The sequence below is a fragment of the Toxotes jaculatrix genome, chromosome 19, assembly GCF_017976425.1.
Source record: "Toxotes jaculatrix isolate fToxJac2 chromosome 19, fToxJac2.pri, whole genome shotgun sequence".
Lineage (NCBI taxonomy): Eukaryota > Metazoa > Chordata > Actinopteri > Toxotidae > Toxotes > Toxotes jaculatrix.
Window position 1 is genome coordinate 158295 of NC_054412.1, and position 68392 is coordinate 226686.

The 68392-nt window shown below is 46.4% G+C and overlaps 6 protein-coding genes and 1 long non-coding RNA gene across 13 annotated transcripts in view; 4 read left to right on the plus strand and 3 right to left on the minus strand.

Annotated features, from left to right (window-relative positions):
• Positions 1-15623: 15623 nt before the first annotated feature.
• On the minus strand, positions 15624-20245 carry LOC121199885 (activator of 90 kDa heat shock protein ATPase homolog 1-like). The gene is made up of 9 exons (XM_041064868.1): positions 20018-20245; positions 17706-17896; positions 17445-17527; positions 17210-17327; positions 17032-17123; positions 16796-16933; positions 16420-16521; positions 16282-16333; positions 15624-16167 (listed from the first exon to the last, which is right to left on the minus strand). The coding sequence occupies exons 1-9, from the start codon at positions 20095-20097 to the stop codon at positions 16010-16012; spliced, it is 1014 nt and encodes a 337-aa protein (XP_040920802.1). The 5' UTR covers positions 20098-20245; the 3' UTR covers positions 15624-16009.
• A 1570-nt stretch (positions 20246-21815) lies between these two features.
• Positions 21816-25810, minus strand: LOC121199886. Its single transcript, XR_005896475.1, has 3 exons — positions 25677-25810; positions 22655-22755; positions 21816-21956 (listed from the first exon to the last, which is right to left on the minus strand). It is a non-coding gene; the product is annotated as an uncharacterized LOC121199886 (long non-coding RNA).
• Positions 21936-26483, plus strand: vipas39 (VPS33B interacting protein, apical-basolateral polarity regulator, spe-39 homolog). Of its 2 annotated transcripts, XM_041064867.1 has the most exons (19): positions 21937-22006; positions 22447-22539; positions 23196-23301; positions 23381-23518; positions 23602-23640; positions 23720-23784; positions 23928-23984; positions 24099-24191; positions 24302-24335; positions 24441-24543; positions 24633-24660; positions 24755-24828; positions 24941-25016; positions 25148-25282; positions 25584-25625; positions 25710-25886; positions 25987-26076; positions 26254-26358; positions 26433-26483. In XM_041064867.1, exons 2-19 carry the CDS (start codon positions 22447-22449, stop codon positions 26451-26453), a joined length of 1476 nt encoding a protein of 491 aa, XP_040920801.1. In that variant the 5' UTR covers positions 21937-22006; the 3' UTR covers positions 26454-26483. The 2 variants fall into 2 exon arrangements, with proteins under 2 accessions (XP_040920800.1, XP_040920801.1); XM_041064866.1 differs by lacking the exon at positions 24633-24660 and having other exon boundaries at positions 21936-22006; positions 24441-24583.
• A 440-nt stretch (positions 26484-26923) lies between these two features.
• On the plus strand, positions 26924-29774 carry gpr132b (G protein-coupled receptor 132b). 3 transcript variants are annotated; one of them, XM_041064573.1, is made up of 2 exons: positions 26924-26986; positions 28091-29774. In XM_041064573.1, exon 2 carries the CDS (start codon positions 28122-28124, stop codon positions 29169-29171), a length of 1050 nt encoding a protein of 349 aa, XP_040920507.1. In that variant the 5' UTR covers positions 26924-26986; positions 28091-28121; the 3' UTR covers positions 29172-29774. The 3 variants fall into 3 exon arrangements, with proteins under 3 accessions (XP_040920507.1, XP_040920508.1, XP_040920510.1); XM_041064574.1 differs by having other exon boundaries at positions 26950-26986; positions 28117-29774; XM_041064576.1 differs by lacking the exon at positions 26924-26986 and adding an exon at positions 27288-27345.
• Positions 29775-31246: 1472 nt separating this feature from the next.
• On the minus strand, positions 31247-54929 carry cdc42bpb (CDC42 binding protein kinase beta (DMPK-like)). Of its 4 annotated transcripts, XM_041064189.1 has the most exons (38): positions 54214-54929; positions 51864-51955; positions 49895-49978; positions 49719-49814; positions 49475-49623; positions 48339-48432; positions 47869-48069; positions 47102-47350; positions 46600-46843; positions 46382-46489; positions 45651-45784; positions 45236-45478; positions 43550-43660; positions 42629-42873; positions 42419-42524; positions 42206-42330; positions 42015-42120; positions 41479-41541; positions 40325-40473; positions 40126-40223; positions 39505-39584; positions 38517-38591; positions 38356-38427; positions 38118-38223; positions 37749-37885; positions 37110-37249; positions 36469-36550; positions 36167-36383; positions 35978-36040; positions 35368-35609; positions 34903-35257; positions 34610-34792; positions 34358-34475; positions 34095-34212; positions 33684-33917; positions 32683-32791; positions 32354-32415; positions 31247-32030 (listed from the first exon to the last, which is right to left on the minus strand). In XM_041064189.1, exons 1-38 carry the CDS (start codon positions 54380-54382, stop codon positions 31908-31910), a joined length of 5382 nt encoding a protein of 1793 aa, XP_040920123.1. In that variant the 5' UTR covers positions 54383-54929; the 3' UTR covers positions 31247-31907. The 4 variants fall into 4 exon arrangements, with proteins under 4 accessions (XP_040920123.1, XP_040920124.1, XP_040920125.1 ...); XM_041064190.1 differs by lacking the exon at positions 41479-41541; XM_041064191.1 differs by lacking the exon at positions 33684-33917.
• Positions 54930-58829: 3900 nt separating this feature from the next.
• On the plus strand, positions 58830-61199 carry LOC121199740 (photoreceptor outer segment membrane glycoprotein 2-like). Its single transcript, XM_041064656.1, has 3 exons — positions 58830-59410; positions 60432-60678; positions 60945-61199. Exons 1-3 carry the CDS (start codon positions 58830-58832, stop codon positions 61197-61199), a joined length of 1083 nt encoding a protein of 360 aa, XP_040920590.1.
• Positions 61200-67253: 6054 nt separating this feature from the next.
• Positions 67254-68392, plus strand: part of ckbb (creatine kinase, brain b) — a 5507-nt gene continuing 4368 nt past the window's right edge. Inside the window, exon 1 of the mRNA XM_041063941.1 lies at positions 67254-67296. The gene's annotated coding sequence lies outside the window, so the exon portion shown is untranslated. The remainder of the gene's footprint in view (positions 67297-68392) is intronic.

Here is a 68392-nt window from a genome sequence, read left to right on the forward strand (position 1 = left end):
CGACCTCCAAAAGTCATAAAAAACGTCATAGTATAGTATGCCGTTTTTTTCGACCTCCAAAAGTCAAAATTTTTTTCGACCTCCAAAAGTCATAAAAAACGTCATAGTATAGTATGCCGTTTTTTTCGGCCAAAAAAAGTCAAAAATTTTTTCGACCTCCAAAAGTCATAAAAAACGTCATAGTATAGTATGCCGTTTTTTTCGGCCAAAAAAAGTCAAAATTTTTTTCGACCTCCAAAAGTCATAAAAAACGTCATAGTATAGTAAGGCGTCAAAATCGGACAAAAAAAGTCAAAAATTTTTTCGGCCTCCAAAAGTCATAAAAAACGTCATAGTATAGTATGCCGTTTTTTTCGGCCAAAAAAAGTCAAAATCTTTTTTCGGCCTCCAAAAGTCATAAAAAACGTCATAGTATAGTAAGGCGTTTTTTTCGGCCAAAAAAAGTCAAAAATTTTTTCGACCACCAAAAGTCATAAAAAACGTCATAGTATAGTAAGGCGTTTTTTTCGGGCAAATAAAGTCAAAATTTTTTTCGACCTCCAAAAGTCATAAAAAACGTCATAGTATAGTATGCCGTTTTTTTCGGCCAAAAAAAGTCAAAATTTTTTTCGCCCTCCAAAAGTCATAAAAAACGCCATAGTATAGTAAGGCGTCAAAATCGGACAAAAAAAGTCAGAAACTTTTTCGACCTCCAAAAGTCATAAAAAACGTCATAGTATAGTAAGGCGTCAAAATCGGACAAAAAAAGTCAAAATTTTTTTCGACCTCCAAAAGTCATAAAAAACGTCATAGTATATTAAGGCGTCAAAATCGGACAAAAAAAGTCAAAATTTTTTTCGACCTCCAAAAGTCATAAAAAACGTCATAGTATAGTATGGCGTTTTTTTCGGCCAAAAAAAAGTCAAAATTTTTTTCGACCTCCAAAAGTCATAAAAAACGTCATAGTATAGTAAGGTGTCAAAATCGGACAAAAAAAGTCAAAATTTTTTTCGACCTCCAAAAGTCATAAAAAACGTCATAGTATAGTAAGGCGTCAAAATCGGACAAAAAAAGTCAAAATTTTTTTCGACCTCCAAACGTCATAAAAAACGTCATAGTATAGTATGCCGTTTTTTTCGGCCAAAAAAAGTCAAAATTTTTTTCGACCTCCAAAAGTCATAAAAAACGTCATAGTATAGTATGCCGTTTTTTTCGACCTCCAAAAGTCAAAATTTTTTTCGACCTCCAAAAGTCATAAAAAACGTCATAGTATAGTATGCCGTTTTTTTCGGCCAAAAAAAGTCAAAATTTTTTTCGACCTCCAAAAGTCATAAAAAACGTCATAGTATAGTATGCCGTTTTTTTCGACCTCCAAAAGTCAAAATTTTTTTCGACCTCCAAAAGTCATAAAAAACGTCATAGTATAGTAAGGCGTCAAAATCGGACAAAAAAAGTCAAAATTTTTTTCGACCTCCAAACGTCATAAAAAACGTCATAGTATAGTATGCCGTTTTTTTCGGCCAAAAAAAGTCAAAATTTTTTTCGACCTCCAAAAGTCATAAAAAACGTCATAGTATAGTATGCCGTTTTTTTCGACCTCCAAAAGTCAAAATTTTTTTCGACCTCCAAAAGTCATAAAAAACGTCATAGTATAGTAAGGCGTCAAAATCGGACAAAAAAAGTCAAAATTTTTTTCGACCTCCAAAAGTCATAAAAAACGTCATAGTATAGTATGCCGTTTTTTTCGGCCAAAAAAAGTCAAAATTTTTTTCGACCTCCAAAAGTCATAAAAAACGTCATAGTATAGTATGCCGTTTTTTTCGACCTCCAAAAGTCAAAATTTTTTTCGACCTCCAAAAGTCATAAAAAACGTCATAGTATAGTATGCCGTTTTTTTCGGCCAAAAAAAGTCAAAATTTTTTTCGACCTCCAAAAGTCATAAAAAACGTCATAGTATAGTATGCCGTTTTTTTCGACCTCCAAAAGTCAAAATTTTTTTCGACCTCCAAAAGTCATAAAAAACGTCATAGTATAGTAAGGCGTCAAAATCGGACAAAAAAAGTCAAAATTTTTTTCGACCTCCAAACGTCATAAAAAACGTCATAGTATAGTATGCCGTTTTTTTCGGCCAAAAAAAGTCAAAATTTTTTTCGACCTCCAAAAGTCATAAAAAACGTCATAGTATAGTATGCCGTTTTTTTCGACCTCCAAAAGTCAAAATTTTTTTCGACCTCCAAAAGTCATAAAAAACGTCATAGTATAGTAAGGCGTCAAAATCGGACAAAAAAAGTCAAAATTTTTTTCGACCTCCAAAAGTCATAAAAAACGTCATAGTATAGTATGCCGTTTTTTTCGGCCAAAAAAAGTCAAAATTTTTTTCGACCTCCAAAAGTCATAAAAAACGTCATAGTATAGTATGCCGTTTTTTTCGACCTCCAAAAGTCAAAATTTTTTTCGACCTCCAAAAGTCATAAAAAACGTCATAGTATAGTATGCCGTTTTTTTCGGCCAAAAAAAGTCAAAATTTTTTTCGACCTCCAAAAGTCATAAAAAACGTCATAGTATAGTATGCCGTTTTTTTCGACCTCCAAAAGTCAAAATTTTTTTCGACCTCCAAAAGTCATAAAAAACGTCATAGTATAGTAAGGCGTCAAAATCGGACAAAAAAAGTCAAAATTTTTTTCGACCTCCAAAAGTCATAAAAAACGTCATAGTATAGTATGCCGTTTTTTTCGGCCAAAAAAAGTCAAAATTTTTTTCGACCTCCAAAAGTCATAAAAAACGTCATAGTATAGTATGCCGTTTTTTTCGACCTCCAAAAGTCAAAATTTTTTTCGACCTCCAAAAGTCATAAAAAACGTCATAGTATAGTATGCCGTTTTTTTCGGCCAAAAAAAGTCCAAATTTTTTTCGACCTCCAAAAGTCATAAAAAACGTCATAGTATAGTATGCCGTTTTTTTCGACCTCCAAAAGTCAAAATTTTTTTACACCTCCAAAAGTCATAAAAAACGTCATAGTATAGTATGCCGTTTTTTTCGGCCAAAAAAAGTCAAAAATTTTTTCGACCTCCAAAAGTCATAAAAAACGTCATAGTATAGTATGCCGTTTTTTTCGGCCAAAAAAAGTCAAAATTTTTTTCGACCTCCAAAAGTCATAAAAAACGTCATAGTATAGTAAGGCGTCAAAATCGGACAAAAAAAGTCAAAAATTTTTTCGGCCTCCAAAAGTCATAAAAAACGTCATAGTATAGTATGCCGTTTTTTTTCGGCCAAAAAAAGTCAAAATCTTTTTTCGGCCTCCAAAAGTCATAAAAAACGTCATAGTATAGTAAGGCGTTTTTTTCGGCCAAAAAAAGTCAAAAATTTTTTCGACCACCAAAAGTCATAAAAAACGTCATAGTATAGTAAGGCGTTTTTTTCGGGCAAATAAAGTCAAAATTTTTTTCGACCTCCAAAAGTCATAAAAAACGTCATAGTATAGTATGCCGTTTTTTTCTGGCAAAAAAAGTCAAAATTTTTTTCGCCCTCCAAAAGTCATAAAAAACGCCATAGTATAGTAAGGCGTCAAAATCGGACAAAAAAAGTCAGAAACTTTTTCGACCTCCAAAAGTCATAAAAAACGTCATAGTATAGTAAGGCGTCAAAATCGGACAAAAAAAGTCAAAATTTTTTTCGACCTCCAAAAGTCATAAAAAACGTCATAGTATATTAAGGCGTCAAAATCGGACAAAAAAAGTCAAAATTTTTTTCGACCTCCAAAAGTCATAAAAAACGTCATAGTATAGTATGCCGTTTTTTTCGACCTCCAAAAGTCAAAATTTTTTTCGACCTCCAAAAGTCATAAAAAACGTCATAGTATAGTAAGGCGTCAAAATCGGACAAAAAAAGTCAAAATTTTTTTCGACCTCCAAACGTCATAAAAAACGTCATAGTATAGTATGCCGTTTTTTTCGGCCAAAAAAAGTCAAAATTTTTTTCGACCTCCAAAAGTCATAAAAAACGTCATAGTATAGTATGCCGTTTTTTTCGACCTCCAAAAGTCAAAATTTTTTTCGACCTCCAAAAGTCATAAAAAACGTCATAGTATAGTAAGGCGTCAAAATCGGACAAAAAAAGTCAAAATTTTTTTCGACCTCCAAAAGTCATAAAAAACGTCATAGTATAGTATGCCGTTTTTTTCGGCCAAAAAAAGTCAAAATTTTTTTCGACCTCCAAAAGTCATAAAAAACGTCATAGTATAGTATGCCGTTTTTTTCGACCTCCAAAAGTCAAAATTTTTTTCGACCTCCAAAAGTCATAAAAAACGTCATAGTATAGTAAGGCGTCAAAATCGGACAAAAAAAGTCAAAAATTTTTTCGACCTCCAAAAGTCATAAAAAACGTCATAGTATAGTATGCCGTTTTTTTCGGCCAAAAAAAGTCAAAATTTTTTTCGACCTCCAAAAGTCATAAAAAACGTCATAGTATAGTAAGGCGTCAAAATCGGACAAAAAAAGTCAAAAATTTTTTCGGCCTCCAAAAGTCATAAAAAACGTCATAGTATAGTATGCCGTTTTTTTCGGCCAAAAAAAGTCAAAATCTTTTTTCGGCCTCCAAAAGTCATAAAAAACGTCATAGTATAGTAAGGCGTTTTTTTCGGCCAAAAAAAGTCAAAAATTTTTTCGACCACCAAAAGTCATAAAAAACGTCATAGTATAGTAAGGCGTTTTTTTCGGGCAAATAAAGTCAAAATTTTTTTCGACCTCCAAAAGTCATAAAAAACGTCATAGTATAGTATGCCGTTTTTTTCTGGCAAAAAAAGTCAAAATTTTTTTCGCCCTCCAAAAGTCATAAAAAACGCCATAGTATAGTAAGGCGTCAAAATCGGACAAAAAAAGTCAGAAACTTTTTCGACCTCCAAAAGTCATAAAAAACGTCATAGTATAGTAAGGCGTCAAAATCGGACAAAAAAAGTCAAAATTTTTTTCGACCTCCAAAAGTCATAAAAAACGTCATAGTATATTAAGGCGTCAAAATCGGACAAAAAAAGTCAAAATTTTTTTCGACCTCCAAAAGTCATAAAAAACGTCATAGTATAGTATGCCGTTTTTTTCGACCTCCAAAAGTCAAAATTTTTTTCGACCTCCAAAAGTCATAAAAAACGTCATAGTATAGTAAGGCGTCAAAATCGGACAAAAAAAGTCAAAATTTTTTTCGACCTCCAAACGTCATAAAAAACGTCATAGTATAGTATGCCGTTTTTTTCGGCCAAAAAAAGTCAAAATTTTTTTCGACCTCCAAAAGTCATAAAAAACGTCATAGTATAGTATGCCGTTTTTTTCGACCTCCAAAAGTCAAAATTTTTTTCGACCTCCAAAAGTCATAAAAAACGTCATAGTATAGTAAGGCGTCAAAATCGGACAAAAAAAGTCAAAATTTTTTTCGACCTCCAAAAGTCATAAAAAACGTCATAGTATAGTATGCCGTTTTTTTCGGCCAAAAAAAGTCAAAATTTTTTTCGACCTCCAAAAGTCATAAAAAACGTCATAGTATAGTATGCCGTTTTTTTCGACCTCCAAAAGTCAAAATTTTTTTCGACCTCCAAAAGTCATAAAAAACGTCATAGTATAGTAAGGCGTCAAAATCGGACAAAAAAAGTCAAAATTTTTTTCGACCTCCAAAAGTCATAAAAAACGTCATAGTATAGTATGCCGTTTTTTTCGGCCAAAAAAAGTCAAAATTTTTTTCGACCTCCAAAAGTCATAAAAAACGTCATAGTATAGTATGCCGTTTTTTTCGACCTCCAAAAGTCAAAATTTTTTTCGACCTCCAAAAGTCATAAAAAACGTCATAGTATAGTATGCCGTTTTTTTCGGCCAAAAAAAGTCAAAATTTTTTTCGACCTCCAAAAGTCATAAAAAACGTCATAGTATAGTATGCCGTTTTTTTCGACCTCCAAAAGTCAAAATTTTTTTCGACCTCCAAAAGTCATAAAAAACGTCATAGTATAGTATGCCGTTTTTTTCGACCTCCAAAAGTCAAAATTTTTTTCGACCTCCAAAAGTCATAAAAAACGTCATAGTATAGTATGCCGTTTTTTTCGGCCAAAAAAAGTCAAAATTTTTTTCGACCTCCAAAAGTCATAAAAAACGTCATAGTATAGTATGCCGTTTTTTTCGACCTCCAAAAGTCAAAATTTTTTTCGACCTCCAAAAGTCATAAAAAACGTCATAGTATAGTATGCCGTTTTTTTCGGCCAAAAAAAGTCAAAAATTTTTTCGACCTCCAAAAGTCATAAAAAACGTCATAGTATAGTATGCCGTTTTTTTCGGCCAAAAAAAGTCAAAATTTTTTTCGACCTCCAAAAGTCATAAAAAACGTCATAGTATAGTAAGGCGTCAAAATCGGACAAAAAAAGTCAAAAATTTTTTCGGCCTCCAAAAGTCATAAAAAACGTCATAGTATAGTATGCCGTTTTTTTCGGCCAAAAAAAGTCAAAATCTTTTTTCGGCCTCCAAAAGTCATAAAAAACGTCATAGTATAGTAAGGCGTTTTTTTCGGCCAAAAAAAGTCAAAAATTTTTTCGACCACCAAAAGTCATAAAAAACGTCATAGTATAGTAAGGCGTTTTTTTCGGGCAAATAAAGTCAAAATTTTTTTCGACCTCCAAAAGTCATAAAAAACGTCATAGTATAGTATGCCGTTTTTTTCTGGCAAAAAAAGTCAAAATTTTTTTCGCCCTCCAAAAGTCATAAAAAACGCCATAGTATAGTAAGGCGTCAAAATCGGACAAAAAAAGTCAGAAACTTTTTCGACCTCCAAAAGTCATAAAAAACGTCATAGTATAGTAAGGCGTCAAAATCGGACAAAAAAAGTCAAAATTTTTTTCGACCTCCAAAAGTCATAAAAAACGTCATAGTATATTAAGGCGTCAAAATCGGACAAAAAAAGTCAAAATTTTTTTCGACCTCCAAAAGTCATAAAAAACGTCATAGTATAGTATGGCGTTTTTTTCGGCCAAAAAAAAGTCAAAATTTTTTTCGACCTCCAAAAGTCATAAAAAACGTCATAGTATAGTAAGGCGTTTTTTTCGGCCAAAAAAAGTCAAAAATTTTTTCGACCACCAAAAGTCATAAAAAACGTCATAGTATAGTAAGGCCGTTTTTTTCGGGCAAAAAAAGTCAAAATTTTTTTCGCCCTCCAAAAGTCATAAAAAACGCCATAGTATAGTAAGGCGTCAAAATCGGACAAAAAAAGTCAGAAACTTTTTCGACCTCCAAAAGTCATAAAAAACGTCATAGTATAGTAAGGCGTCAAAATCGGACAAAAAAAGTCAAAATTTTTTTCGACCTCCAAAAGTCATAAAAAACGTCATAGTATATTAAGGCGTCAAAATCGGACAAAAAAAGTCAAAATTTTTTTCGACCTCCAAAAGTCATAAAAAACGTCATAGTATAGTATGGCGTTTTTTTCGGCCAAAAAAAAGTCAAAATTTTTTTCGACCTCCAAAAGTCATAAAAAACGTCATAGTATAGTAAGGTGTCAAAATCGGACAAAAAAAGTCAAAATTTTTTTCGACCTCCAAAAGTCATAAAAAACGTCATAGTATAGTAAGGCGTCAAAATCGGACAAAAAAAGTCAAAATTTTTTTCGACCTCCAAAAGTCATAAAAAACGTCATAGTATAGTAAGGCGTCAAAATCGGACAAAAAAAGTCAAAATTTTTTTCGACCTCCAAACGTCATAAAAAACGTCATAGTATAGTATGCCGTTTTTTTCGGCCAAAAAAAGTCAAAATTTTTTTCGACCTCCAAAAGTCATAAAAAACGTCATAGTATAGTATGCCGTTTTTTTCGACCAAAAAAAGTCAAAATTTTTTTCGACCTCCAAAAGTCATAAAAAACGTCATAGTATAGTAAGGCGTCAAAATCGGACAAAAAAAGTCAAAATTTTTTTCGACCTCCAAAAGTCATAAAAAACGTCATAGTATAGTATGCCGTTTTTTTCGGCCAAAAAAAGTCAAAATTTTTTTCGACCTCCAAAAGTCATAAAAAACGTCATAGTATAGTATGCCGTTTTTTTCGACCTCCAAAAGTCAAAATTTTTTTCGACCTCCAAAAGTCATAAAAAACGTCATAGTATAGTATGCCGTTTTTTTCGGCCAAAAAAAGTCAAAAATTTTTTCGGCCTCCAAAAGTCATAAAAAACGTCATAGTATAGTATGGCGTTTTTTTCGGCCAAAAAAAGTCAAAATTTTTTTCGACCTCCAAAAGTCATAAAAAACGTCATAGTATAGTAAGGCGTCAAAATCGGACAAAAAAAGTCAAAATTTTTTTCGACCTCCAAAAGTCATAAAAAACGTCATAGTATAGTAAGGCGTCAAAATCGGACAAAAAAAGTCAAAATTTTTTTCGACCTCCAAAAGTCATAAAAAACGTCATAGTATAGTATGCCGTTTTTTTCGGCCAAAAAAAGTCAAAATTTTTTTCGACCTCCAAAAGTCATAAAAAACGTCATAGTATAGTATGCCGTTTTTTTCGACCTCCAAAAGTCAAAATTTTTTTCGACCTCCAAAAGTCATAAAAAACGTCATAGTATAGTATGCCGTTTTTTTCGGCCAAAAAAAGTCAAAAATTTTTTCGGCCTCCAAAAGTCATAAAAAACGTCATAGTATAGTATGGCGTTTTTTTCGGCCAAAAAAAGTCAAAATTTTTTTCGACCTCCAAAAGTCATAAAAAACGTCATAGTATAGTAAGGCGTCAAAATCGGACAAAAAAAGTCAAAATTTTTTTCGACCTCCAAAAGTCATAAAAAACGTCATAGTATAGTAAGGCGTCAAAATCGGACAAAAAAAGTCAAAATTTTTTTCGACCTCCAAAAGTCATAAACAACGTCATAGTATAGTATGCCGTTTTTTTCGGGCAAAAAAAGTCAAAATTTTTTTCGGCCTCCAAAAGTCATAAAAAACGTCATAGTATAGTATGCCGTTTTTTTCGGCCAAAAAAAGTCAAAATTTTTTTTGGCCTCCAAAAGTCATAAAAAACGTCATAGTATAGTAAGGCGTTTTTTTCGGCCAAAAAAAGTCAAAAATTTTTTCGACCACCAAAAGTCATAAAAAACGTCATAGTATAGTAAGGCGTTTTTTTCGGGCAAATAAAGTCAAAATTTTTTTCGACCTCCAAAAGTCATAAAAAACGTCATAGTATAGTAAGGCGTCAAAATCCGACAAAAAAAGTCAAAATTTTTTTCGACCTCCAAACGTCATAGTATAGTATGGCGTTTTTTTCGGACAAAAAAAGTCAAAATTTTTTTCGACCTCCAAACGTCATAGTATAGTATGGCGTTTTTTTCGGCCAAAAAAAGTCAAAATTTTTTTCAGCCTCCAAAAGTCATAAAAAACGTCATAGTATAGTAAGGCGTCAAAATCGGACAAAAAAAGTCAAAACTTTTTTCGACCTCCAAAAGTCATAAAAAACGTCATAGTATAGTAAGGCGTTTTTTTCGGCCAAGAAAAGTCAAAAATTTTTTCGACCTCCAAAAGTCATAAAAAACGTCATAGTATAGTAAGGCGTTTTTTTCGGGGAAATAAAGTCAAAATTTTTTTCGACCTCCAAAAGTCATAAAAAACGTCATAGTATAGTAAGGCGTTTTTTTCGACCACCAAAAGTCAAAAATTTTTTCGACCTCCAAAAGTCATAAAAAACGTCATAGTATAGTATGCCGTTTTTTTCGGCCAAAAAAAGTCAAAATTTTTTTCGACCTCCAAAAGTCATAAAAAACGTCATAGTATAGTATGGCCTTTTTTTCGACCTCCAAAAGTCAAAATTTTTTTCGACCTCCAAAAGTCATAAAAAACATCATAGTATAGTATGCCGTTTTTTTCGGGCAAAAAAAGTCAAAATTTTTTTCGGCCTCCAAAAGTCATAAAAAACGTCATAGTATAGTATGCCGTTTTTTTCGGCCAAAAAAAGTCAAAATTTTTTTCGGCCTCCAAAAGTCATAAAAAACGTCATAGTATAGTAAGGCGTCAAAATCTGACAAAAAAAGTCAAAATTTTTTTCGACCTCCAAAAGTCATAAAAAACGTCATAGTATAGTATGCCGTTTTTTTCGGGCAAAAAAAGTCAAAATTTTTTTCGACCTCCAAAAGTCATAAAAAACGTCATAGTATAGTATGCCGTTTTTTTCGGGCAAAAAAAGTCAAAATTTTTTTCGGCCTCCAAAAGTCATAAAAAACGTCATAGTATAGTATGGCGTTTTTTTCGGCCAAAAAAAGTCAAAAATTTTTTCGACCTCCAAAAGTCATAAAAAACGTCATAGTATAGTATGGCGTTTTTTTCGACCTCCAAAAGTCAAAATTTTTTTCGACCTCCAAAAGTCATAAAAAACGTCATAGTATAGTATGCCGTTTTTTTCGGGCAAAAAAAGTCAAAAATTTTTTACACCTCCAAAAGTCATAAAAAACGTCATAGTATGGCGTTTTTTTCGGGCAAAAAAAGTCAAAATTTTTTTACACCTCCAAAAGTCATAAAAAACGTCATAGTATAGTATGGCGTTTTTTTCGGCCAAAAAAAGTCAAAATTTTTTTCGCCCTCCAAAAGTCATAAAAAACGCCATAGTATAGTAAGGCGTCAAAATCGGACAAAAAAAGTCAGAAACTTTTTCGACCTCCAAAAGTCATAAAAAACGTCATAGTATAGTAAGGCGTCAAAATCGGACAAAAAAAGTCCAAATTTTTTTCGACCTCCAAAAGTCATAAAAAACGTCATAGTATAGTAAGGCGTCAAAATCGGACAAAAAAAGTCAAAATTTTTTTCGGCCTCCAAAAGTCATAAAAAACGTCATAGTATAGTAAGGCGTCAAAATCGGACAAAAAAAGTCAAAATTTTTTTCGGCCTCCAAAAGTCATAAAAAACGTCATAGTATAGTAAGGCGTCAAAATCGGACAAAAAAAGTCAAAAATTTTTTCGACCTCCAAAAGTCATAAAAAACGTCATAGTATAGTATGCCGTTTTTTTCGGGCAAAAAAAGTCAAAATTTTTTTCGACCTCCAAAAGTCATAAAAAACGTCATAGTATAGTATGCCGTTTTTTTCGGCCAAAAAAAGTCAAAAATTTTTTCGACCTCCAAAAGTCATAAAAAACGTCATAGTATAGTAAGGCGTTTTTTTCGGCCAAAAAAAGTCAAAAATTCTTTCGACCACCAAAAGTCATAAAAAACGTCATAGTATAGTAAGGAGTTTTTTTCGGGCAAATAAAGTCAAAAATTTTTTCGACCTCCAAAAGTCATAAAAAACGTCATAGTATAGTATACCGTTTTTTTCGGGCAAAAAAAGTCAACATTTTTTTCGACCTCCAAAAGTCATAAAAAACGTCATAGTATAGTAAGGCGTCAAAATCGGACAAAAAAAGTCAAAATTTTTTTCGACCTCCAAAAGTCATAAAAAACGTCATAGTATAGTATGCCGTTTTTTTCGGCCAAAAAAAGTCAAAATTTTTTTCGGCCTCCAAAAGTCATAAAAAACGTCATAGTATAGTAAGGCGTCAAAATCGGACAAAAAAAGTCCAAATTTTTTTCGACCTCCAAAAGTCATAAAAAACGTCATAGTATAGTATGCCGTTTTTTTCGGCCAAAAAAAGTCAAAAAATTTTTCGACCTCCAAAAGTCATAAAAAACGTCATAGTATAGTAAGGCGTCAAAATCGGACAAAAAAAGTCAAAAATTTTTTCGGCCTCCAAAAGTCATAAAAAACGTCATAGTATAGTATGCCGTTTTTTTCGGGCAAAAAAAGTCAAAAATTTTTTCGGCCTCCAAAAGTCATAAAAAACGTCATAGTATAGTATGGCGTTTTTTTCGGCCAAAAAAAGTCAAAAATTTTTTCGACCTCCAAAAGTCATAAAAAACGTCATAGTATAGTATGGCGTTTTTTTCGGGCAAATAAAGTCAAAATTTTTTTCGACCTCCAAAAGTCATAAAAAACGTCATAGTGTAGTATGGCGTTTTTTTCGGCCAAAAAAAGTCAAAATTTTTTTCGACCTCCAAAAGTCATAAAAAACGTCATAGTATAGTAAGGTGTCAAAATCGGACAAAAAAAGTCAAAATTTTTTTACACCTCCAAAAGTCATAAAAAACGTCATAGTATAGTATGCCGTTTTTTTCGGCCAAAAAAAGTCAAAATTTTTTTCGACCTCCAAAAGTCATAAAAAACGTCATAGTATAGTATGCCGTTTTTTTCGGCCAAAAAAAGTCAAAATTTTTTTCGACCTCCAAAAGTCATAAAAAACGTCATAGTATAGTAAGGCGTCAAAATCGGACAAAAAAAGTCAAAATTTTTTTACACCTCCAAAAGTCATAAAAAACGTCATAGTATAGTATGCCGTTTTTTTCGGCCAAAAAAAGTCAAAATTTTTTTCAGCCTCCAAAAGTCATAAAAAACGTCATAGTATAGTAAGGCGTCAAAATCGGACAAAAAAAGTCAAAATTTTTTTCGACCTCCAAAAGTCATAAAAAACGTCATAGTATAGTATGCCGTTTTTTTCGACCAAAAAAAGTCAAAATTTTTTTCGACCTCCAAAAGTCATAAAAAACGTCATAGTATAGTATGCCGTTTTTTTCGGCCAAAAAAAGTCAACATTTTTTTCGACCTCCAAAAGTCATAAAAAACGTCATAGTATAGTATGGCGTTTTTTTCGACCTCCAAAAGTCAAAATTTTTTTCGACCTCCAAAAGTCATAAAAAACGTCATAGTATAGTATGGCGTTTTTTTCCGGCAAAAAAAGTCAAAAATTTTTTGACCTCAAAATGTCTTAAAAATGGTCATACTATAGTAAGGCGTCAAAATCGGCCAAAAAACTTGACAACTTGACAAAAAGTACCACAAAAAGGGGGGTCCAAACCACTCCTAAGGCTCTGAAATGTTCTCCTAAACACTTTCTGGGGGAACACTTTTGGCCTCTCACACTTAGGCAAATTTTCACTCTCCCAATTCACTTATACGGGGGAACTTCAAATGCTCATAACTCCAGAACCCTAAGTCTTAGAGACTCAAGGGTGGTACCGTTGGACTCGGGGTACACACAAATGGGGGGATAGGACAAGGTCCCCTGTCTCTATCTTGCTCCCCTGAGGATCAGTCAAAACTGACCCTGTTTAAAACCCGAAATTTTAACTCTCCCAACTTACTTATACGGGGGAACTTCAAATGCTCATAACTCCAGAACCCTAAGTCTTAGAGACTCAAGGGTGGTACCGTTGGACTCGGGGTACACACAAATGGGGGGATAGGACAAGGTCCCCTGTCTCTATCTTGCTCCCCTGAGGATCGGTCAAAACTGACCCTGTTTAAAACCCGAAATTTTAACTCTCCCAACTTACTTATACGGGGGAACTTCAAATGCTCATAACTCCAGAACCCTAAGTCTTAGAGACTCAAGGGTGGTACCGTTGGACTCGGGGTACACACAAATGGGGGGATAGGACAAGGTCCCCTGTCTCTATCTTGCTCCCCTGAGGATCGGTCAAAACTGACCCTGTTTAAAACCCGAAATTTTCACTCTCCCAACTCACTTATACGGGGGAACTGCAAATGCTCATAACTCCGGAACCCTAAGTCCTAGAGACTCAAGGGTGGTACCGTTGGACTCGGGGTACACACAAATGGGGGGGGGGGGGGGGGGGGGTAGGACAAGGTCCCATGTCTCTATCTTGCTCCCCTGAGGATCTGTCAAAACTGACCCTGGTTAAAACCCCAAGCCTTGTACACTCTTAACAACCCTAAACACCAACTTCAGCTTGACAAAAAGTACCACAAAAAGGGGGGTCCAAACCACTCCTAAGGCTCTGAAACGTTCTCCTAAACACTTTCTGGGGGAACACTTTTGGCCTCTCACACTTAGGCAAATTTTCACTCTCCCAATTCACTTATACGGGGGAACTTCAAATGCTCATAACTCCAGAACCCTAAGTCTTAGAGACTCAAGGGTGGTACCGTTGGACTCGGGGTACACACAAATGGGGGGATAGGACAAGGTCCCATGTCTCTATCTTGCTCCCCTGAGGATCTGTCAAAACTGACCCTGGTTAAAACCCCAAGCCTTGTACACTCTTAACAACCCTAAACACCAACTTCAGCTTGACAAAAAGTACCACAAAAAGGGGGGTCCAAACCACTCCTAAGGCTCTGAAACGTGCTCCTAAACACTTTCTGGGGGAACACTTTTGGCCTCTCACACTTAGGCAAATTTTCACTCTCCCAATTCACTTATACGGGGGAACTTCAAATGCTCATAACTCCAGAACCCTAAGTCTTAGAGACTCAAGGGTGGTACCGTTGGACTCGGGGTACACACAAATGGGGGGATAGGACAAGGTCCCCTGTCTCTATCTTGCTCCCCTGAGGATCGGTCAAAACTGACCCTGTTTAAAACCCGAAATTTTAACTCTCCCAACTTACTTATACGGGGGAACTTCAAATGCTCATAACTCCAGAACCCTAAGTCTTAGAGACTCGAGGGTGGTACCGTTGGACTCGGGGTACACACAAATGGGGGGATAGGACAACGTCCCCTGTCTCTATCTTGCTCCCCTGAGGATCTGTCAAAACTGAACCTGGTTAAAACCCCAAGCCCTGTACACTCTTAACAACCCTAAACACCAACTTCAGCTTGACAAAAAGTACCACAAAAAGGGGGGTCCAAACCACTCCTAAGGCTCTGAAACGTGCTCCTCAACACTTTCTGGGGGAACACTTTTGGCCTCTCACACTTAGGCAAATTTTCACCTTCCCAACTCACTCATATGGGGGAAATTAAAATGCTCATAACTCTGGAACACTAAGTCCTAGAGACTCAAGGGTGGTACCGTTGGACCCGGGGTACACACAAATGCAGGGGTAGGACAAAGTCCCATGTCTCTATCTTACTCCTCTGAGGATCGGTCAAAAATGTCACGTCCTCAAAATGTCATAAAAATGGTCATAGTATAGTAAGGCGTCAAAATCTGCCAAAAAAAGTCACAATTTTTTTTGACCCCAAAATGTCATTAAAAAAACGTCATAGTATAGTAAGGCGTCAAAATCGTCCAAAAAAAGTCAAAACATTTTTTGGCCTCAAAATGTCATAAAAAACGTCATAGTATAGTAAGGTGTCAAAATCGGTCAATAATCAATAATTAGTCCAATTTCAGAACGGCCTCAAAATGTCATAAAAATGGTCATAGTATGTCGTCCACAATTGGTCAAAAATGTCATACTATAGTATGTCGTCCAAAATTGGTCAAAAATGTCATACTATAATGCGGCCCAGTCCTTTAAAAAACAATATAGTACAGTGAGGCTTCAAATTTTTTTAAAAACGACAATTTCAAAGTACTTAGGATTTGGTTCTATATAAATAAACCTGTCTTGACTAATGTTCTGATTCTGCAATAGGCAACTGCAACTCAACCCCAGACAAGAGGCAGAAAACAGAAGGCTAGATGTTAGCTGTAAGCTAACTAGCAACAGATGCAACAACCGTCATTTACCTTCAGTTTTTCTCTTGTGTGGATGTGTCTGTGCTTCAGTTTTTGCTGCTTCTGAAATCAGCTCAGGGTTCGGTTAAAACAGTCAGAGGGAAACTGTGGGTCCTAACAAGCAGAAGACACAGAAAGAACATGACCACAGTGAAACTGGCCAGTCATTTATTCACAGTAACAGGGTCGCACAGGACATCACAGGACACAGGACACTGCACATTTTAAAGTCACAGTCTGACATGTTGGAAAACCTTTTCATTTGTTTGGTTATTTTCTACACTACAATTAGTGCTTCAGGTCTTTGTTCTAAGCTAGTGTAAGAATGTAAATGTTGGACTGTTCCTTTAAATCTCTAGGTTTACTCTAAAGATCAGAGGCTCGAGGACGCCTCCTTGTGGGACTCCATGTGTCACTGAAGTCAGAGAACAAGGGGTTTATGAAATGTTGGATTGTTCCTGTTTAACTAAGCCTGATATGTTGGCTGCTCACAATGACTCAGTGAAGACCCCCATCCTCCAGGGTTCAGTATCTCACAGACCCTCAGTATCCAAATGTTTGTTTTATGGCCTGAAAGTAAAACCGGGTCCAGCCCTCCCTGGTGGAGTCCTTCTCCCCTGCAGGGACCCCTCGACACTCCATCCTGAGCTCAGTCTCGTCTCCTCGGTCCACCAGTTCCAGACTGACAGTGGCGTAGTGCTCTGTTGAAGAGATAAAAACAAAGCTCAGATGATTGTCCCTGAACGCAGCAGGGGAGGCTCTGAAAACAGAGCCAGCACTCAAATGCAGCACAGCATCATAGCAGGAGGACATACCATCGGGCCACGTCCTGAACCGCCACATCATCTCAATCCACTGGTCTGGTACCTGGTGGGATGAATGGTGGTCTGGTTACTATGGTGATCTGACACAAACCTATCAGCTTCTGATTGGCTCAGCAGCTGTGACCTCACCAGCTGTGTGAACTCTCCGCTGATGCTCCCGTCCAACAGATGGAACCTGCCTCCACGACAGCTGTCCACCACCGCCGCAGAGCGTGTAAACACCTGTACAAACTGCACAGACAGGTACATGAAGTACTACCAAAGTACTACAGGACTAGTCCAGTACTAGTACACTGCTACAGGACTATTACCTGGTTTGGTGCAGTGTTGCATAGATTTAGCCTTGTTTGGCCTGATTTGTCCTAGTTTTAACCTGGTTCAGCTTGATTGTCTGATCTGTCCTGGTTTGATCTGGTTTCAGTCCAGGTTTTAATCCTAGTTTTGATCCTTGTCTGTCTTGATTTGTCATGGTTTGACTTTGTTTTAGATCGTCCTGGTAGTGTACCTCCTGGTTAATGAATGTCCTGTAGATCTCATCAGCTGATGTTTGAAAGGTTTCCTTCAGACTGAAGCTGCAGGTCGGGATGCGAACACCTGCAGGACAATTGGCAGGGCTTGAAGAACGCTTGGGGGTGGAGCTGATCTGTAGGAGGTCAAAGGTCGTGTTTAGTCAGCAGTAACAGGAGCTGAAACTGGATCAGAGTCTGACAGGTTAATGGTTTTAGTGGAACTGAATTCCACCTGGGTTTTACTGGTCTTGATCTGGTTCTTCAGCTCAGGTGGAAGTGGTTTCAGTTGGTTGGTGGTGGGCAGGATCATTCCCTGACTGAACTCTGTGAGGGTGGAGGTCACTCCAGTTACTACAGGGATCATCATTATCATCTAGTTGGTTTGTCCTGATGCACTGTAGGTGACAGACCCGATTTGAGCTGGTGGACATACTCGCCCAGAACCCTGCGAACCTCTGGAATCCCAGTCCTCTTCATGAGGTCGAGGAGTGGCGTGTTGGGCTGGTCTTTACATAGAGACGCCGAGATCTGCAAAGGAGTATGGTAATATGATCATCAATGGAGAAATCAATACAGTCACCTATGCACTAACCAATACAGAAATCAATACAGAGTATCATCACTGTAAAGAAGCTGTTCACCCACGTCAAGGTCATCCACATCATTCTCGTCAGACAGGTTGGACACTTCAACAGTCCCTCTGTACTTCACACCACCACTGGACGTACCTGCAGACAGGAAAAAGTCAGCATAACAGAAGAAGAACGACACCTGTGTGATGTCAGAATACATCAGGTAAAGCATGACATCACACAGGTATTCATCACTGTCTTAAAACAGCTTCAGAAAACAAAGTCAGTGGACGGAGTAAAACTCAGCAGGTGAGTCTGTCCCAGGTGGACTGACCCAGCCAGCTGGCCTTCAGCTGCCACTCATAGAAGAAGATGAGTTTCCCTTTGCGGTTGTTGATGGAAGCTTCTCCGTCCAGTTTGTTGATGTCGGTCAGCTGACAGACCCCCTCAGGCCCCTCCACCCGGACCCCGAGCAGCAGCTGACGGAGACGCTGTGACGACCAGCCTGAGACGTCCCGTTCTGTCCTGATGATGAAAGAGGACATGTCCGTCAGTTCAAAGTAATCGAGTATATTTACTCCAGCACTCTACAGAGTACCTGAGTATTTCCACTGTCAAACTAAATACTGGACTTTATTTGACTGGTTTACTTCACAGATGAAAACTTTCACACACAAAACACATGAAGAGCTCATAAAATCCAGATCTGTCTCTCAGGTGGTAATGTGTCACTTCCTGTTTTCTACTTCTGCACTGTGGTGTTACGAGTGTTTCGCATTATCTAGCTCATCAATCAACATTAACATTTCAGTGTTCCGTGGTAATGGGTCTCTCAGGATTTAACACTACACTCTAATCAAAACTGGAAGACAGAGAAATCCGTCCTATCTGCTGTGGTGTATCGTCCACCTGCTGCTTACTCAGCCTAAAGACTGCATTCTATTCAATATTGGAATCAATTGGCTTCTTGCAAAATGTTAACAAACCAACTCACTGTTTTAATCACAGCCTTGTTCTTGAACCATCTGTTAATTATGCTGCTATAGGCCAAGGCTGCTGGGGGACTTCCCATGATCCTCTGCACACCTCTCCTCTTCTCTCTTTCTCTCCTCAGACCCACTCTCACATGTATTATCCTTTATTCCATTAACTCTGTGTGCTCTCTGTCCTGTCATCCTGTGCTTGTCTCTCTCTGGTGTCTCTGTCTCTGTACCTGTCTGCAGGTGTCTCTGTCTCTGTCCCTGTCTGCAGATGTCTCTGTCTGTGGTCCTGGCTCCACGTCTAACTCTGCTTGAGATCCATGTTGGATTCATATTCTCTGCAGACTGTGATGAAATAATGTCCAACCCTGACAGCTGTTTGCTCCTGTGCTCTGTCTCCTATCACAGCTGTAACCTGCTGAGGACAGGATCCACTAACTGTTCTGGGATCTGAATGCTGTCCCTCTAACATCGTCCACTTCCTGTGTGTATCATCCTCCATTCCCAGCTGTCCTATCTTCCTCCTCTTCCTCCTCTCACCCAGCCCAGCCCTCAGCAGGAGGGTCCGACCTGTGAGCCAGGTTCACAGGGAGCTGTGTCTGCTGATCTGGGGTCAGACTCTGTCTCTCTGATTGATTGTGGGAGGAGCTGGATAAATCAAATTGAATTGAAAAAAATTAAATTGTTAAAATAAGTGGTTTGTTAAAGTCAGATGTTTGTTGTCATGGAAACAATAATAAACACCTGGTTAAGGCTATAGAACAAGTGTAGTTAAAGGAAGCAGCGCTGACTGGCTGAGGTCACGACCTCTTCACTCACTTTGGCCACTGGAGGTCACCAAACAACAAGCTGCTGCTCAGACAACCCGGCGTGTATGTCACCCGTCTGTGAAGCCCCGCCCTCCACTCTGACATCACAACCTGTTGTTCAGTAGGTGTTTAAAAATAACTCTACATGTGCTGAACCAGCTGCAGGGGATCATGTAACACTGCAGGCCCCCCTCACCCCCACCCTCAGTCCCACCCTCAGCAGATATATAATTAGTCAGGCAGATTATTTTGGACTCAGTCTCTGATGAATCAGCTGATCAGGAAGAATAAATAAATATCCTACAGCTGCTCTTTGTAAAAAGTTATTTACAGGTAACATGATAATAATCCAAAGCTGCAGATCAGAGTTCAGCTTAGTCCAGTGTTTACCAACCTGAGGGTCAGGCCCCTCCAAAGGATCACCAGATAATTTTGAGGGGTCGTCACATGACTCATAAGAAAGAAGGAAAAACACAGGAGAGTTTTTTGGAGACAAATCTGTGTCTGTGATTTCAGGTCATGGTCAGGTGACCGATGAGTCACTGAGTCGTTTGACCTCAGTGTCGCCTCCTACTGGAGGATTCAACGAAAGAGTGAAAAACCAAAACCAGTTTGTTAAATCAGAATTAGCATTTTACATTTTCATCACCTGAGATTATGTTTTCATTTCAAACTAAATCATCTAACACAGAAAGGCTCAGAAGGGATGGAAGCAAATACATGTTCCATGATCCAGATCCATCACTTACATCATCAGTGGCTTTAATACAGCTGCTACGAATCACATCAGAACCACTGATCATACTGATCACATCAGAACCATTAAAGCTGCTGATAACACAGACATGGAAACAGACCAGTGCCAGTTGTTGACGTTGGTAGCGTCGGCTCTTTCCTCGACGATCCAGCGAGGATCTCCTTCACCCCATTTGGCCATCACTGATCAATAATCACTGATCACTGATCAATACTGACTGAAGCACAGGTTATTATACTACTACAACTGCTAAATACTGTGGCACGACTGTTTGCAGTACTGCAGCCAGTGTCCTGACAAACTCAGGTTGTGTGCAGTGTCTGATCTCTGATCAGCTGTTGGACAGCAGCTGAAACATAAACCACCAGACATGAACTACTTCCTCTGATAACTTTCAAAGTAAAAGTCCACAGGCGGGATGCAGTCTAAAAGAATAAAATGAGAGATTATTTCCCTGTGGAACAAAACATCAGCCTGATAACAACCAGTGTGTTTTTCCTCTGACCTGATCTGTAACAGCAGCAGACCAAACGATGGCATCAGAAATTCAGTTGCTTTATTTAATGAATTTATGATTTTAGTTTTTTTAATTTACTGAGATGGAAAAACCAAACAATGTGACAAACTCTTCTTCGTGTTTTTATAAATGTGAGGATGGTGTTCTGTCAGTTTAAATGTTTAAACGTTAAAGTAACAGTTATTGTTAAAAGCTGAAGACGAGACATGAGGGAGGGGACTCAGGCGCAGACACCCAACATGGACGGATAGTGTCTTTCATTTAACCAAAAAAACACTGGCGTAACGTCCAGGCCCAGGAAACTAACTCAGACAACTAAAATCCTCCATCATCAGGAGAAGAACCCAGAAAACTCAAATGTCCTCGCTGGACACAGAGGAAAGTCCAGGGACAGAGACAGAGAGTACACAGGGTCGACACAGGCAGGGTCCAGGTACAGACAGGAGCTCAGGAACACACCTGACAACAGGTACAAGCACAAACACGGCCAGACAATCAACAAGCCAGGAAATGAAACAGAGACAGGAAGTAGACTAGGAACAGATACACAAGAAACGGGGCTTCAAAATAAAGCAGGAAATACTACCAAAGCCAGAAACACGTACACAAGAATCAGGATCTCAAACTCCAACAAGAAATATTCAAGAACCAAAACCAGAGTAACATGATTACAAAATAAAACAGGAAGTACTAAACCAGGCTCAGGAAACCAGAGCAAGAGTTCTCAAAAGTCCAAAAGGTCCATAAAGAGTTCAACAAAAGTCCAAGAGTTCAAAGACTCACCACAGGCCGAACAGACCGGAGTCTGACAAAGCTCCGAATTATTGGAGAAGAAACAGAAGGTGGAGATGGTGAGAACAGGACGTCTGATCTCATTTATTTCCTCTTTTTCAGATTCGTCTCGACATCTTTGGAAACATCAGCTGATGAAGCCTGTGTGATCTGGTTGAAAGCTCCAGAGCAGTTGAGAAAGTGGTTTGTGTTTCTTGAAAATTGTGGTGTAATTACGAAAGAGCAGATGCTTTTATTCTGAAGGAGGCAGGAAGGAGCTATGATTGTTACTTCATTAATGTAACGTTAATGTAAATGGGCTCCAAATAATAAAGTTTGGATGAAAACTTCAACCAAAGTGTTTGATCAGAGAAAAGTGAGAAGATCAGTGAATATGAATGAATGTGGATCAATGATGTGATCAGGTCAGAGAATCAGAGATCAGATGAAGTACTGTTACTGTGACACTGTGGAACGATTCTGAACGCAGGGTCAGAGTTCACCGGATGTTCACCGGATGTGGCTAATGCAGGTTTTATTGTTCACACAATAAACATGAACTGTGCAGCAGCAGAAGTTTTCTTTTTCATCGTCTGAAGACCGTTCATATTCATCCTCTGACCTGTGGGGGGGGCCCAGACCTCAGGTTGGGAACCGTCAGAGTATAAGGCGGAGACTTCAGCTGTTCTCAGTCCAAACCTCCGGTTCACTACAACTCCCAGGAGACACCGCGCCGGAAGCCGTGCAGCTGCTGTCAGAGAAGAAGAAGAAGAAGAAGAAGAGTCGCTGCTGCTGCTGAAGGTAAAAACAGCTGATAGATTCTGATCGATTATCGGTTTTACACATGGATGTGTTTGATCTGGTCGAGTTCCGTTTACGGGTTAACTATGACGTCACTGGTCGCGCCGTTTGTCAGACGGAAACAAAACGTTAAATCCGGACGTTTCTAGCCTGCTAACACGCTAACAACCCTCCTGTTAGAAAAACAAAACACACACCGGACACACACACTGAACACACACACTGGACACATACACACACCGGACACACACGCACCGGACACACACACCGGACACACACGCAGGTTGTTGTGAACGTGAGGAGGTTCGTTACCCCTCCCTATCCTGTGTGTTAGCAGAAGAAGCTAACCGCCGCTACAGTCTGAACTGACACTGAACCAGTTTTTATTGGGACAGTTTGTTGTATGTTGACAACATAAATAAAGTTTGTTGTGTGTGCAGATGATGAAGAGTAAACCCGACGAGGAAGACTATTGGAACAGCTCCAAGTTTAAAGCATTCACTTTCGATGACGAAGATGACGAGTTTAGCAGGGTAAGACCCGGATCCCGGATCCGTCCGGATCAGACCTCGGTCTGAATCTGGTCTCAGGTTTTCATAGAACCTGACCTGAGATCAGATCCGGCAGCAGTGACAGGCAGGTTCTTACTTTCACACCAGGGATGGATGGAGCCGGGCGGGTGGGCGGGGCTCCGGTCGGAGTGGGCGGGGCTCCGGTCAGGTCACAGTGAGTGGATGAGCGTCTTAAATCTGCACGTGAAAGAAACAAAGAATTCAACATTACACACCTGACAGAGATTATGACCACAGCACAACATGAGACACACAAACAACATGAGACGCACAAACACAACATGAGACACACAAACACAACATGAGACGCACAAACAGCAGTGACAGAGTGAAGGCTGCAGACAGAAATCAGTTATTAGTTTGAATTCATTGGAGTGTTTGTCTACAATGGCTTTATAAATAAAGCTATGATTTAAAGGACACAGACAGGCGGCAGTGAAAGCCTCACGTCAACCTCCAACACAACAGGAAGTGACGTCTGTTTCCTGTCTCAGCATCAACCTGTGAAACACGACCACAAACTATGGGATTGTAATATGGTGATTCTTGTCATGATGCTGTGACCAGGTGTGTCAGTAACACCCGTGTGACGTTCAGGTGATGTTTGTTTCTGTCAGTTAAAAGAGTCGAAGCAGGCGGTGAACAGCATCCGCCGCCTGGTGGAGGAAGACGATGATGAAGATGACGTGGAGAGAGTCAGCTGGAGCGGAGAGCCCGTCGGCAGTAAGATGCTTCACACCTGTGCAGAATGCTCAGCTGCGATTGGCTACAGGCAGCATGTGATTCTCCTGTGCGTCCTCAGGTATTTCCTGGTCGGTCAGAGAGACGGCAGCGTCCAATCAGAGGACGGACAGAGAGTCCACCTTCCCCAAAATCAACACCGACACCCAGACCATCAGCAAGAGCCACTCAGGATACTCCCTGAGCTCTCTGTTCAAAGGTGAGACAGGTGCTCAGGTCACATGACTCTGACCGAAACATCCGTCGGATCAGAGTCTGAAGCTTTGGTCTGTTTCTGTGCAGGAAAAACCAGAGGAGGAAACTTCCAGAGCTTCAGTGACTGTGAGTGTGAGACACTGTGACTGACTGAGGGATGAATGAGTGAAGGAATAAATCAGTGAATGATGCTTTTGTGTTGCAGCGCTCACTGATTCGTCTGCCAGGCTCTACGCCCCGGAGCTCCGGAAACCCAAGTCTGAATACAAGGTAAGACCCCGCCCGATCAGCTGCTCACCTGATTACTGATCACCAATAATCTGATCACCAATCAGCTGATCCCCTGATCAGCTAATCACAGTCTGATGATCTGTCTTTCTTTTGATGATGATGTCATTATGTCATGATGTCAGGACTACGTCAGTGATTGGTCGCCTGAGGAGACGGTTCACAGAATGAAGCAGGGAAAGGTGAGAACACCTGTGTGTTTACCTGACTCAGCAGGTTTTGTTGTAGTGCTTCAGTGTGTGTGTGTGTTGTGTGTGTGTCTGTGTGGACTGAGGACTCTGTGCTGTGTCTTTCAGGTTGTGTCTCTGGAGAAGTTTCGGTCTCTGCAGGACAAACTGCTGCTGCTCGATTTCTCCGTCAGTGCTCACGATGGAAACGTCATCACTGCTGTAACTTTACTCACAGACTCACAACAACAACAACAACAACAACAACAACATGACCTCAGAAATGTTATTAACCACTTTATGAAGACACCTGACGACTCTTTGTTTTTCAGGTGTTGATTTATTTGAAGAGAACTCTGGGTAAAGGTGAGTCTGAGCCAGGTGATAACCCTGACCCAGCTCCTGATTTGGTTCTGATCCAGGATCAGTTCTCTGTGCTTCAGCTCTCACTCTCGCTGTTTTCGTGTTCAGAGGTTTTATTTCGGGAGCTGGAGTCCAGGGAGACGGCTCTGAGACATTTCGTCCACTACCTGACGGAGAGCAGAGACCAGAGGCTGCTGCTGGAGCTGCTCAGGTGCTGCTCACCTGTCACACCTGGACTCGCTTCCATTCATGTTAGCACGTAAACTTCCTCTCATACGTTTATGTTTGTTTCCCTCGCAGAGCTCTGGGCAGGACAGAGGACGTGGCGGTATGTAGCAGTGTTACTAACGTGTAGTACGGTACTGACCCATCAGGAGTGACAGCATGCTGATGTCATTTCCTCTCTGTTTCCATGGTGACAGCTGCTGCAGTACAAAGAACACCTGAGCATCGCAGATGAAAACAAGAGGCGGGACTTCCTGAAGAGCTGCCTCAGGTGAGGGACACCTGCGGCCGACTGACCTGTGGTCAGACCCCGATGGAGCGTAGTTACACTGATGTTTACTGCCTTGTTTACTTTTGGTTGAGATTTGTTTGTTTGTTTGCAGTCTTCCATTTTCTCCAGAGGACTCAGCACATGTTCAGGACCACTACACTCTGCTGGAGCGACAGATCATCATCGAGGTCAGACTCCGCTCCAGGCCAGGTTCATCTGTCCTGGTTCAGGACTCGTCCCAGTTCACTCGCGGCTCAAACCCAGTTTAACTCCAGTTTAACTCCAGTTTCATCCCGTGTCTCCTCTGCTTTGTTGCCAGGCAACAGACCGGCAGGCTGAGCGAGGAGGGAAGGTGGAAGTCTTCCAGAAGTTTCCCAGAAGAGCCTCGATCCTCAACATGCCGCTGATCACGACACTGTACTACTGCTGCTTCTACCACTACGCCGAGTCTGAGGCGAGTCCTGAGTCCGTGTCCTCAGAGGGTCCAAAAACCTGAGACACCCCCCGACAAATGTTCAGGGGGACTGAGGTCAGGAGACTGAGGAGGACAGTCCACGACTCTGTCTGGACTCTGTTCTCTCTGAAGGATCAGCCAACCCCCCCCCCCCGTTTCTCTGTGGTCTGTGTTGACTCGTGGTCTCAGGCTTTTGGACCCTGCTGTACACACACACACGTTCATATGTTCTTACACATACATGCAGAAATAAACACGCAGGTGATTGTGGAACTGTTAATTAAACTGTGTCCGTTTGCAGGGAACCTACAGCAGCCCACAGAACATCCGTCACACCTTCAAGGTGAGAACCTCAGAGTTTACATGTTCAACAGATGAAACGTGAACTCAGTACCTGGTACCTGACGGTCGTGACCTTTGACCTCAGATTGCAGAGAAGCAGTACTTCGTGACAGCGTTGGCAGCGAGGGCGAAGCTGAAGGCGTGGGCGGACGTAGACACTCTGTTCACCAGCAGGAACTGGCTGGGCTTCACCAGGAAGAAGTCACCTCTCAGCTTCCATCGAGTCGTGGACATCCTGCAGAAAAACTCCGCCCCTGTGCAGGTGAGGAGGCGGGAACAAACTGCAACATTAGGGCACATTTAAATTAGAGGGAGAAGAGGAGGCGGGTCATTGTTTTACAGGTGTGTTATGTGATTGACAGGTGCTGCAGGAGTACGTGGGGCTGGTCGATGACGCGGACCTGAAGATCAGTCTGGCTCAGAAACATAAATGTCACGACATCGTCATCAATGTGAGACGCTCACGCTTACTTTAATAACACGCTCTGATTGGATGATTAGTTAAAGTCTGTAAACCAGTCCGGATCGTGCAGGGCGGGGCTTATACAGTAACCTAACACCTGCTTATGTCAATGATGCCATGTGTTTCTATGATGTCATGATGACTGGCGTGTCTCTGGGCCGATCAGATGTACCGGGACCTGAAGGACCGGCAGCTGTTGCTAGGATATCGGGGGAAGGTGGAGAGAGGATCGGTGGAGGAGAGGAAGATCAACGAGCTGCTCGACAACCCGGTGAGGAAGAGGAGGGGGGGATTCATCTTCATCGCTGCCATCATGTGACCTAATGGTTTCTTCTTCTCTTTCAGCAAATCCGGTGGAAGAACTGACGATTCCGCCGGAGCTTCAGTCAAAGACTTGTGACAGTTTCCTGTGTGGAGGGACGGCAAAGGTTGTCCATCACCATGGCAACAGGAACGTCCAGTCAGCTGGCAGAGGAGAGCTGGTTCCACTCCTCCCCCTCAGAGCACAGGGTGGGCGGAGCTTATTTTTCTGCGGAGTCATCTTCGAGTCGTCGCTTCAACATTCCTCAATGAAAAGTTCAGTTTTTATTATCGTGAAAAATAAAAACGTTTAAAATGTGAAGTGGATCTGATTTCACTGTGGGGGGGGGGGGGGGGGGTCACTGTGCAGTAACAGCTGGTCGACACAAGATGGCGGATGTTCCTTCTGCTTTGCACTGAATACATGATGATGAAGTGATGAATAAAAGATGGAGCATGAATAAATGATGCTCCCAGACATGTTTTGTGTAGTCACGTGACCTGTCGCAAACGCGCTGCTCCGTGGGACGTCACGTCCACTCATTCACAATCAGACAGCGCGAGGACGCACACACACAGGGACGATGCGCGAGACCAAGGTGGGTTTTTAGAATAACTACATTACAGCAGTGTTAGTGTAATATTACTGTAGTATTACAGTAGTATTACTGTAGTATTACTGTAGTATTACTGCAGTCTGAAAACGTGCTCAGTGTTTGTGTCGCTGTTCCTCAAACATCATTTATTAAATGAATCTCCGCGTTAAACGTCACGGATCCGAATATTAGAACTTTATTGTTCCTGTTATTCGCTGACATCTGATCATTTATCATCTGGAACTAACGACTTAATTCATTTACTCATTAACAGAAATAATAATAATGTTTCATTAACAGTCGCAGTGTCTGTGTCCTCGCGCTGTTCAGCACCTGGTCTCTGACGTCCATCAGACTCACAGGTGCTGATCTTCTCTCGAGTGAAGTTTTTTACTGCAGAAATGCAAAGTTTATAACGGAAGTTAAACTCTTACTGTTGATGTGAACTACTTTGACAGGATTAGGATCATTATGAAATGAGTGACACATCCTGTCAGAGTCAGACAGGATGTCACTCATTTCATAATGAGATCGACCGAGAAGAAGAATCTGTTTTTTTTTACTAAAGATCAAAGAAGTGGAAGTGATTTTCTGATTTATTTTACTGTAAAAACTATTTATCTCCAACGCTGTGGCATTGAGCAAAGTTTGTCTGAATCTGACAGAATCCTCTGATACCACAGAAGAAGACAGCGAGTCCACAGACCACATGGTTCCTCTGAGTTCACGCTGAGTTCACTGTGGCTGTTTCACCCTGAGATTGAGCCTGAAGTGAAGGCTCTTACTGTGGCGGGGTTTTCCTGTAGGGTGTCAGACCGGAAACTGTGAAGCTGTGACACGTTTCATGTCAGGTTTCGCCAGCTCTTCTACAGATCTGACTTCTAATGATCAGTGATCATCTGTCAGGCTGATGAGTCGAGCAGCTGCAGTTTCATCAAATGATGTCATCAAAGCTTAGTCATTCCTTTTCAAAACGCAGAGACGTGGTGACGATGACGCGTTTCTGTTGTCGTACAATCTGACTTCATGTCCAGTCTTCTTTGTCTTTTTAGTCTCTTTGTTGTTGCTTCCTGTGACCTTTGTTGACCTTTCTCCGTGTCCCTGCAGACAAACTGACCCTGAATCTGATTCAGACGTCATGATGATGAACAAGAGTGAGGACTGCAACCCTCCGTATGACGACGGCCGCCTGCCGCTGGTGCTGTTGTACAGCATTGTGTTGGTTGTCGGCCTTCCTGCTAACCTGCTGACCGTCTACCTCACCTGGGTGCAGGTGCGTAGGAAGAACGTTCTGGGTGTTTACCTGTGGAGCTTGTCAGTGTGTGACCTCACCTATCTGTTCACACTGCCTCTGTGGGCGTACTACGTCAGCCGAGGTCACCTGTGGCCGTGGAGTTCAGCGGTCTGTAAGCTAACGGGTTACATCTTCTTCAACAACATGTACATCAGCATCTTCCTGCTATGCTGCATCTCCTGCGACCGCTACGTGGCCGTGGTCTACAGCGTAGAATCCCGCGGTCTGCGGCGGCAGCGCCTTGCGGTCATCATTGCCCTCGCCATTGTCCTGCTGGTTGCCGTCAGTCACGTCCCAGTTTTCACCATGAAGGAGGGCAACGCTGCCGAAGGCAACCAGCGCTGTTTCGAGCCGAGTCAGAGCAGCGCCAAGGTGACGGGCTTCAACTACGGCCGCTTTGCGGTTGGCTTCCTGATCCCACTGCTGCTTTTGGTGGTGACGAATCGCGGCATCCTGGCCAACGTGCAGCGCAGTACGGGGCTACGGTGGGAGCAGAAGGAACGCGTCCGCTGGCTGGCAGTGGCAGTGGTGGTCCTGTTCCTCATCTGCTTCGCCCCGTACCACCTGATCCTGCTGGTCAGGGCCGTCATGTTCCACTTCCCCGAGCTAGAGCACGGCAGCTGTCTGTTCGAAAAGACGATGTACACCCCCTACACCATCTCTCTTGGCCTGTCCACTGTCAACAGTGCCATCAACCCCCTCCTCTACGTCCTGTCCAGTGACAACATCCGCAAAGACCTGAGCCGAGGCCTCGCCCAGTTCTGCCACCGAGCACGCCCGAGACCACGATCTGACAGCAGCCAGAACAAGATCCAGCCCATCAAGAACTCGACAGAGCTGAATGTGGTGACTGAGACCGAGAGGCAACAAGGAGGAAAACCACCTGGTACCTGACCGACCTGCTGGACTCTGAGGGAGCCTACGTGGCTTTGCTGGTCTCCACTGGTCTTTAATAGACTCTAGTGGTCTCTGCTCTGGTTCGTGGCATGACTGAAATCTGCAGGGTTCATCCTCTGGAAAGCAGGACGGAGACCAGGACCAGGACCTTTAAAAAAGTTTCCTGTTGTGTTTTGTGTTTTTTTTTCAGTGTAATGAGACAAAAATGAAACGAGTCCATTTCCATTAAAGTGATTTTGATTAGTTCACAAAAGTCTGACCTTCATTTCTCCTGTGCAGCCCATCAACAGCTCGTCAGGAGTTTATCCAGCCTAGATCACCACGGTAACGGAGGTAGCTCACCAACAGATGCTGCAGGTTAACACCCTGAACAGAGATTAATTGAAGCACTAGACACACATGAATAGAGAGAGAGAGGGAGAGAGACAGAGAGAGGTTCAGTGTGAAGTTCAGATCATTAGGAACAAAGCTCAGTAGAATCATTTTGATTTCCATCAGTATCATGTCAGAGATAGTGGACATATGGACGGAGACAGATTTGCTTTGGTCCAACATATGGACACACATCTTCAGTCTGAGACAAGCTAACGCAGATCGTCTTTGCACCAAACTGTTTCCTGACAAAAGCTACTTCCTGTCTGCACTGACGTGTCAATAAAGGTTTGAATAAACTATGAAATGCTGCTGAGCCATTTCCTGTTTGTCACATTAACACCTCGCTCTCATCCTGCTGCTTGTTACCAAGACAACGGGGAGTCAGACAGGTGACAGGAAGTCAGTCAGTGCAGTCAGCCTCACCTGGTGAGTGAGCAGAGGCTCAGACCTGGATCAGGTTTCAGTCTGTGGGCGAAGGTGAACGCGAGCGTCGCTGAACCGTTTAACGCCGTGGAGTCATTTCTGCTGCAGGTTCCATGTGTTCGAGGTGTGAAGAGATGAGAAGTGACCACAACAGGAAGTGTGTGTGTGCTGTGAGTGGGAGTAGTAACAGGAAGTTGCAGAGGCTGATGTGTCAACACTGAGTCCAAGTTTCCTGGAAGGAGAAAACAGAGAGAGAAGATGAAGAGTTTAAAGGTCATCAGCCCCTGTCAGTCTGAGCTGAGGGAAAATCTGACCCTAAAACTACACGAGCAGCCTTCACACAGAGGTCAAGGGTCAGAGGCCACAGGTGAGTCTGCAGGTGAACGAGAAAACGATCAGAGAAAAATAGACTGAAATCTGAAACGTCACAGAGAGAAAATAACTTCAGTCTGGGTTAGAGCTGAAGTTCAACAACAGGTCAGGATACTCTTGATTCTCACTGACCTTTGACCTCTGACACAGTCTGTCAGATCAGTGCCACCGGTTCATGGTACGGTTCACCAGCCTGTGTCCGTCCTTCTTGGACAGTGGGACCTGATGAGCTCAGAGCTGCTCGGCGTGAAGACGCAGACGTTATCTGCTGTGGAGGAAGTGAAGCAGACTCAGGGACACCGAGGTGGTTTCACCTCCGCTCGCCCGAGAACAGCAAACCCACGTTCACGTGGGCCGCACCGCAGAGACTCTGCAAACTCTTTCACCTTCACAGCATCTTACAGGCTCATTCTGAGGCCCAACACAAGAAACATAAGAACTGAGTCCGTCGTGTGAGGATGACCAGGAGACGTGGCTGAAAGCCTCAGAAACAACATGCAAATGAACGTGTTTACAGATGAACGTGTCTCCCTGACCTGATTCCTCTTCTGCTTCTCATTGGCTCTGCTGTCGCTCTGCTCTCATCCAAATGTTGTGATTGGCTGGATCCCAGTGTGTAAACAGGCAGAGACAGGCCCCGCCTCCTCATTAATCATTCATCAACCTGTCAGACACAACTGAGGGATTAATAAATACTAAATGAGGAGCCTGGAGTCTGACCTGAATTAAACATGAGAAAAACACTTTGGAGTGACCCGCTGATGATGTCACAGTCTCATTTTTATTTTTTAACTGTTTTAATCTTTTGTTTAAGGGTTGTGTTTGACCTACAGCTTCACGTTCACAGGCTTCTGGCTCACCTGTCCAGGTGTTCTTTCCACTGACACAGAGAACAGAAAAGCCTCTCTTCAGATTCTTTTATTGTGTTTTCTGTTTGGCTGCTAACAGGTTTTAGTTACAAAGATTCTTGAACTTGTGATTCTGGAGGAAACGGAGCAGTAGTGTTCAGGTGTGACGCCGCCCTCACCTGACTCCACCTGAGCTCTGAGGTCAGAGGGCGGCGTCTGGAAGGAGGATGCAACAGGAAAGATCATCATGGACACAAATCAAAGATTATTTTTCTCTACAACAACAACGATGAAAATGATGATGACGATGTGCAACTTTAACAAAATTTAAAAATTAATTCATACAGTGTTTTTCCATCAGAGTGAGACCTCCCGTCTGACAGGAAGTTAGCCACACTTAGTTCAGCGGCTAACAGCCCGCTAAAGATCAACAGGAAGTTCTTTAATAACGAAGAAGAAGAAGAGGAAGCGGCGACTGGTCCCACAGATCCAATCAGAGTAAAGGTCAAAGGTCAAACACAGCAGCCGCCAGCAGGGGCAGAGTTAGAACCAGGGGGCGGGGCTTCCCAGCAAGTAAAATCCAACAAAATAAAAGCAGCAGGAAGCTCAGACTCACCCCGCTACAATAAAATCATTAAGGTAAAATCTAAACTCAGTCCGGAGCCTGATTGGCTCATTCATCCTCTCCCCCGTCACATATGCAGGGGGCGGGGCCTCAGGGTTCAGGGTCCAGGCTGTCCAGGGTGAGCTGGCTGCGGTGGGGGGAGTTGGGGCTGGGGGGGCTGCTGGGGTTGGAGCTGTTGGAGGGGGTCGAGTGTTTGGTGGAGTCCGAGTCCAGCTGGGCGAGAGACATTCACCACATATGAAAAGAGAGAGAGGGAGAGAGAGACAGAGAGAGGTTCACTGTGAACTGAAGTTCCGATCATTTGGATCCACAGCTGTTCTGGTTCTGCTCGGTTCCATCAGTGTTAACAGAACGTTTATTTAATGCTCTGCAGCTCCTGATTCGTAGCGTACGAATCAGTGTACTCGTAACCATGGTAACCGTACGGGACAGGCTGTCGTGAGAGTTGGAAACTTTTCTTTTGAAAGTGAATCAGAAAGCGACAAACGTCACATGACAGGTGACGTCATCCAGAACCTGATGTGTGCGTGTTTTACCTCTCGGTCCAGGTCCTGCTCTAGTTCAGAGACGCCACGAGATGAAGCTCCTCCCCCAAAATCTGAAGCAATAGAAAAACACCATGATAGGAGGTACGATCAGCTGATCGGCTGCACTGCACCTGTACAGGTGTTCTCTGATTAAATAACCTTCAGTCAAAGGTCTGAGCTGGATGATGACCACAGACACCGACTGAAAGCTCAGAGCAAATTTTACAGTAAATATTATTTTAATAACTGATTGATAACTGAGTTTGTTAAACTTTCCACCTGGATACAGTGACGCACAGGTGAGCTCACACTGATGGTGTGTGTGTGCGTGTGTGTACCTGAAGCTGTGCGGGTGATGTGTGTCTTGCTTCTCTGTTGCCGGGAGATACTGGACAGGGGGCGGGGCTTATCTTTAACAGGATCGTCCTGAGAAGAAGGCATCACACTCTGCACACACACAAAACAGAAGGCCAGTAAACACACACGTAAACACACACGCACACACACACGCACACGCACGTGCACACGCACGTGCACACGCGCACACACACAAAAGCACACGCACACACACGTGCACACACGCGCGCGCACACACGCACACACACACACACACGCACACACACACACACACACACACGCGTGCACACACACACACGAGCCACAGGAACAGACTGAAGCTTGTCAGTAGCGCCTCCCTGTGGTAGAATAAAGCCCTGCACCCTCAGAAACACAGAACAGCTGTAGCTTAGACTCATGGGATATGTAGTTTCTGGGGCTGTGACACAGGGAGCAGGACTGGTCCTCAGACACTGGAAGAGCTGCTGGAATTTAATTTAATATGTTCAACACTGTCATTCCATCAGGGGGCTGAAATCAGCAGGTCCAGCTCCGAGCTCCGGCCCTCAGACTGAGCTCTGACCCTCAGGCTGAGCTCAGGCCAAGCTTTGACCCTCAGGCTGAGCTCTGACCCTCAGGCCGAGCTCAGGCCGAGCTCAGGCCCTCAGACTGAGCTCTGACCCTCAGGCTGAGCTCTGACCCTCAGGCTGAGCTCAGGCCCTCAGACTGAGCTCTGACCCTCAGGCTGAGCTCTGACCCTCAGGCTGAGCTCTGACCCTCAGGCCGAGCTCAGGCCCTCCGCTGTGTCTGAAGCTCTGAACGCTCGCAGGCTGTGTAAATGTAACGTAAGGATCCATGACACCTGAGCTGAACGCAGGTTTACACAGAGGAGCTTCACAACACAACAAGCTGACCACAGCAGACCAGACAGGAGGGGGGAGTGGGGGGAGGAGGGCGAGCAGGGCGAGCAGGGGGTAAGGGAGATAGAGAGAAGCTGGCCTACCCTTCCCAGAGAGGAGGTGGAGGGAGAGGAGGAGGAGGAGGAGGAAGGCTGCAGGAGGCTCTGCTGGGAGGAGGAGGAAGAGGAGGCATCTTTCTGCAAGAAGGCGCCGGCCGACGCCGATGTCATGTGATAGACGTGCTCAAAGTTGGAGGGGGGAGAGATGAGGGTGTGACGGGAGGAAGAGGAGGAGGGGGAGGGAGACGGGGAAGGAGAGAAGGAGGTGACATCACCAACCTGAATAATCAGGGAAGAGGAGGAGGGGGTGAGGAAGGTGAGACAGGGAGGAGGAGGAGGAGAGAAAAGAGGAGGAGTCAGTGCGATGAACAGAGCCGTCAGATGGGGGAGGAGGTGGGGGAGGAGAACATGCCGGTGTGACGAGGAGGAGCACGTGATGTAAAGAGGAGGAGTTACCAGAGGGAGGTCCATGAGGACCTGCATCCCGTCTCCTGGTCCCATGTGGGCCACGTGGTTAAAGTTTGTCGGGTTAGAAATCATCTTTGACCTCAGCTCCGGATCCCTCAGCATCTCCCTGGAAACAGACACGCCACACACACGCCACACACACGCCACACACACAAATAACACGCACACACACACACGAAAGTTAAACTTGTCGAAGTTTAAACTGAGTGAGAAGGAGTTTGTCATGTCACTGTTCGATTTCGCTGAGTCACCTCCTCTGCTGAAGTCGCTCCTCTTCAGGAACCTTGAAGAGAAATTTCCTCTTGCTACGAGTTCGAACCATCAACTTCCTGCTATGGTCCGATGTCTCCGGGATGGTGAGGTCGCCCTCTGAAGACACACGGGGAGACAGACAGAGACATCAGAGACATAGACATCAGAGTCCGAGTCGTGGCGTCATGGAGGCGTAGTGTTTGTGGGTTCAGGCTCAGGTGCTGGTTGGTTAACGTGTGATTGGTCGTTACCTGATGAGGTGTTGCTGAAGTAAATGAGACGAGGAGGTTCTGAACTCAGCAGGTTTAACGTCCCTTCAACGTTCAGAGGTCTGATCCTGCGGAGGGAAACGGTCTGAACCCATTCGGTGGTGTGGATGTCGAAGACGTCGACTCCGTACTCACTGTACACCGTCAAGTGGGACGAGTTGGAGCCTGGAGAGACAAGGACAGGTTTCACACCGAGGCAACTGATCTGCACCTGGTCTGACTAGTCCAACGTGTCCTCTCTCCTAATGACATGAGCACCAACATGAGTGACGTACTGCACGCGAGCGGCGTGGCGGGCCACATCAGCTCCTGTGTTCGTGACCGGCGGCCCTGTCCATCCACGTAGATGCCGAGCTGGCTGAAGCAGAGCAGCAGCTCGTTGGATCCCACCTCCAGGGCGTGCAGGGCGTCCAGCGGCTGCTGGGCCAGGAAGGCCAGCGACGGGTCAGCGGGGCTCACCAGGCTGATGGGGGACGACTCACCCTGCAGGGCGAGCAGAGCGAAGCCCGAGGGATACCCGACGCACAGCCGCTCCCTCACCATACCCAACCACTGCACCACCCCCGGGGCCTGAACGTCCCACAGCCTTTTATGGTGAGGCTTCGCTCGAGTGATCTCGTAGCACTGAACCTGGAGGGAACGCAAACAGAAGCACGGCATTGGAACGGGAACAGAACCAGAACCACAGGAAGAGCAGAGGTTTTCGGGTACGGCTCCAGCTCAACTGTCCCTCGTCTCACCTGGCGTTTGACAGCAGCCAGGAGGCAGGCGGGGCCTCCGGGTCGGAGCACCCCAGTGGTCAGAGCCTGGCATCCCTTAGTCTCTGTCAGCTTGATGTCAAAGGCAGGCTCTGCGCCCTCCAGCACCCCCCAGGGATGAAGGTGAACCTGACGGTTCCGTCCACAAAGGAGAGCGATGATTTTCTCCTTCGGGATCAAATCAACCTGATAAACCTTCTTACTGTCGACTGCTCGTACGATCACTGGAGGGAGACACAGAGATTATTTATGTCCTACAAACAGAAAGTTAGACGAGATGTCTCAGCCCAGACAAACCAAACTGTGTGAGACAGTTCTGGCTTTTGTTGAGGGAAAGTTTAACGTGTGTTACTGAGCTGAATGATGACTGTGGTTTGACTGTAAATGTGAACAAGGAGAGGCTCTAAATTCCAAGAGAAGTTTGTCCTCAGGGAGACATGACGTCAAATCCTGTCCTTTCCTGTCCAATCCCTTAACACTTCACACACTCTGAAGCTGCACCTGGTTTTATGTCCTGCTGTGTTACCTAAATATGAAACATGATTTTAGCTGAAGCAGGAGTTGGATGCAAACATCCAAATGTCCATCTCACCGTCTCTGGTGACTTCGACCACAAACAGTCCGTCTTCCGTCCCCAGGGCGATCCTCTCTCGATCTGCAGTCAGAGGAAAGAGTTCACAAACCTCTACAATCATGAGACAGTAAATACAACATCACAGAGGAAAACCAGTCGGCTACAGAGAGCTGCAGCTCGTCAGTAACACTGCAGGCAGCCACTGACCGAGCACGGCGGCTGACAGCGTGGTCTTGATGACGGGGAGCGAGGCATCATAGGCCTCGTGCAGAACATGGACCTGCCGGCTCTTGAGCAGGTTCTTGGTCAAGATGTTCTGCAGACTCTCCAGGATCCGAACCCATTTCCTCTTTTCCACCTCACTCTCTGCCAGGACCAGCAGAGACACCGAGGACAGCTGTGAGATCAGCTGCGATGACGTCACCTGATCACGACAACAACACATAGTCAGGAAAGACCTCGGGTCAGAGGTCAGACAGTGGAGGGTCAGAGGGGACGGGGTCTCCTACCCTAAAGATGCAGGGGATGTCCTTCCTGGTGGCATGGATCACATCTGACGCCAAGACAGAGCTGACGGAAAACTCCTCGTCCCTGGAACAGAAACCGCACAAGAACAAGTTTCCCCATCAACAACTGGGAGACAACATCAGGCAAACTCACCTGGACCCAGACGCTACACCTGACTGTTCAACGAGTCTCTTTAAGGACAGTCAGTGTAACGGAGCGTCTAATTAGAACCGCAGACCCAGCGAGAGAGCCGCTGTTAACTCTAACCCACTAACATCCACTTCCTGTCTGACCCATTTTGGATTAGAAGTATTAGAAATCTCTGGTTACTCTGATCCTGTCTCTGGTCCCCCACCCCCATCCTGTCTCTGGTCCCCCACCCCCATCCTGTCTCTGGTTCCCCCCGATCCACCAACGTTATTTCACTGTCACCAAACTGAAGTGATCCATTCAGGTTTATTCGGCTGTTGGTTAGTTACAGACATTTAGACATTGAGATAATAAATAACCTTCATTTATCACCAACTCATTTTCCTGTTTTTCTTCAGAGACACAGACAGAATGTTCTGCTGATGCTTATGCTTCATTTGAAGGTGGTGCCCCAACAGGAAAAGGTGAGCAGACAGACAGGTGGGCAGGTTACCTGAGGTCGAGGACCAGACTGGCCACTACCCCCGGCTGGGTGGACTTTCCCTCTGGGACATCGTAGAGAAACAGTTTACAGTCAGACACCACAGCGAACGCCCGCTGCCAGCCCTTCTTCACCCCGCTGGGTTTCGGAATCTGACAGAAAGACCACATGTGAGTCTGGTACAGAACAACCACAGAACAACCACAGAACAACCACAGTACAACCACAGAACAACCACAGAACAACCACAGAACAACCACAGTACAACCACAGTACAACCACAGAACAACCACAGTACAACCACAGTACAACCACAGTACAACCACAGAACAACCACAGTACAACCACAGAACAACCACAGTACAACCACAGTACAACCACAGTACAACCACAGAACAACCACAGTACAACCACAGTACAACCACAGAACAACCACAGTACAACCACAGTACAACCACAGAACAACCACAGAACAACCACAGTACAACCACAGTACAACCACAGAACAACCACAGAACAACCACAGAACAACCACAGAACAACCACAGAACAACCACAGAACAACCACAGTACAACCACAGAACAACCACAGAACAACCACAGAACAACCACAGTACAACCACCGGGGAACTCCTTCTCCGCCGCTCTTACCCTGACGTAGCCCTTGTAGGCGGTGCCGATGCCTCTCTGGACGTCGATGCCCTGAGGCCTCTTGGCCTGCTCTGCTGGGATAGGACAGACCAGGGGGGCGTGGTCCTTACAGGAAACGTGGCAGATGAAGGAGCACACTGCAGAGACATGGACAGACACACTGAGAAGATCTTTCTCTTCAGGTGAGACAGAATCAGATCAGAGCATTTCAGACAGCCCTGAGCCGGCAGGCAGCACCAGGTGCGGCTGTGATGGTGCACCCCGCTGTCGCCCAATCAAAACACAGAACAGTGACACTGATGAATACCAGAGGCGGCAGTGAGCGCACACTCTGAACGTTTAGTGCGTCAGTGTGTGTTAATGTTGTACCTTCGCAGGCGTATCCCTGTCTGATGAGTCCAACCATCAGGGAGGTGCAGTGCGTGCACTGCGTTGGGCTGGAGAAAGTCTTGATGCTCAGCTGATGAGCTTTGGGCTGAAAACGCAAACACATGATGTTCATTCAGAAATCCAGGTAAAGACTCAGAGGCCATGTCCCCGGCGTCTCACCACCAGGTCACGTGTCCTCTGACTTTATTATTGTGGACGACTGAAGCGCGGCCGATACCTTTGGTGTGGGCAGCACTGAGCCCTGGGAGGGGGGGGAGGGGCTCGCAGGAACTGATGCTGCTTTAACTTCCTGTGGACACAGAGGGACAGAGACTCAATCAGGTGGACAAACTGTCACATATAACACTTAAACGTACGTACGCAGAGCGTGGGACTGACCTCGTGCTCGGAGGTGGTGGAGGGAGAGGGGGGGGTTGTTTCTGATCTCTGGGCTGTGGAGTCTATGTCTGTGGTCTGCGGGTCAGACGGACAACATGTAAAAAACATCATCACGTTACCATGACAGGACATTCGTGAGACAGTGAGGACACTTTGATTTGCTCAGCTGCGTCGCGCTGTGACAAGAGAAACAACCAAGCGTGACGTCACACGGAGAAACTGATGGCAGAGCGCTTTTCAAGATGCACGAACAGGAAACAGCTCGGCCGAGGACAATCCGACCCTAATCTGTCCCCTGGGGGACGCACGTTTCAGTCCTCCACATACACACACAGTACACAAGTATGTGAACAATGATGTCGCTGTCTACGCAAGCGTGTTGATGAAGCGTAGGTGTGGCCTCAGGGCCTTCTGTTTACAGGTCACAGTGCTCTGAGTGGCCCGACGCTGCTGAGGTCACGGGGGGGGGGGGGGGGGTCTCTACCCTACGTCGCCTCACGGTGGAGTCTACCTATGACTAACACTCAACTATTAGCAACAAGCAAACAGCTATGACTGAGGTTAGGTGTGACAGCTAACCGCTAGTCGCTGCAGAGGATTGTGGGTACCTAAAAGGTGAACTTACTTCCTCCCAGAGAGCGAGCAGCGAGGAGGCGGAGCAAACTGACGCCTTGATGTCACAGAGAGAAACAAACAACAACAAATTCAGACTCTACACCTGAGTGACATCACCATCATGTGACCTGCTGCTCAGTTTGTTTTGGGTTCAAACTCTGAGCAGTGACAATATTTTATTCATATCACACACTCAAACTTTATTAAAGGCTCGTTTGTCTCTTTATCACAGTATGAGCACAGAAAGAGCTGTCAGACCCCGTCAGTCCCCGCCGGTCCCAGTCAGTCCCCGTCTGTCCCCATCAGTCCCCGTCAGTCCCCCTCATTCTAGTTCAGGTCCTCAAACAGGGAGACAGACATACAGGTGACTCACCCTGAAGGTGAGGTCTGGAGCCAGAGGTGAGGTATTGAAATATTCAAAGATAGAGTCTTGGAAGTCTGGAAGCTTCAGACCTGCAGACAGACAGACAGACAGACAGACAGACAGACACACAGACAGACAGACAGACAGACACAGACAGACAGACAGACAGACAGACAGACAGAGACAGACAGACACAGACAGACAGACAGACAGACAGACAGACAGACAGACACAGACAGACAGACAGACAGACAGACAGACAGACACACACACACACACAGACAATAATAATTAGCATCTCCTATATTTTCTTTGTGTCATCAAAATATGAGGAACAGCCCTGTTTTTCTTTTCTTCCATGACATTTTTGTATGGTAACTTTTACTGTGGCAGACATGTCACTGTCACTGTCCTCCCTGCTGAATCGGCGTGGCGTCCCCTCCTCTGTCCGTGGATCTCAGCTCCAGACCCACAGGTGCCAGCTGAAGCTGATGACTCCTCACAAACGTCCAGCTTCAGTTTTAAAGAAGCTCAGAGACTTAGCTGAGGACTATTTTCAGCGATGGATTAATTCACGTTTGGTGCTGGAGTGAGTGGGTGAGGGTGGGCGGAACTAACAGGGAGTCTCACCTTTGTCAGAGTGGGAGCGACTCTCCTCCATCTCCTTCTTCAGATTCTCCATCTGCTCCCCCATCTCCCTGCTCCTCTCCTCTGACTCCTTCAGCTTACTGCAGGCAAACAGGTGAGACAGAGAGACAGGCGAGGACGGACAGATGAGACAGGAAGCAGAAGGTGAGGGGAGACTGTGTCTGTCAGTGTGACCTCTGACCTCTCCAGGTTGATGTTGGCAGATTTGACTTTGCGCAGCTCCTCCTGAACCAGCTGTTTGGCTCTGATCTCCGCGTCCAGAGCCGACTGAAGCTCCAGACGAGCCGACATGTCCAACTTCTGACTGCGACGCACCTTCCACAAGGGGTCCTGGGGGGACAAAGACACTGATCATTAACTGTCTCCAAACGCTATACAAAGACAACTGGACCTGCTCGAGGTTCTTGAAGACCGGTTTGGAGAGTGACACCATGGAAGCTTCTCAGGTGAGAGACCGACAGCAACAGGTGGAGCAGGCAGCCAATCAGAGCAGCCAAAACAGAGCCATGTGACCATGGTGTGTGATCCTCCGTGACCTTCCTCATGAATGATATCACTGGGTGACATCAACATATGACATCAGCATATAACACTCCTCCTCCCCCGACCCTCTCTGCTTCCAGCCAACCTCCACCCTGTACTGGAAGCCCTGAGGGACGACCCCGGGTCACTCTGAGGGATTTACCTTTAAACATCTGTTTTTGAAGATCTCATGATGGACCTTACAGATTTCTGCAGTTCTTAAAGTACATCCCTAACGCCGCCCAGGACAGCGAGACTCCCCTCCAAGAATCCTGACCTTGTGCCTGTCTCAAGAACCAAAACAACTCATCTGAGGAGCACTAGGACGCCTAAAAGACTCCTGCAGGACTTTGGACCTACCTCCAGGTCCCTTCAGATCCCTAAGACGCTGTGATTGCCACTTGGCTCCTGCAGTCCTACAATGCAGAACTCCCTCAAAGTTCCCTAAAACCTTCGGCACCTCTAAATGACCCATGTGCCGCTATCAAGTAAACTTGGATCTACCTCCAGGTCCCCTCAGATCCCACTGAAGAACCCAAAGACTATTAGAATCCTTCAAGGACTCTGAGGATCCTGAAGCATCCATGTTTCATGTGTTGTAGTTACAACCTGTGCTACTACAACAAACATCAGGAGCTCAAAGGTGATTGGATCCTCTCACTGAACCTGGAGGCCTCAGGGGCCCTGGAATCACTAAGTATTTATTATGAGTGGCAGCCATGCGAGCCAATAGCCATGCAAGCTACTTAAACTGCATCCACAATGAGTCAGAGTGAATCCTGACTGGCTGGAGGCAGTGACTGACACACTCACCCTCATGTCTCCACCAATAGGAGGCCAGGGCTTCCTAGGAGGCGTGGCCACTCCTGATTCAGGCTAAGGTGACAGATTAAAAGAACAATCGACAGGTAACAGGTAACAGTGACACAGGAACACAGTGCAGACAGAAGTGGAACCAACACAACAACTGTAATCACTCAAAGAGGGGGAGGAGCCTCTGATTTCTCCACCTGAGGAAAGAGGAAGATGAACACATCCTTCTGCCATCTCTTTCACAATAAAAGCCTTCCAGTGGCTCAGGGGGAAACCTCTTTATGAACAATAATCAAATGACCAGTTCCATATCAGGACAGAGCAGGTAACAGGTAACAGGTAACAGGTGAGCTGATCCAAACACGGATACATGACGTCACACAAAAAGCAAACGTTTTTCTGGACAGCTCATCACTCTCCAGGACTCTTTTCCAGGTTTCCAGACCTGCAAAGTCTCGGGTGTTGACGCTGGAACCTGAACTGGTTCCATACTGGTTCTGTATGTGTATTTGTGTGTATCGGTGTGTGTGTGTTACCAGAGGTCTGGTTCCCAGGCTGGAGCTGCGCAGGGTTTCCAGCTCCTCAGTCATCTTGGTGGCCAGAGCCTGGAGGTATCCTCGAGCGTCCTTCTCATCGCTCACCCTGAACACAGCAAACACAGACACTGAGTGCAGAGCTCCCCCCGGTGGACGCCCGCAGAATGCGTGGCCCGGACAGTGCGACTCACCACTGGATGATCTCTGCGATCTGAGCCTCCCAGTGAGCCACGCTCTCTTTCTTAGACGACAGATCCTGAAGATCGTCCTCCAGCTGACGATTCTGAGCCGTCAGTTTGTCGACAAACGAACACAACTGACAGGAGAGAAAACAATGGTTCCTACTTTAACCTGTACAGACTGAAGCTGTATCACATACAGTGCTATTGATGCTGCTCAGTCACCTTGTCCGTCTCCGCCGTCAGTTTACGGTTTTCTTCTGTCAGCAGGTTTTTCTCTCGCTCGTATTTCTCCTTCAATGCTGCAACGGCTTCATCCATCTCAGTTTGTCTGCAAGGGGACAGACAGAAACCTGGTTCAGGACTCATCTGTCCCTCTCGTTGACCTGGTTCAGGTCTCACCTGTCCCTCTTGTTGACCTGGTTCAGGACTCACCTGTCCCTCTTGGCCTTGTCCAGCTTGTCTCGGAGCTGTAACAGCTCCTTGTTGGCAGCGAGCTGTGCGCCCTCAGACTCGTGCAGGTCTTTGCGGAGGTTTTTGATCTCTGAGGAGTGGGCCGAGTCTCTCCTCAGCAGCTCCTCCTCGTAGAACAGGACCTTCTTATCAAGCTCCGCCTTCAGACGGGACAGCTCCTGCTGAGACTCCGCCCCCCCTGCAGCTGCTCCCCGACCCTGCAGAGACTGGGACCACAACCAGAACCCCGATGACCCCCTTGTGTATGCTGGATGTGAGTGTTAGTCTATCTTTGTGAGGACTCTGAGTTTCAGACCCTTGACAGTGAGGACTGGAGATGATTTCCATTTATTGATTCAAACATCAGCAGATGAACTGATCTATTGACGTAAACGTTTGATGGCTGCAACTTCTTCTTCAGCAGAATTTCATACTCGTGACGTGAAGCTGGTTAAATGAAACGGCCACTGTTTGATTTTATAACCCAAACGATGAATCCACTGCCTGAGGAAATAATTTGCAGATTAACTGATGATGAGGAGGAAGGTCAGCTGGTCTGGGCTTGAACTGATTCTCTCCTTAAACTGAAAACATCAGATAAACTCAATGAAAACTTCCTGTGAACAAAGATAAACCTGAACGTAAAGAAAAATGAGAAGCAGACTGAGCCTCTATCAGACTCTCCACTCGTTTCTCAGCTCATTTACGTCTCTGTTCATTCCGTCATTTCTCTGTCGTCTCCTGGACGTTTTTCATTTTAGTGGGACGTCACCGGGTCAGGGACAGGGCTGCTGGGACACAGGGGGACCTGAGAGAAGTCGGGCTTGGACTGAGGAGAATACACAACGCCAGAGTGTTCTCACAAGTATAAAAGAACAACTGTGATTCTGTGTGACCTCTGACCTTTAGGCTCTCCAGCTCCGCCTCCAGCTGTTTGGAGTAAACCTCGCTGTGCTCCCTCAGCTTCCTCTCCTTTGACGCCTCCGCCCTCGCATCATCCAGCTGAGCCTCCAGCTGACAGACAGACAGACAGACAGACAGACAGACACACACACACACACACACAGCTTTTATTCTGAAGGTCTCTCCTCCATCCTGCAAAACAGGTGTCTGTGTCTGCCTGTCTCTCTGTGTCTGTCTCTCTCTGTGTCAGCCTGTCTCTGTCTCTCTGTGTCTCTCTGTCTGTGTCTCTGTCTGTCTCTGTGTGTCTGTCTGTGTCTGTCTCTCTATGTCTTTGTCTGTCTGTCTCTCTCTGTCTGTGTCTCTCTGTCTGTGTCTCTGTCTCCCTCTGTGTCAGCCTGTCTCTCTGTGTCTCTCTGTCTGTGTCTCTGTGTCTCTGTCTGTCTCTGTGTGTCTGTCTGTCTGTCTGTGTCTGTCTCTCTGTCTGTGTCTCTGTCTCTCTCTGTGTCAGCCTGTCTCTGTCTGTCTCTCTGTGTCTCTCTGTCTGTGTCTCTGTGTCTCTCTGTCTGTGTCTCTGTCTGTCTCTGTGTGTCTGTCTGTCTCTCTGTGTCTGTCTCTCTGTCTGTCTGTGTCTCTGTCTGTCTCTGTGTGTCTATCTGTCTCTCTGTCTGTCTGTCTCTCTCTGTCTGTGTCTGTCTCTCTGTCTGTCTGTGTCTCTCTGTCTGTGTCTCTGTCTCCCTCTGTGTCAGCCTGTCTCTGTCTGTCTCTCTGTGTCTCTCTGTCTGTGTCTCTGTGTCTCTGTCTGTCTCTGTGTGTCTGTCTGTCTCTCTGTCTCTCTGTCTGTGTCGCTGTGTCTCTCTGTCTGTGTCTCTGTCTGTCTCTGTGTGTCTGTCTGTCTCTCTGTGTCTGTCTCTCTGTCTGTCTGTGTCTCTGTCTGTCTCTGTGTGTCTATCTGTCTCTCTGTCTGTCTGTCTCTCTCTGTCTGTGTCTGTCTCTCTGTCTGTCTGTGTCTCTCTGTCTGTGTCTCTGTCTCCCTCTGTGTCAGCCTGTCTCTGTCTGTCTCTCTGTGTCTCTCTGTCTGTGTCTCTGTGTCTCTGTCTGTCTCTGTGTGTCTGTCTGTCTCTCTGTGTCTGTCTCTCTGTCTGTCTGTGTCTCTGTCTGTCTCTGTGTGTCTATCTGTCTCTCTGTCTGTCTGTCTCTCTCTGTCTGTGTCTGTCTCTCTGTCTGCCTGTGTCTCTCTGTCTGTGTCTCTGTCTCCCTCTGTGTCAGCCTGTCTCTGTCTGTCTCTCTGTGTCTCTCTGTCTGTGTCTCTGTCTGTCTCTGTGTGTCTGTCTGTCTCTCTGTGTCTGTCTCTCTGTCTGTCTGTGTCAGTTCCTAAATCATCTGCTGAAGCTTTATTTGATTCTAACTTTCCTTCTGACTTCAGGTTTCATTAAGGCCTGACTCAAGGTCCTCTTACTATCTTTCTTGGAGCTTCCAACCTCCTGTGACGGTTTTCAGTCGGCACAGAAACTAATGTCCCATATTTGTCAGACTGGTTTAATAAGAGCAGCTGATGAACAGTGAAGCTGTGAGAGAAAATGGCCGCTGCATGTCAGAAAACTCGCTGAGCCTCCGTCAGCAGCTTAGCTTTAGCCCCGGAACCCCCCCCCCCCCCCCCCGCCCCCGCCCCCGCCCCGCAGCACTCACCTCCTTTCGGTTCTTCTCTGTCTTGCGGATGTCCTGTCTCATGGCGTCCATCTTCTGCAGGAGGGTGTCCATCTCCTCCTCTTTGTCGCGGAGCTGCCGGGACAGACGCTGCTTGGAGGACCGGAGCTCGGCCATCCTCTCCGACAGCTCAGAGAACTCCTGCAGGGCCAGCTTCCTCTGAGAGTGAGCCTCCTTCAGCTCCTTCGTCTGACTCCGGAGACGCTCCAGAGCGTCGGACAGCTGCTGCTCAGAGGGGACACCAGGAGGCCACGCCCATATTTTTACCTCCATTTCCATCCATCACATTTCACTGTTTTTAACGCACTTTGAATTCAACTCAACGCTGGGATGCTGTCTCCTGTCTCAGAGACTTTACCTGTCCATCCAGGTGTGTTAATTGTTCACCGGTAGTTACCTTGTGGATGTCGTCCTTCTCCTGTCTCAGGGTCTTCACCTGCTTCTCCAGGGTCTTCAGTTTGGAGGCGGAGCTCTCATAGTCCTGTCTCAGTGTGACCGCCTCCTCCAGCTGGTGCTCCAGCCTATCAGAGTCTAAGACAGCAGAGGGGCGGGGCTTAAAGCCTGGGTGCTGACATCGACTGGTTCTACTGGTACTGATAAAGGTACTGGAACCACTGGTACTACTACGCATAGCACACTGTTACCATAACACACACACACAGTGAAACTGCTGCTACACCCCGACCGTCCTGCCACACCCCGACTGTCCTGCTACACTCTGACCGTCCTGCTACACCCCGACCGTCCTGCCACACCCCGACCGTCCTGCCACACCCCGACCGTACTGCCACACCCCGACCGTACTGCCACACACCCCGACCGTCCTGCCACACCCCGACCGTCCTGCCACACCCCGACCGTCCTGCCACACCCCGACCGTCCTGCCACACCCCGACCGTCCTGCCACACCCCGACCGTCCTGCCACACCCCGACCGTCCTGCCACACCCCGACCGTCCTGCCACACCCCGACTGTCCTGCTACACTCTGACCGTCCTGCCACACCCCGACTGTCCTGCTACACTCTGACCGTCCTGCTACAACCCGACCGTCCTGCCACACTCTGACCGTCCTGCTACACCCCGACCGTCCTGCAGTAACACTCAGTGTGAACAGGTTGACCTCTGACCTGCCAGCTTCTTCTTCAGACGTTCGATTTCCTCGTTCAGCTTCTTGATCTCTTTGTCTCGGGTCAGAGTTCCCCCTCGAGCCGGAGCCTGCAGGGCCTGCGTCGACTCTACAGGTACATACAGAGGTCAGAGGTCAGGAGTGCTACATACACTACAGTAAACAGTGGGCTGTGAGTGCTGGACTCATATAGAAGGTGTAGATCAGTATCTCCCTCACCCTGCAGTTTGCGGTTCAGCTCCTGTTTCTCCTGCTCCAGTCGGCGGATCCTCCTCTCGAACGCCTCCACCTCCTGCCCCCCTCCTCCTCCTCTTCCTCCCCCCTCCTCCTCCCGGCGAGAGCCGTGCCCCGCCCGGCTGACGGAGCTGTGGTCGGAGAAGCAGCTGTCGGTGGTGTAGGTGAAGCCGACGAAAGGGAGGTGCTGACCAGTGAAACCAGTATGAGACACTGGGGGGCCAATGTCCTGCAGGAAAAACACAATGTCAGACTGGAGACAGTGGAAAGGCCATGGGGTCATTCAAATCCCAATTAGACTGGACGGGTCTGAAAACAGGTCCAGGCTGCTGTCTGTCTTCATGTGAGACACGTTAGGTCTAATTTTAGTTTTTGATAATAAAGCCTGAGGAGCCGCTTCAACTGGTGTATAATGGGAACACTGGTATGCTTTGACTCTGAAAGGTTTACAGTGGGGACTGTGTTGTTGTGCTACTGTCGTCCTCACCGGGTTCTTGAGGACATCGTCGTCCACGTCAAAGTTGGAGGTGTCGGTGGGCGAGGACACGTCGGGGATGTAGGGGGCCTCCGCAGACCGGATATCGTCCCAGTCGATCCCGCTGAAGAACGGGTGGCTCTTGAAGTCAGAGATCCCGTTCAGACCGAGCCGACGTTCTCTGGAGCAAAGCAGGCGCTGGATCAGGTCTTTGGCGTCCTCTGACACGTCGGCCACATGGGACGGGAACTGGAAACGCTCCTGGAGACAAAAAGGAAAAATGAAACCCAGAGGCTTTTAGCTACAGGGGAAAGTGGAGTAAAGCGGACAGAGGAAGGACGAAGGACAGACAGGCAGAACGATAATGAGGCAGAAATGGAGAGCAGGACACTGGCATCCATCCACCGAGGGACGAGTTCAGATTTAGAAAAGAGAAAGTAGGACGAGAGTCTGGAGACAAACAGATAACCTGGAAACAGCAGCAGAGGAAAAGCTGAGACACTGCTGCTCCTGATCACATCCGTCAGAGGCTGAAGACAGTCCACTGATCTAGTTCACTGTCTGTCCACAGGACAGATACCTGATCATGTGGAGACATGTTCAGTTTGACTGAAATCTGACACACAGCTTCTCCTTCACAGATTCTGTGTCAGATATTTAAATATCAGATTGGAGACGTTCAAACACGAAAACTGTCTTTGACATTTTAAAATGAAACCTATTTAAATCCCAGAGGACGCAGGGACAGGGACAGGACGTGGTGCACTGGCGTTTCTGACCTCGTGGTTCATGATCTTGCCGTAGGTTTCCACCAGCGACTCGGCGTAGAACGGCGTTTCTCCGTACAGCATCTCGTACATGCAGACTCCCAGAGACCACCAGTCGCACTCTGGTCCGTAGCGTCCCATCCCGTCCTCCATCGCCTGCAGGATCTCCGGGGAGATGTAGTCCGGAGTCCCCACGGCCACCGAGGACTGCACCTGCACCGAGACCACCACCCCAACAGGAAGAGTCAGTCTCCAACAGACAGAAACAGACAGAGACAGAGATAGAGACAAAGAGACAGAGATAGAGACAGAGAGAGAGAGAGACACAGAGAGAGACAGAGACAGACAGAGAGACAGAGACAGACAGATGCAGCTGCTAATCAAAGCTAACCTCTCTTTATGCTAAAATGCAGTTGCACTAAACTAAACCTTAGATTAGAGACTACAGCATTTTAAAGTGTGTAGGACAGTGTCTGTGTTACCGTGCCGTCCTCCATCATGCGTAGACAGGATCCAAAGTCAGCGAGGCGGATGTGACCGTTGACGTCCAGCAGGACGTTGTCTGGTTTAATGTCTCTGTGAAAGACAAAAAGCTTTTAAATCCTTTGAAAACCTGAAAGCACAGATGAAGCCGGCTCAGCTCGTCCCCCTCAGTCTCCCATCCTCCGTCCGTGTCCACAGCCCCACCCACGTCCACTGACACAGGAAGTGACACTGAACTGAGTGCGGTCAGGGCTGGACTCTGTCAAACTTCCCCAGGTTACTGAAGAAAAATTATTCATCATTATTAGAAGGTGATCGACTGGCAAGTGTGTCTTCAGGGACGTAGTCGGACAGCTCCGACCCTCTGCCACGACTCCTGAACGGTTCAGACCAGTGTCTCCGTCCCACCACGTCCTCACAGCATCAGTGTCACCGTACTGCTGAGGACCAGGTACAGCCACGCCTCTCTGTGCCACAGTTACACTGAGGGCTGTGACAGACCGGAATGGAACACGGCCGAGTTTCAGACTCTGCACAGGAAGGAAGGAGAAGGCTGAGCAGGCCGGACAGGATATAACTACGTTTCCCAGAGGACACTGCTGCCAGGAAGAGACCGCTTCCTCTGACACACACAGCCTTTCGGTCCGGAGCTCGCAGAGTTCGGACTCCTCGTCACTGGGAGCTCAAACTCGTCATGTCCAGAACGGCGTCCTCGCTGACATCAGCAGCTCGGCTCCACATAGGTGAACACACCTGTGCCTGTCTGAGCTGAGACAAAACACTCGAGGAACTGTCTGTCTGTCAATCCACAGAGACAGCACAGTGTCTCCCCACACACAGGCTGCACCTGGGTGGCCCATCCAAGCAGACTGAGACCCCATTCTGGGACACGTAGCTGCCACCGACCAGGTAAGGAACGCCTCAGGTGTTTGACCTGGACTTCCAACTAGAACAGGAAGTGGACTGTGACTGATGACACCCGACAAGAACAGAGAAGAAGGCACCCTAAAACCACAGGCCTCGCCCACCACGGTGACCATGGAAACCACAGGCCTCGCCCCACTAGGTCACAGCACTGAGTCGCGTTGAGCTGAACATCAGGATGGATAACCAGTATAACCAGTATAACCAGTACCTGTGGATGTAGTGCTGCTGGTGGATGGAGTGGATGGCCAGCACCATCTCAGCGACGTAGAACTTGGCCATGTCCTCTGGAAGACGATCCTCAAACTTACTGAGCAGAGTCAGCAGGTCCCCGCCCACGTAGTAATCCATCACCAGGTACTGTGGGACAACACGTCCACATACATCAGCTACACCACAGCCAATCATCAGGGACCAGTAACAGTAGCAGTGATAGTGATACTAGTCGTTCTAACCAGGTAGTTGTCGTCCTGGAAGGCGTAGTGCAGCGTCGTGATCCACTGACTGTCTCCTTTCACCAGGACGTCACGCTCCTCACGGAAACACGCCGTCTGCACAGAGGACATGTTACAGACAACACGCTAACAGCAGACCCACACTACATGTTCAACATGATGATGATGAAGCTCACCTCCGCTCTCTTTAACATCTCCCACTTGTTGAGGATCTTCATGGCGTAAACTCTCTCTGTGTGCTTCATCTTCACCACGGCAACCTGAGAGAGAGAGAGGGGCGAGACATAAACACAGAGTTAGAGAGACACGAACAGAGACGTGGGGACGGCGGGGGTGAATCAGACCGTGGCCCTTGTGTCCTCCACCAACACTCCACCTGTGAATCAAACCACCTTCCACCACCTACAACACCTCACCGAACAAACATGGCCCGGTGCTGCTGTGTGTTCAGCTGGGTCAGAGGTCAGAGGTCAAGTCAAGTCAAGTCAAGTAGGTTTTTATTGTCGTTTCAGCCATATACACAGTACATAGTGAGACGAGACAATGTTTCACCGGGAGCGATTGGTGATACACACAACTGTTACAACACAGTATGGACAAGACAAATACGTAATAGTGCCTACATACACTATTTGAGACTACACAGATTCAAACACACAAGTGCCTATCCACAACCATACCTACACAGGTCAGAGCCATAGGTACAAACGTACAACATATTAATATTACACACGACACTTTGACCCCACACAAAGAGTGTGTGTGTGTGTGTGTGTATCCTGAGGCAGCAGCAGGTGTGGCTCTGACACACCTCTCCTCTGGTATGTGGACAATACACACACACACACACACACACACTCTTGTCTAGGAGTCTGTGTGAGGACACTCAGAGACATAATGCAAACCCAGCCTGGATCCTAAAACCAGGACCAGACAACAGAATATGTCCACACACACACACACACACACACACACACACACACACACACACACTCTGTATGAGTGCTAATATCTAACTGCCTAGAAGAGACCATGGATCAATATAAAGAGGACGTGGACACCAAGAGACACAGGAGGAATGTCTCCCGGTGTCAGGCTGTCCGACCTCTGTACGGACTCTGAGCTGAGCTGATCAAACTGAACAGGAACTAACAAACGCTGATGCTCACTGCCCATACTGTGACTCAGCAAAGCTCTGTGCTGTGTCACAGCTCAGACTGATAAACATCACTGTACTGGAAACAGTGGTGTGTTAACGGGACGTGGGAAACGTGCTCATGATGCTCAGCCGCTGTTTCATTAAACATTTCACTCTTTAAAACGTCAGTGATGATCTGAGGATCATGTGACAGAGACTCCGGCTGTGATACGAGCACAGGATGGGAAGCGTGTCCAGTCCGACGCGGGAACATCCCGCGCTCTGTGGAAGTAGGTGCTGAACAGGTAAACGGCTTCACAGTTTCCTCAGAGCGTGGAAAGTTACCTGCATGAGGACAGACAGGATCATTTTAGCTGGATAATGTTAGCCTGGATTAGCTCTGATTACTCTGTTTCTCACTGAAACTCACGCCGTGCGTCCTCGAGCTCCAGCAAACGAGCGGCTTCCCCCTCCACCACCCGTCCGTCTGACTCACCTCCACCTGTTGGTCAGCTAAGCTAGGTCCCATTAGCCTGACGGCGTGACCAGACCTGAGAGAAGGTCACAGACGGTCTGAGCACGCACACGCACACGCACACACACACACACTGACCCGAGCACCATCACACCACCACACAGCACACTGGGCCCGGTTAGTCAGAGGTTAGTTACAGGTTAGTCAGTGAAATAAATTAACAGCAGTCACTGAGCCATAAATGATCCATTACAGAAATAAAACAGGTTGTTGAGTCTTGTTGTTGCTGCAGCTGTTTTCCATCAGACCAGGTCGGGATCCGTCTCTGGCTCCGTCTCTGGCTCCGTCTCTGGAGGACGACGTTTGGATTCAGGCAGAGGGAAGGAAAAGTCTGATAATCGGAGCTTCCTGTTTGACTTCCTGTACGTTACTGGAAGTTGAGTGCTTTTCTTCACAGCTTCCTGTCTTTACTGAGGACGTTTTTCACCAGCCTTAAAAAATTGGGAGGTCAGAGGTCAACAGGAAGTCTTACCTCTCCAAAAGCTCCTCGTCCAATCACCTTCAGCATCTCAAAGTCATCCCTGTGCAGCCGCATGTCCTTCACTGTGGTGGTGAACGGTTTCACTGAGGACACAAACACAGAGACACAGTCAGACAGAGAGAGATCACAGACACTGCTGTCCCACAGCCAGGACAGTGCTGCTGTATCACCACACACACAGACAGATATACAGACACAGGGGACAATCACAGGGGACAGTGGACGGGCTCTGACGTCAGTGCTGCTGAAACACAGATACACAGATTTCATTTCCGTGTCACCACGGTCACGTGTGTGCGGTCTGTCCTCTACACATGATCTCACACACAGTGAGGACATGAATGTCAATACAAAGAAAATCTGTCCACCTCTAACACTGGACAACACTGAGACAGAGGAGACTGACACAGACACCAGTCTGGGGGCACTAAGACCCTGCAGACTGTCCACTGCTCATTCATCTTTTATTAATCTGCTCTGGGCCCAGGTCTATCTGGGCCACACACACACACTCTCTCTCTCTCACTCTCACACACACACACACACACACACACACACACACACACACACACACACACACAGTTTATGGTCTCAGTCTCAGAATCATTTGAGGTGAGCTGATACTTTAAATCTGAGGATGAAGATCATCCACCATCATTATCACCTGTCCACCTGTCCAACCTGTCTCTGGTCTTTATGCTGGTCCCCAGAGTCCGGTCCATCCGACCGATTATTGACTGATCCTGAATCCTCAGCAGCACAGAGCCGTCACTACAAACCTGAGGATCCACTTCCTGTCAGGATCAGCACCAGCCTCTGCTGCTCCTGAGTGGCTGAGGAGCTGAGGCTGACTGGAAAACCCTTAGACGCAGGACCACTGCCGAACCCAGAGACCTTTCACAGGACACCCTGACAGACCCTGACCCGTCCCACCCAGCAGGACACGCTGAGGTCAGACAGAAACTAGCAGTGAGACTCTGACCCACCTGGTTTTACTCACGTTGACTGACTCTGTCCTTCACACAGACTCCAGACTGAGAGCGGTTTGCTGGTTTCAAACCAGTATGAATCTCTGTGTGACACGCTGCTCTGGTCTCTGTTGACACACGTGGATGTTTGTACGTTTTGATAAGCGCTCACGTTCACAGCGTCCAGCTGGTCCAACAGCGAGCAGCAGCCGGAAGACACAAGGTCTGGACAGACACGTGAAGTGTGTGATGATCAGATTCTTTGATCAGCTGGTTCACAGCAGCACTGACCCACCTGCACACACACCTGCGCTCTGCAGGTGATCACACCTCAGGTCGGACCGGGCTGCTCGCCCGCTCGATCTGAAACCCCCTCACAGGACTCAGAACCTTGTTCGCCTCTGACGGGTCCACGTCTGTTATTGATCGCTGCAGATATTCTCTGATGGATCTGATCAGTTCTTCCTCACAGAGGACGAACGTGCAGGTGCATCAATCAGTTTACAATCGACAGCTATCACTGATCAATACATCTCATCAGTTAATGATCAGCTGAACTCAGACATCAGAGACTCAAACAGCCGCTCTAACCAGGCCAGACCAAACCAGGCCAGGACAAACTGTTACACAGGAACAGACTAATCCAGGACAAAGTGGGCCAAAGTGGGCCAGTGAGTGCTGCTGCAGCCCGTCGCGTCCTCACACACAGTCCCAGAATATTCTACTCAGTCTGTTTCCTGTGTACATGAACCCTCACACACACCTGAGCTCACCTGTGCACATTACTAAAGCTGACACACAGGGTCCTGGAAACACCTCACAGTACCCTGGAAAACTTTCAGCATCACAGGTAGCCCATAAAGAAGAGTTAGAAATCCTCAACACAGACCCAGAGACTTCCACAGTGAACCCACAGTCCCTGACACAACTGACACCTCCTCAGAACCCTCCACAGACAACTGACACACTTCCCCAAGCCAGCTCTTCTCAAGGCATCCTGGAACCGTGTAATTAACAAAACCAACGAACCTCCCTGGAGCTACCTGGAACCTGCTGCTGAAGCTTCCTGAAACGTCTCTTGAACCTGCCTGCCTGGAGCTCATTCTTAGAACCCCACCAGGACTCCTGGAACCCCTCTGTCAAGGTTTTTAAATACATCAACCTTTAAGGTCTTTCACTGACCCCGAAACTCCCAGAATCACCTAAATAATCCCTGAACCTCCTTTGACCACCCTCCCCCGGAACCCGTCACTGAGGGGGCCCTCCCTGACCCTCCCTGGGGGGGGGGGCGTCCCTGGGGGCGCCCCTGGGGGCGCTTCTGTAATGTGTGTTAAGGACTCAAAGCAAGTCCGGGACCGGCTCTGGGATCTTACCCCACTCCAAGAAGTCGGTGATGTGCTTCTCCCTCTTCAGCGGGGAGTTGGAGCACTCGGTGTTCAGGCACAGCAGCAGGTCGAGCAGCGTCTCGACGCTTAGGCATCCCGGTGCCTTCTGCTCCAGCAGCAGTTCCTCCAGTCGCTTCAGACGGACCTGAGCCGACATAGTGACCCGGGACGATCACCCGCCGCTCCCGCTGATACTCCGACAACAGCCCCGCCACGCAGTCCGAGTGTAAGCCGCCGCCGAGGCTCCGCTTCCTGCCGAGTCGTGATGAGCTCAGCCTGCTAGCTGCAGCTAGCTCGTTAGCTCCGGGAAAACATTCCCGACATTTTGAGCAGGCTGTGTGTCGGTGTGTCGGGGAGACTACGCCGGTTACCGTCGCTCCGTCGCGCTGTGAGCCGTTCAGCCTGCAGGCCCGCGTCCGTCGGTTCTCCACATCCGTTTTAATCCCGGTAAATCTGGACTTTCCTCTCGGAGATCGGGATATCGGTCAGACCGTTGACTCTCGGGTTGGCCGCCGCTACTCCATGTCCGCAGGTCGGTGTTTCAGCTCGGAGACATGTCCGGGAGCTCCGGGACAGGCTCGGCCTCGATCAAAATGTCCGTTAGCACCGCGAGACAGCGCGTTGGAGGATTAGCGAGGGTTTTTCGGTGGTTTGAGGCGGCTGCCGGTGTGGCTGGTCGCTGGGAATATGGCTGAATCCAGATTGGATCATCCACGGCAAGCTCGAGACACCAAAGCACTTCCTGTCCGGGAAGATTTCATAATAAAATGCACCCTAAAGTCATCGAGCATCTCCGTTAGTCTGGGAATTCTGACCTTTCATAGCTGAAACGGTTCAGAAAAAAAATGATAAATCATTAGATTAATTGATAATGAATAATAATCCAAAATAAAAATTGTAGTTCTGATCATTGTTCCTTGTTTTTTTGTCTGCCGTGTGAAAAATGTGTGATTCAACCAAAACTAGAGGAGCAGGAAGACGAGAGAACAAAGTTAAACAATACAAACAGTTTGGTGAAACTTCAACTTTAAATGGCCTGAAATTTAATAGTTAAATAAACAATGTTGATCATGAGATTCTGAAGCTAAAACATAAAACAATGTTTTAGTATTATCTAAAATAATATTTAGATCAATTTATTTCCAATAATAAGTTGACAACTTTCTGACAACTGACATGTAACCATGTCAGAGGTTTATGTCTCACAGTAATGCAGACATACTCTGATCCCTTCAGTGTGAACAAGAATTTACATTCTTTATAAACAGTGACATTTTTTGTCAAACTTTCTTAGTATAAAATAATAAACTTTATTTTTATATTGTGTTTCAGACATAACGCAGGTCAATGCCACTTTACACCAAATTATATAAAATATTCCAAACATTTTTAGACATCGACAAATGCCATCAAATGGCATAGAGCAATAAGAATATAATCTAGAGTAAATAATCATGAAAATAAAAAGTAATCAAATAAAAAGTCCCCGAACACCTGCTGCTGTTAAAAACTCAATTTCTCCCTACTTTTATTTTGAAGGACGATATCCCTGTCCTGGAAGTCGATACCTTCTGCTGTGTGCTAACTTGCCTCACTCACCTGTCGCTCCCTGAGGAACACTGAGGCCCCGCCTTCCTGCACCGGAAACTCTCCGGGTAAGTGACGTCATTGCATGATTGACAGGAGCCGGAAGAGAATGACCCCGCCCCGGTCTGACGTCAACGGTGTGATGTCGTTTGCTGATTCTTTACAGTTTTTTTAAGTTTTTCTTCTGATGCAAAATTTTTATGTTATAGAAAGTTTGCGTGCTGCGTTTAATTGTGAAGGGTCACTTCCTGCAGAAACCTGTCCTCCATCCAGCCGGCCCAAAGAGCCAGGACTCACCGGACTGTCCTTCCTGATCATCCGTCTCCAGCACAAGCATCAGCCTGTTCCACTGTCTGAATGAACTGAAGGACCATTCTCTGCAGGAGCACATCCAACAGTCCCTGAGCTCAGGACGTCTGTCCACAGATGAACTGTCTCCTGCTCAGTGGTCAGCTCTGGTCTTCATTTTACTGTCATCAGAAAAAGATCTGGACGTGTTTGACCTGAAGAAATACAAACAAATACGATTGGACAGACAGAATATAAGACCTGTTTCTGTGTCACACTGACAAAGCTGTGGTGTCAGGCTCATCGTGCAGAGGACAGTGAGTTTAATCAGGTCTGAGGACGTGTTCATCAGTCAGAGGCTACAATGTCAACATGAAGTCAACAGATACAAAGAAGGACATCAACAGTCATTCCAAAGACCAAACGTCTTCAGGTCTGTCACAGAGGTGGGACGAGATCCTGAACATCCGGACGGATTTGACCTCTGTCCTTGCTGGGTCGGAATGGTCTGACTGGTCGCTGTTACTGGGAGGCAGAGCTGACCGCAGCTGTGGAGGGAAAGACTGGTCCTGGACTCTGTCACAATAACAGAGAACCAACCCCGTCCTCCTGCTGCTCCATCACGTCTTTCTGTGCTCAGCTGGTCTTTAACTCATTAAGTGCTCAGTCAGCATCATCTAGTGGACACATAGTAGAACTTCAGCATCCGATATTTGATCTCTCTGACACTGAGTGCTGGTTTTACTGGTTTTGACATCACCCTGAAACAGTATGTTTGGTGACGCTTTAAACACTGAGATGAAAAACTTCTGGAACTAGCACAGAGGACGTTTGAGGATCATACAAACATCCTGAGGTGCATGTCCCACTGGACACTGAACCCAAATGTAAAAAGACAACAAACGTCCTTAAACCTGAACATGAAACATGAATCCAGTCCTTCGTGTCGGTGTCAGTACTGGCACTGGGATGTCAGCTACCTGTCACGCTTCCACCGTTTCCCGTTTTCTCATTCTGTTCTTCCCTAATTTTATTATGAGCTGATCTCACCTCGGTTCAGAAACCTCCTGCTGTGGTGGTTGTCTGTTTTGATGTCCTCTGACCTGTCCTACCATCCTCTGCTGTCCTCTGTCAGTCAGATGGATCTACGTGATGTAGAATAAGTGGAAGCTCTCCAGCGTGGCTTCCTGCGGATGGTCCAGCTGGTGAATGGGGAGGGGCTGGAGATTTCTCAGCTTATTACCAGGCTGATTAGCTGTAAGGAGATTAGACGCACAGGACAGCAAGTTAACAGGGACCGAAAACTCGGCTGCAATATTTGCTTGTTCAAAGTGAGACCAAGCTGGCTCAGCCCAGGCGGACTGCAGGTCGAGGGAGTACAGACAAGCAGCTGCAGACAAATGTCTTTCAGTCAACAAGGTAAAGTTGTGTCTGTGGTTTTGTCTTCAGCTTAGTAAAGGCTGGTTGGATGAGTGGGTCGTACCTGGGACCGAGGCTGGGACCGAGGCTGGGACCGAGGCTCCGTTCACTTCATCCTTCACAATAACATCTATGAGTCTGTTTGAGAAACAGTGTTTTCCTGTGAGTTTTATTGCAGCAGTGTCAGTGAGGCTGATGGACGAGGCTGATTACACCATGTGACTCTGGTATTGATTCACTGTGTTTAGTATGAAAGCAAACGTCTGATCTCAGGACGCTGAGCTGCTCAAAACCAGTTTGTTCATTTGAAAGTTTTTATGTGACTTCACGTTGGACGGATTCTGAGCACGATGCCACGTCCTTCACAGTGAGACGTCCACCATCAAAGCTGTCAACATTCCTCTGGTTGAGCTTTGATTCTGATTGGAGGGGAAATGAAACACACAGCCAGTGTTCCGATGATGATCTTCACGTCAGTTGTTCAGCTTTGACCTTCTTCCTTCCTTGCAGTGGTGACATGTTGGTGACATGTTGGAGGTGTCTTGGAGTTGTGGACTGCAGTCAAGACTACCTAAAATACTTTGTTAAGCTCCTTATGACGCTGTGCAGAGAGCAGTCCCCGGTCTTCTCCTTCCTCTCTGCTCCAGCTTTCCTTTGGAGAGAGGCCCACGCTGAACCCTGAACCCTGATCCTCGACCTCTGAGCCTCTCGGACCCCTGTGGATCGGATGTGAGGACGTGACAGGACAGCTGACTGTACGAGAAACTAACAGCACCACCCATTTTCTTATGACAGCGCTGTTTTGTCCCCCACAGCCAGGAACCCAGAGCTGTGGGTGAACCTGCCACAGATGGTTTCCTCACATACGATGTTCTGGTGCTTTCAGCTTTACCAATGAACGTTGCTGACATGTCATTTCATTTCGTTTTCTTTCTTGCAGAGAATCCAAAGAAACGGAATATATCCGGCTGAGTTTTGGGGAAATGTGACGTCTCATCTTCGCCTGTTTCCATCTGATGGATGCGTGAAGCCATAAAAACATGGATTTGAAATTTTCAAACAGAAACATTGGAGCTGCAGTGCTATGAGACCTGGAATGGTGGATATCTTCCCACAAACAGAAATAAATTAGCTACTAGAATCATGTCATAGAAAATATCTCTTTTAATATTTCTAATTAGAATTTCACATCTTTGACAACAGGGAGGTTTTTGATGCTGACCTAGTGGTTGTAAGTGGTACTGCACTGCAGTTTTTGACCATGTGTACAAGCTCTTGGACGTGATTCACACGAAAACCAGAGGACCGATATGGCAGTCGGGAAAGTGACCTTCACCAAGGCGGAGAGGGAGAAGCTAGCCGAGGTCCTCTGGCTGCTCAACTGGATCTCTGTAGTGACAGGAGCAATCCTTTTTGGCTTGGGTTTATTCCTCAAAATTGAGATTCTGAAATGGCAGGAAGTGATGTCGGACCCAGGGATCCTCTATGTGCCACATATGCTGATCACCACGGGCCTGGCAGCCTGTGGCATCAACTTCCTGGGGGGGAAGATCTGCCTGGACTGTGCTGACACCAACAAGTTCCTGCGCTGGAAGCTGGTGATGATGCCATACGTCGTTTGCACCTTCTTCTTTACCTCCTGCGTCCTGGTGGGGGCGCTGATGTGCTACAGCATTCGCAGTCAGCTGGAGGAGTCTCTTTTCCTGGGCCTGAGGAATGCCATGCGGTACTACAAGGACACGGACACACCAGGCCGCTGCTACCTGAAGAGAACTCTGGACCTGCTGCAGATCCAGTTCCACTGCTGTGGGAACACTGGGTACCGGGACTGGTTCCAGGTCCAGTGGATCAGCAACCGTTATCTGGACATGACCAGCAGTGCTGTGGTGGAGTAAGTAGAGCCAAATCTCCTGGCACTGCGTACACTTGTTGATTCCAATTGAGTAGATTCCATCAGATTCCAGTGGATCCTGGTTAATAATAGAATATCTATGGTGATGTTTGGCTGTTCCTTCAGCATCTGGTGGAATCTACTGGATTCTATTGGATCAGAATGGATTCCAACAGAATTTAAGTGGATTTCCCGGCCTCGTAGAAGATTCTACTGAACAAACTCCAGTAAATGTATCAAAGATCACACTGGATTTAAAAGATGTTTTCAGACCGAACCTCTGATTTTAAAGCAGTCAGTGGAAGATGTGAGTGAATCAACAGTAAGTTTGTTCATTCCAGGTCACAAACACATCGCACACATTCAGATCCACTCTCCTCGATCTCTGAGGGAAGATCAGTATATACAAACACACAGCGTCATCAGAAGCTGAATCCACATCTGAACTCTGTCTGTAAAAGTACGAGCGAAGCTTGGAAACAGCAGTTTTATTCAGCTACAAAGAAAAGATGACCTGACCTGAATCACACCGATCCTGGAGCTGCAGGCTCCGTCTGATTGGAGGATTCCTCTCTGGCTCTGTTTGTCTTTATAAATCAGTCTGATGAAGGTCTGAGGACAGAAACCATGAGGGGAGTCTGATTCCCTGCTAACATGCAGGACGGTTTGGTTTGTATCTCACAGCGCTCCACAGCATTTACAGATTGAGGCCACTGGTCCACTGCACTTAAGCCTGGAAGCTACTGGGGTCAAAGGTCATGGGATTAATTAGGCTTAACCAACGCAGTTCAACTCAGGTTTGAGTGACTGAATATAACCTGTCTGCAGGATTTACACACAATCTGTTGTTTTCTATCAGCAACAACAACAAATGGGTTTTTAACTCTGCAGATATGTTGACTACACTTAATAATCTCTTTATTTTGAAATGAACTTGTTTGTTACATCTTAGAATTCAGATTCATGTCTGTGACAGTTTAAGACAAAGACTCACAGTTTGCGTCCTGCTCCTTCCCGGCAGCCGCCTGAGGAGTAACGTGGAGGGAAAGTACCTGATGGACGGCGTCCCCTTCAGCTGCTGCAGCACCTTCTCCCCTCGGCCCTGCATCCAGCAGCAGGTCAGCAACAGCTCCGCCCACTTCAACTACGACCGACAGAGCCAGCAGTTGAACCTGTGGAGGAGAGGGTGTCGACAGGCCCTGTTGGACCACTACACCGGCATTATGCAGTCCATCGGCCTGACTGTGCTCCTCATCTGGCTGTTTGAGGTACTGCAGTGGCAGGTTCTGGCTAATGACTCACAGATTAAAGATCCATTTAGATGAAAGTAGTAAAACAATGTCGGTTTCACCTCTGAGAGTCCAGTGGAGAGACGGAGGCGGGTGGATCCTGGAGCAGAGCTCCCTCTGCTGACGCTAAAGTCTGTATGCTACTGTTTCCACACATGCATCCGAGCTGTCTGTCCCTCAGAGACAAAACGTTTCTGCTGAAATGCAGCAGTCCAAAGATAATGTGTGTTTTTTTCTCTCACCAGCTCCTGGTTCTGACAGGGGTCCGTTACCTGCAGACGGCCATGGAGAACGTTCTTCGGTTGGGTGATCCAGACTCAGAGTCGGATGGTTGGATTCTGCAGAACAGCTTGGCAGAAACAGCCCGGTCTAACTTCAACATCATCAAGAACCTGGGAAAGTGTTACCAGATGGATGATGATCCAAATATCAATGTACCGACTGGCACTGCTGAGCAAGAGGTGCCATCCCAGCAGGTCCAGATCCCTGTGACCAGCTAGCATCCAGCCCGAGGACTCACCGACCTCTGAAACCCCAGGATGAGCTGGAACACCTAAGGGTCAAAACCTCTGGGTCTCAAGTGAGACCATGAAATCACATCCAGCTCCGAGGTCTCCCTGACCTCTGGGACGAATTCAGTCTGTCTTCACTGAGAGGAGACAAAGAAAAGGTTGATGGATCCTGTCCTGATGGAAACAGGAAAATGTCCTTTTGCATCCTCAGAGCTCGTCTGACGCATCAGCAGAGATTCCTGCCTTCAGACGGATTTTACGAGTTTGTGTTTTTGACCTGCGGAGTAAGTTCTCCGATCTTCAGGTGGTTAAAGTCTGCAGAACCTGACAAAGAGACAGTTCGTTTCTTTTTGAAATGTTTGGCTGTTCTGTATCCATCATCACTAACCTGAGCTGCGACTCAACGTTTGAACTAACATTTAAACTTAAAATAAAACCTGCCTGTCATGAAACCAGATTCGTTGTCTTTGGTGTTGAACTGTGAACCCTGAGAGAGATTAGATTATTCCTCCGGAAACGTGTACACATGAAGAGAATAGCTGTCAGCTGCTAGCCCTAACCCAGCCCGCGTTTCACATCTCAGACCCAAACAGATTTTATTTTTTTCTCTTTTTTTGAAACTTTCTTGTAAAACCTTCTTTTAAAATCCCTGAGCTCTGCTCCAAAGCCTGTTTTAGCTCTGAATTTCTAAAGTTTGGCTCTTTTTCACTGGACTGGGCTGAAAGTCGTACCCAACGTCCACGAAACCCACAGATCATTTTCACCAGTTCATGGAAAAAGTTGTTCCCGAAACAAATGAAAATAAATATGTTTTACCTGAATGAAGAATCTTTGATTTTCCAAAGTCTCCATCAGTTTTCGTTTTCTCGCAGCTCAGTGTTGATTCTGTGTAGTTTTAATATTTGATTCATCCTGAATTTATTTGATTCCAGATAAAAACTGATTCTGCTGAAAACGTTTTCCAGGAAGGATCGTTTGTTACCAATATATAAAAAACTGCAGATGTTTTATCAGATCATTATTTACCGTCACTGATGAAAAGTTAGTAAGTTAGTTGGTTTAAGCTGATGGACAGATCACTACATTGGAAAATATCCAGCCAGTCAGGATCCAGTTCTGTCAGTGCCCCCGCCCCCGACTGAAACACCATCAGGTTGATCTCACCCTGAAGTACGAGGGCTGATCGGTTTGTGTCCTCAGCTCTTTGACTGATGACGGACCGTGTTTGTCCACCAGAGGGCGACAGAGACAAACAGATTCACTGTGCAGCTGAGGCTGTTTCTGGTACTGCTGTATGTATGTGTGTGTGTGTGTGTGTGCGCTTCCTGTGGGGGGGTGGGGGTCGGTGGGGGTCGGTGGGGGTCGGTGGAGGGTCGGTGGGGGCGTTCTGGTCTGTGACTCTCAGATTCAGGTTCAGGGCTGCAGGTCTGACATGTTCCCTCCGTCAGTGATGGAGAATCAGATCCAGTTCTGTCATCCCGTCTCCTCCTAGTGGTTGCCTGCAGAACTGCAGCTCCACCGGCAACCAATCAGAGACCTCCTCCTGTCTGGCCGGCACAGGGAGACAGTCGCCATGGTGATGACCACGTGGTCCTCAGTGCCCCAGATTACTCTGCTGCTGACTCCCCTGAATCACCCCTCCTCCATCTTCATCTCCTCCTGCCCTCCCTTTGTTCCCCTTCTTTCCTTCATTTTTTCTTTCCTTCCTCTTTCCTCCTTCCCCCCTTTTCTCCAAGGACAGATCCTTCTTTCATCCCTCCTTCTTCTCCTCCTACCTTTCTCCCTTCCTTCCTTAGCCCCTTCACCCTCCTCCCTTTTCTTTCTTTCATCTCTCCTTGTTTCCTTACTCTCTCCTCACGCTCTTCTTTCCCTCCCCCACCCTTCATCCCCGTCTCCTGTTATGTAACATTCTCCTAAACAGCCAATCACATTCCTGTACTGCCAGTGACATCACAGACTAGGGGGTGGGGCTATTCTGAATCAATAAGCTCTGTGTGTGATAGCTCGTTGGTTGCCATGGTGATGGGGATTAAACAAGCTTGTTTCTAAATAACTGAGGTCACCTCTTCATATCCCACAATGCACATGGAGTCAGTGAGAGGGAACGGCTCAGCCAATCAGAGCCTGTGACATCATACAAGAGGAAATGATCTCACATGGACACTGTGCTCCTGCACTGCAGCGTGAGGTCAGAGCTGCTTCCTCCGCCGAAGGTCGTCCAACGAGCTGCTGCTCTGAGCTGTCCCCGTCCTCCAGGACCCTATAGCACAGGACATATTCAAGGAACAAAACCTTCAAGGTATCAAATGAAGAAACTACATGAGGCTGGATTTTCTCCAACACGACAGGAGCAGTGAAGTGTCAATCAAAGCAGATAACACCCCCCCGCCCCCCTCCGATAAGAGGCTTAGCTCTTCTATTCAGAACACACACACACACAGACTTGTTAATAACCTGTTTGTGTAAGTGTGTGTGTGATGAATCATCTGTTCAAGTTACATAACATTTAACAGTCAGTACACACACACACACACTGACATTAAGCTGCTGCTCTTTTAAAGGAGCAGTCCAAATGTTTAACTCACAGAGGTCAGAGGTCAGGGTGCGTGTTCTTTCTCTCTCTCTCTCTTTCTTTCTGCCGTCTCCTGATGAACAAAGCGGTCGTGGCGTCCGGCTGCTGGTTGCAAGGTAACGGGTCCTGGGAGACCTGAAGTCCAGATGAACGAGGGGACAGTGAACATTGCATCCGCAGACTGCTGCCAGCAGGCTTTGTTCAAACACACAAAACTTTATTTAACATGCAGGTCCACGACTCCGACGCTGTGACAGAAGCTGAACAGAAACAGGAAGTTCATTCATCTGTTTCCAGAATAAACCTGAGACCAACACTGATCAATAAGATCCAATCAATCCAATGTCAGAGTGATTGACAGGTCTGTTCATACAATGACAAACAACCCTTCATTATTTCTTACTCAGCAGAAAAGTAATGAAGTTACTTTACTAATTACTCGACATTAAAATTAATTATTCACACAATCCCTGGACCAATCACAGCTCTGGGAATACATGGACACACCCCCTATCATGCTGTCATGTTTTCTGGAGAATTAACAAATAAACACAATCCACACAAAATACACAAAACAAAAGCAAAACTGGAAAAACTGGAAAATAAAATGAAAGAAATAAACTGAATAAACTTTTATTTTGTTGGACTAAAAGGAAAAGTCCATTTCTTTTGAATTGGGTTGAGTGAGGAAGCGGTTAGGGTTAGCTTCCTTCAGCTCGGCCTCCGCTCCGACCTGACGGAGGCCCTGAAGGTGGCGGCGGAGGCCCTGAAGGTGGCGTTCACAGCAGAACCACTGGCTTCCTGTTTGGATCAGCTGACTGACTCACAACAGGAACTGAGCTGTAAATCAGTCAAACACATTCTGACTGAATCTGGACCGTGTGTTGTGTTCAGGTCCCTCTCTTCATGAGGCATTCACTGACCTGCTGCTGCCGCACGTGAACCATGGCGCTCTATTGACATCCTCAGCCAATCAGCAGAGGAGGAGGCTGAGGAGGGCTGTGATTGCTGCAGGCAGGAGTAGGGTGAGCTCACGTCGGTGGTGATGTCAGCTGAGGACCCCGTGAGCAGGCTGAGGGAAAGACGCTGGACCGGAGGCTGACAGCAGGGAGATACAAGGTTTCTATAGCAACAGTGCGGAGATAGCAGGTTTCCTCACCCGTTCTCCCCCTCCCCCTCCCCCTCCTGTCGCTGTCGTCTCTCTGTGTTCGGTCATGAATAAATGACAGCGTGGGGGAGGGGAGGGGGGGTGCTGAGTCGGACTGCAGGTTTCTCTACATGCTGATGGAGGATGGGGGAGGGTGAGCGGGGAGGTGAGGATGGAGGGGGATGGTCTGGTGGGACAGGTGGGGGAGGGGTGGTGTATCTGGTTTGCATTCAGCTCTCATCACCTCCATCTGCACCGAGGACGCATCCAGCAGTCAGGCTGCACTGACTTCCTGTCTGTGGACACAGGAAGTAGAAGTCAGCACAGAGGACAGCGGATCCGGACTTTACTGAATACTCAGCCTGCGACGCCTCGTCATCGCTCACCTGAGCTCCAAAATGCTGCTGAACATGTTGTAACCACTAAATCTGTGAGGACGGATTCGTCTTTGAGACGTGGAGAAAACTCGTCTCTCAGTTTAAAGAGACGCTGTTGGAGAAGGACCTTCGCCTGACGCTGACGCCATTTTGGAAACGTGTCGTAGTTATTAACACAAACTTCTCTCTTAAGTTTTCAATCAAACGTCTTGGTTTTCGTGAAGTGTTCGAAGCGAACTGTGACTCAGTTTGTTAAAGACAAAGAACATTTCAGCTTTTGTCTCCACGTCCTGATGAGGCTGCATCAGTGTGAGACAGGGACGTATTAATGGTTAATAAGTGGTGGACTGATGTTTCAGGGTGGAGGAATGAGTTTATTATAGTTTGTTATTCACAGTAGATTTAAACACTTGTGAGGTTTTATTCAAACAGCAGCTCTGCTTAGAGGAAGGTTTTTAGGGTTCATCCTCTGGAGATTTTAGCCTGAGGGGTTAGTGGTACAGTTTGCTTTGGAGGGAGGGAGTCATGTGACCACAGAGGCCGAGGCAGAGGATGAAATACAGGACCAGTCCAGATCCCTCTGACATGATCACACTGGATCACTGAGATCCCAGCAGAGTTTCTTCTGGTTTTTTTCAGCTTGGTGTTTGTTTGTTTGTTTGTTGTTTGTTCTGATAACTCAACAGCAGAGTCACTGTGGGAGTGGGCGGGGCCAGAGGACAACCCTCCCTGTGATCTGGCAGCTTTAATCCAGGATGAGGCAGGTTACGTAATCCAGTCTCTCCAAATAGACAATGACATCGACCTTCACTGAGCTACGGCAACAGAGAGGGGACAATAATAAAGTTCAGAACAGCTGAGGGACTGTGATGTTAACAACCACAGCATGTCCCAAACCTGGACATGAATCCAGTCCAACCACAGCTCCAGCAGCATCAGTGTCACTGGATTCCTTTATGATCCACTGGATCCAAATCAGATCCCTGTTCACACACACACAGATACACACACACACACACAGACACACACACACACAGACACAGACAGACACACAGATACACACAGATACACACAGATACACACACACACATACACACAGATACACACACACACACACACACAGACACACACACACACAGACACACACACAGACACACACACACACACACACAGACACACAGATACACACACAGATACACACACACACAGACACACACACACACACACACACACACACACACCTCCTGCAGGTGATGAATTATTCAGAGCTGCAGGAGAAAGTGCTCCGTCACCAAAGTGAGAAAACCCCCTGCACCCTCTGCCCCTCCCACACACCGCGAGCTGAGGACGGAGGTGAGGACACTACTCGTCCTCTACTCACTGACAACAAACATCCTGATGTCTTAACAATCCTGATGTCCCTGATGTCAGAGTTTGTCCTGAGGGGGGCGCTGCAGGAAACATCCTGCAGTCGCTGACAGTCTAAAGGGTTCATCCTCTGAGGAGCTCTGTTTGTCCAAAGACGATCAGTTATTGACGATCAGTTATTGACGATCAGTTATTGATGATCAGTTATTGACGATCAGTTATTGATGATCAGTTATTGACGATCAGTTATCGTGGTTCCTCAGTGAACTGAACATTGAACCGGCTGAGGTTCTGTCAGCTGCTGGTCCTCAATCAGCTGATCACATCAGCTGAGGAGTCCTGGTGGTAACACACACACACTCACATCTTCATCATCCTCATCCGGGTGTTGCTCAGAGGCACTGCGGCAGGACCTGAGCCTGTATCAGGAGAGAGGGAGAGGATGAGAGACAGATCACGTGAGCTTCAGCGGCTCTCTGACCAATGGAATGAATGGACTGTAAATAGGAGCCAATGAGGAGCGGGGGGCGGGTATAAAAGGCTGAGAGCCGCTTTAATCCGCAGCAGCAGCAGCAGACGCGGATCCGCTTCAGACCACATCACTACAGAGCGAACCGACAGGTAGGAACACCTTTAACCCTGACCAATCACACCACTGATGATCAGCCCATCTATCGATACATCCGGTTATCGGGTTATAGTCAGAGAGGCTCGCGCTCTGCGGGGTTCAGACAAAGCAGAGGGAATCAGTGTGAGACGATGGGTTAAAGGAACAAAGGAGCAGGCAGACAGGAGGGAGGGAGACAGGCTGGTTAACGGCTGTGGAGCTGCAGAGAGACTGTCTGTCCGCCGCCTGTCTCCCTGCCTGACCTTGCGGTCCGTCCTGTCTGCAGGTGTTGCGCAGTCACCGGCGGAAAAACAAAAGATGTGGATTTGTCTCATAAATCATCTTTGACCTGGTGCACGCGACTATCTCAAATCTAACCTCAGCTACGTCACGTGCTGCGATTATTTGATGCTTTGAATATGCAGGTGTGAACAAAGGGGACCTTAAATAGAGCCACCTTAAATCCAGTCAGGCGGAAAAAGTCCTTAATCTGCGGGATGAGGACAAACAGCGGAGACACTGCGGCTGTCTTCGGACCGTGCGTCCGACAAAGCGTCATTTAAGGGGTAAACAAACAAATAAACAACGCATGCTCAGATTGGTTCTAATATTCGGTCACGTTTAATGAGCTGCTTCTGCTTCATAACGAGCCACTTAACAAACTCGTCCGGGATGAAACGGACCGAACCCGGTTCTGTTCGGTGCAGTCTGTCCGGTGCACCGTGCCCAAGGTGACCGGAGCGTCGCGCAGTGCAGCAGCCGCGCCCCGAAGGGTTAAACCCGGTCTGCAGCTGCGTCACTCTCGCGGCCTCCCGCAGATCATTATCAGCCTGTGTCCCGGTTTGGACTCACACTGATCCCCTCAAGGCTTCGCTGATCCGAGCCGAGCCGGGCCGGGCCGAGCCGGGCCGAGCCGAGCCGGGCCGAGCCGGGCCTCTGTACTCTCCGTGTTTCAATGCAAACGGAGAGGTGATGAGTCACGTGTCACCTGATGCAGGTGTGTTTTTATCATCACCTGTCTGATGCTCCAACCTCAGCTGTGGACCTCCGGATCACAGACCGGGTCCCGGAGCTCGGGGTCGGTTTCTGCTGCTTCAGTTCCTGAGCAGA

Coding starts and splice junctions, on each gene's coding strand:
- cdc42bpb (XM_041064189.1), bottom strand. CDS start 54,382: ATGTCGGCTCAGGTCCGTCTGAAGCGACTGGAGGAACTGCTGCTGGAG. Junction 49,624..49,718: donor TCCAGGACGACAACTACCTG/GTTAGAACGACT, acceptor GTTGTCCCACAG/TACCTGGTGATGGATTACTA. Junction 42,874..43,549: donor CGGAGCTGGAGAGCCTAAAG/GTCAGAGGTCAC, acceptor TTGTGGTCCCAG/TCTCTGCAGGGTCGGGGAGC.
- gpr132b (XM_041064573.1), top strand. CDS start 28,122: ATGATGATGAACAAGAGTGAGGACTGCAACCCTCCGTATGACGACGGC.
- LOC121199740 (XM_041064656.1), top strand. CDS start 58,830: ATGGCAGTCGGGAAAGTGACCTTCACCAAGGCGGAGAGGGAGAAGCTA. Junction 59,411..60,431: donor ACCAGCAGTGCTGTGGTGGA/GTAAGTAGAGCC, acceptor CCTTCCCGGCAG/CCGCCTGAGGAGTAACGTGG. Junction 60,679..60,944: donor TCCTCATCTGGCTGTTTGAG/GTACTGCAGTGG, acceptor TTCTCTCACCAG/CTCCTGGTTCTGACAGGGGT.
- LOC121199885 (XM_041064868.1), bottom strand. CDS start 20,097: ATGGCCAAATGGGGTGAAGGAGATCCTCGCTGGATCGTCGAGGAAAGA. Junction 17,328..17,444: donor ATGATGTGGATGACCTTGAC/GTGGGTGAACAG, acceptor ACTCCTTTGCAG/ATCTCGGCGTCTCTATGTAA. Junction 16,168..16,281: donor GTTCAGGACGTGGCCCGATG/GTATGTCCTCCT, acceptor TCTCTTCAACAG/AGCACTACGCCACTGTCAGT.
- vipas39 (XM_041064866.1), top strand. CDS start 22,447: ATGATGAAGAGTAAACCCGACGAGGAAGACTATTGGAACAGCTCCAAG. Junction 24,192..24,301: donor ATGGAAACGTCATCACTGCT/GTAACTTTACTC, acceptor TTTGTTTTTCAG/GTGTTGATTTATTTGAAGAG. Junction 25,283..25,583: donor ACCACTACGCCGAGTCTGAG/GCGAGTCCTGAG, acceptor GTCCGTTTGCAG/GGAACCTACAGCAGCCCACA.